At 39.5% G+C, this 72089-nt stretch overlaps 1 protein-coding gene across 1 annotated transcript; it reads right to left on the reverse strand.

The window, feature by feature from the left end:
* Positions 1-2843: 2843 nt before the first annotated feature.
* On the reverse strand, positions 2844-37353 carry CD34 (CD34 molecule). The gene is made up of 8 exons (XM_074309059.1): positions 37144-37353; positions 21689-21937; positions 20016-20281; positions 17538-17618; positions 7940-8096; positions 7633-7685; positions 5778-5942; positions 2844-4463 (listed from the first exon to the last, which is right to left on the reverse strand). Exons 1-8 carry the CDS (start codon positions 37220-37222, stop codon positions 4278-4280), a joined length of 1236 nt encoding a protein of 411 aa, XP_074165160.1. The 5' UTR covers positions 37223-37353; the 3' UTR covers positions 2844-4277.
* Between the last annotated feature and the right edge of the window lie 34736 nt (positions 37354-72089).

Consider the following 72089-nt stretch of genomic DNA (forward strand, 5'->3'; position numbering starts at 1 on the left):
TCACTTGCCACCTAGATTCCTATCTGATCCCCCTCCTCCAATCTCTTCTTTGTCCAATATCCTCCAATGACTTTTCCTTACTGAATGACCTAATGGGTAAATTAGTCTTTTGGGTACTTTGATCCTATCTCTCCTTAGTTCAAAAATCTTGAATGGTTCCTAAACAGTAACTTCTAATTGCATCATTCAAGGCCCTCAGATCTATCTTTCCAACTTGATCTTCTACCACTCTCTAACACATTTTCCATATGCCAACTAAATGTGTCTTTATCATCCTTGGCTCCCTTTACCCATGCTTTTTTTTCTTGGATGCCCTCATCCCATTTCTGCCTGTCAAAATCCTCCTTATTTAAGGCTTAACTCTAATACCACATTCTCCATGAAGTCTTCCCTAATTGCTCCTACATCTGGCTCCCATCCAGGAGTGACTTCTTTCTCTCTCTGAAATTTGTAACACCTTTTATACCAAGCCATGAAATACTGCTTTGTATTGTAGCTACAATTGTCTATATCTAATTCTTTTTGGCTAGATGGCACATCCCCTTGAGAAAAGAAATCATGTCTTATTCATCTTTAGTGGATGATACCCCCACCCAAGCCTGGCATAGTGGCTTGAACACAGTAGGTACACAATAAATTACCCTTTCTCCATTCTCCTCTTCATGTAGCATAAGATCAAATTAGGCTTTTTATTTCACTTTGTTGTTGCACACTGGGGGTTCCTTTCCCCTCTCCCCAAGCCCAGGGCTCCTAATCATTGCAATGACTGATGGACAAGCCCTCACAAGGAGATATTTCACAACACTACAGCAAGAACACCGGGTTTGTAATCAGACAACTCGGGTTTGAATTCTGGCTCTAGTTCTCGCTACCTAGTTGACCTTGAGCAAGGCTGCAAAATGAGGGGGGTTGCCCAACATCTTCTCCAAGCCTCTTTCCAGCTTGAACATTCTATGATCCTAAGAAGGCCCGGTTATAAATCACCAAGAACAAGGCTTTTGACCAGAATGTCCTAGAGGCAAAACTGCAGAGGTAATTCAATACTTCTCCTCCCCACCTTTGCATTTCCCCCATAATCAGCCCTGCAAAGAATCTCCAAAGCTGGCTAAGGGCCACAAGTTTTTGCTAAAGGGAAAATAGGACAAAAGGAAGAGGAGCCCAGAACATAGATACTTTTGGAAGGATTTCTCCAAGCTAACCTCGAAGGCCCCTTCCAGCTAAACTGCTATGAAATCCTCCGCTGCTGTTCCCCTGTTCCCATGGCTTTATGGAAAGCTTTGGACGGGGCCAAACAGCATGAACTCTTAAAGACCAGTAGGTGGGGCAAGTGTCACATTGCTATTTAACTAGCTCCTCCAGGGTGGGACCTCCCTGGGGTATCAGAGAAGGGGACCTGACTTCCCAGCTATCACAGTGAACTGATCCCCTCTCCTAACTTCTCCCCCAAACATTGTCTCCAATCAAGCACTGTACCAGCTTCTGGAGATCCAGAGACAAAAATCAAATTATCTGTCCCCAGGAAATATAGTTTATTGATAATGGCACCCCTATCCCCCTCCCCATATTTTTAAAGAAGTTACCACAATTCATTCCCAACCTTCACAGAACTAGCTAGTTACAAAAACCCATCTTCCCTTTTTGAGCATCCTAGGCTCTCTCCCTGTTCTGCCTCAACACAGGATACTTTTCTTTGGATTTTTCCAACAGAGATTTCCTTTCCTCCAATAGAGTCTCAGGGAACACAGATGCTGAATATGAGGTCAGGAAAAACCCAAGGATAAAAGGATTGGGAGGGGCGAGGTTTAGGAAGCTATTGGAGAGGGAAGGCCTGGTCCAGGCCAGATAAGGATGGCTAGGATCTGACCTTCCTTTGGCCCTGATAGTTCTTGTCACTATTTACACACCCTGTAAGTTTCCTGGAGTTACTGAATTGTGCAGCCTGGACCAACATTATGCCCTCTTGGCTTTCTAAGGCCAGAGAAAGCTAAAGAAAATCTGAGAGTGGGAAAGAGGGTATATGGGGTTTCATTTACATTTATTCTCCTAAAGTTGTGGGTGAAAGAGAACTTCTTAACAGGTGGTAGGATATCTGGAAAGTAAGCTTCTCGAATATAACTAGGTTCTCTAGTTCCTAAAACCAGAGGGTCCTGAAAGGACAGCCAGGGATGATAATTCACATTTCTTTAGTGCCTTTGGTTTATTGCCATCCTGAGGTGAATAGTAGTTATTTAAAATTTCCCATTTCATAGATGGTAGAAAAGGGACAAAGCCTTTTTATTATTCCCTCCCTTTATATTCTTATTTAGATATTAAAAGACCTGCCTATCTAGGGAGCTGTACAGAAAATAGATCCAGAACTCATAGAACAGACCTCTGTAATGGGCTAGGTCTAATGAAATTCCCACACCCCTCCAAAATTCCTATTGTATTGGTCATTCTTATACTCATAGCTCATTATTTTGCCAAGACCAATAATATATGCCTTCAATGTTGGATGCTTCCATTTTTCTTTTGGAAGGAAACTTAAAATATCTCCTTCTCCTTTTTCCCCCTTAGAATTTTTCAGGATCTTGTAGAAGCAGCACCTCCCTCCAGGTTGACCCTATACCTACTGTCCTGAAGAAATGGCCCTCCTAAAACACCCCCTTGGAGTTAGATTTTTCCCTCAGTGTTGACAAATGGAGGTAGCAGAGACTCATTGGCCTTTGGGATGGTATACTCTACAAACAATCCTTCCCAAACAGAGGTTCCCCCTTCCAGCAACCAGGTAAGGCAGTCATTATCTCAGGTATGGTTTTTGCTTATCTTCCCCCATTAGAATGTAAACTCCTTGAAGGCAGGGATCGTGTTTTTACCTTTTTATTTTCAAGTGTTTAGTTCCTCAAACCTAGTAAAATAAATGCTAACTAAATGCTTACTGAATAACAAGTCTAGACAGCATCAATAGAAACATACCCGTTTTACTATCGCTTTAATTACAGTATTTACAAACATTTTTTTTCAAAGTGGAAAAAACCCCCAAAACTACAGCCCTCTTCTCAACCTCTGGAAAGTGATGCTTCTAAAGGTTGTTGATCACAGGGACTCCTGCTTCCTCCCTCCCCAAAACTATTCTATCCTTTTCTCCCAAGAGGATGACTCCTGGTAGTGAACAAAGAGGGCTGAAAGAGCTAGAGATATAAGGATCTTGGCAAGGATGGAAGGGCTAGGAGTTAGAGGTGAGAGGTCAAGACTGAGACAGTCAGCAATGTTGTCTTTTTTTTGCCTTCCCAAGCCTCATTTGGCCATTTTCTTAGGGAAGCCAGAAGCAACAGAAATTAGTAAAAGCTTCCCCTGTTCCCCGGGAAGAAAAGGCTTGTGGTCTCCATTCCCCCCATCCCACTTTACCCAGAGGAAGCCAAGATTAAGTACAATTTGCTATTACTGGTATGCCCCTACATACCAGTCTACATACCTACAAATGCATGGGCACACACACACAAAAATATAGGAATCTGGTTAGTTGTAATCCCCAATTCACAGTTGCCCATGGGCATATTTGCTTGCAGGGGAACTGGCTATTATCTTGGGCTTAAGAGGAAAGGAAGGGACAGCCAATTCTGCTTTGAAGGAGGATAGAGGGAAGTGATTGGGGAAAATAAGGTGTTTTAGTCTTGTTATATAGGGAGGAAGGACAAAAAGTGGTTAATGTGGCTTCCTTACAGGAAAGGAAAAAAAAATAGAAGGAATAGCCCTGAATAATGGGCATCCTCCACAGAAGCACTGACAGCTCCAACTTTTCCTCTCTTTCTAGGAATTAGCAATAGAAGAGTGGGGTCTGGGATAGAGGTAGAGGTGGGAAGACAAATGTGGTAGAGATAACTAACTCTCTGGTCGAGTAGGAAGAAATTTATCTGGAGCTTGGCTCATGCCCCAGGAGCCCGACCCCTATTTATAGAATCCTGTATATGGGCTCTGGAGCCTTGGCTCTTTCTTGTCACACCCTGGTCCCAAACAGACCAAGGTAAGAGAGTTGGGGTCCCCAAGTAGGCACTCTGTACAATCAAAACAGGCATCTGAACTGGGCATCGGGTAATAAGAAAGTTTTCTCCCCCCAGTCCAACTTAGGGCACAAGAAAAGTATGTGTGGTGAGAGAGGGACAACGATAAAGGGAAGGACAATCTGGGAAGTGGGGTGCTACATGGTCAGCAGGGAAATAAGGGTGGGGAGAGGCCATCAAGTGCTGGAGAGGAGGATCTTTCCCTTGGCCCCACTAGCTCCATCCTTCCCTGGTGCATCACAGTTCGGTATCAGCCACCACATGCTGTCTTGAGGAGTGGCCGTTGCTGGATGTAGCCTGGCTGGTCCCATTCTCTTGGGCCCCTCGGTTCTGAGTGGCCTTTTCCTGTGAATCAAGGCTGGCCCCAGAGCTTGCACCATAGCCCTGGCCTCCACCGTTCTCTGTGTAATAGGGGTCTTCTCCCTAGACGGTATATAAATAAAGGGAGCATTACTGAAACAGGAAAATATGGGATCAATTGGTGTGGGTCCCAAGAGAGACAACAAGAGGAGGGGAGGAGGACGGGGTGACATCTGTATTTGAAGACTCCATTCTTCCTGAAGAACAGGTCAGGGTTCCAGCTCCTGGGGACAAAGGAGAAAGGCACCAAACCATGTCATTATGAAAAGAGGTTGGCCTGGTGGGGAGAGTTGACTTGGGTGGTCCCCTTTGGCCAGAGCATATTCCTGGCATGGCTAAGCTTATCAGGATGCCAGGCCAGTAAATAGAGCTTCCCAATGGGAAGCCCACAGCTTTCCCTCTCTTCTCTCCTCTTCCAGCCCTAACCTCTTTCTGACCAAAGAAGTTCAGGTTGGCTGCTACATTCACTACTCACCTATGGGGCAAAAGAAGGGACCTAGTGGTATCTTCCAGAATAGAATAGCTTTATAAATAAGTTTGGATGCTTTTAAAGACTCCTATCCTTATATTCTGATGGAAGTGAATATCTTCAACATAAAGAAGATCCAACTCACTTCCAGCTGATCAATGATGGACAGAAATAATCATACCCAGAGAAGGAACACTGAGAAATGAATGTAAACTGTGAGCACTACTGTCTATCTACCCAGGTTACTTATACCTTCGGAATCCAATACTTAATGTGCAACAAGACACACATATATTGTGTCTAGGTTATACTGTAAGACATGTAAAATGTATGGGATTGCCTGTCATCTAGGGGAGGGAGTAGAGGGAGGGAGGGGAAAATTTGGAAAAATGAATACAAGAGATAATGTTATTAAAAAAATTACTCATGCATATATACTGTCAAAAAATTTATAATTATAAAATTAAATTAAAAAAAGACTCCTATCCTTTCCCTACCACCACCACACATACCCCAAACTCTATAGTTTTTCTACCCTAGGCAATAATGAATGCAAGTCCTTAGCATTAATTTCTGGCCACTAAAGACAGAGGTTTTCCTTCACAAGCTGAACTCCAGTGAGTAAAGGACCCTCTCTCTCCCATAAGTCACCACCTGCTGCTATGTTAAAGTTGGATGTATATGGAAGAGGAGAGCCAAGGAAAGTCTGTTATTTCTAGTGGGGAAGTTTTCCTATTTTCCTACTAGGTCTCATATTTCCCTGATCTTTACAATGATAGGATTAGGCTATGTGAACTTCAAAGGTCACTCTGACATTATAGCTATGTTATGATCATTCTATGACTGACTTCAAAATTTCTGATACTCTCTTAAAGAACCTGGTGTCCCCACCAACTCCCAGAACTGACCAGTCTCTCTCCTGCAGGGCTCCAGCTCCGACGGTTCATGAGGAAGTAGCCAGCCGTGCCCAGAGCTGCCAACAGAAGACCTGAGGTGACCAAGGCAATCAGGGTTTTTCGGGAATAGCTTTGGTGACTCCGAATGTCTTGCTCCTGGAAGTCCTGGATCCCTAACTAGGAGCAATGAGGATATAGACAAAGACCTGTCATTCTAGGAAGCCAGTGATGAGAAAAGAATAAAGACTCTTATTGGAGAAACCAAGTTCTTTTCTTCCTATTTTTTGGAAACCAAGTCAAGGCTGTGAATCATGGGTACGAGGGAGGCTGACTCTGGACTGTGGGGTAAATATAAGGATTTTTTTTCCAAGTTATAACATTCAAATAAAAATCAACTTGAAATGCTCCTCTGAGCATGTGTTTATATGTGAGTGAATGTGAGTATGGGTGAGTAGGTATGAGTGAGGTGAGTAGGTATGAGTGAGTGTGTGCGCTCTTGGAAATAAAAAGAGCAGATCCAGGGGCAAAGCTGTATATGTGCCAGAGAGAAAGGGATAAATGCATCAAGGATGAGAACACTCCCACTTGCTACTTTGAGAAGATCTGAACTCCAGTAACCTGGATTCAAATTCCACCTCTGTCATTTACCTATGTTACCAATCGTAACTTCAGGGTTAGTCTCTCCTTGTTCTCAGTTTCCTCATCTACAAAATGGGGATAACTTTGTACTGAGGGGCATTGTGATCTAGTGGATAAATCAAAAGAGCTTGTCTAAATAGCCCTTAACAAATCACCTGGACCTTTCCAACTCTTTCAGACTACAACTTATAGAGTACTCTCTGATATTATCTTTGATTTACATGGTACAGATCTTGTATATCCTGTGACTGTTAGCATGCTGTTTCCCACATTCAAATGTGAGCTCTTTAAGGGTCATGGCTTTGTCTCTTTTGTGTCCTCAGCCCCTAGTACAATGGCTGGCACATAGCAGCTGCTTCTAAATGCCTGATGAATAACTCACTGACATATCTTGATTGATAGAATAAGTTTCCTCAACAGTAAAATCTATTATACCTTCTGGCTCATCATATAGAAAAGAACATTGGAGTTAAACTATAATTTCACTTCACTCATAGAGCTAAAGTTGGGAGAAACCATAGAGTCTGCACTCCTCATTTGACAGATGAGGAAATTGAGGCAAAACAGGGATAAGTGACTTGCCCAGGGTCACAGAGCTAGTAAGTATCTAAGGTCAGATTTGAACTCAGGAGAAGGAGTCTTCCTGATTCCAGGTCTGGCACTCTACCCATTATACTACCCCTCGTCCCTTATGGGTCCTTTAGGTAAATTGATTCATTTCTCTAAGACTCACTTATTAAATTTATTTTGGGGTTGGCCTACAGGAGTTCTGAGATCCTTTCTTCACCTTATCACTTCCACAATCTACATATTCCACCAAAGAAGTCAATGAGAATGGATGTCGAAACATTTTATAACCACATGAAAATATAAGTCATTGTTTTTATTAGACTTGCTTATGGCCTCTTCCCTTCTCTCCTGTTCCTGCTTCCTCTGGAGTTTTCCTAAGCCCCTTTGGTCTGGCCTTCTGGGCTTTCTTTTTCAGATCCTCCCATAGATCCAACTCTCAGTGGCAGCCTCTAATTCCACTCCTAACAGAGTAGCTGCAATTTGGCTCAGATTCAGAGGAGGATTGGGATCCTTGATGAAAATTATTCACGAGAAGAGCAAACTTTCCCTGACCAGGGAAAAGGTAGGGGAAAGTGGGAGAAGGTTCCAGAAAAGTCATTCCTTTCTGCCAACAAAAGTCTTAAGACCCAGAATTCAAAGATCACCTCAAAGGCCTTACCTTTTCCAGATTAGATTTGTGCTTATTCATGACTTGAAGCATGTGAGAAACATCTGGAATTAGGAACAGAAATTAGTACATTTGAGAACCTGTCCTGGTTTACCCTCTTCCACGCCTCCTCTGCCCTACTATTCCATTTTAGGAGAGTTTCGTGTCCCAGTCTCTCTGGCCTCATGAAAGTTAGGCAAAGAGAGTCCCTCTCTTAAGCACTGGGGAGCTGCCTAGTCCAATGCCCACCCACTCCCAGAGTCACCCTTGCCTCCCATACCTCCCAGCTGCCTGAGTGCCAAACAGGCTCATCACTCACCACCTTTTGAATCCAGAACCAAGATCAGGCAGCTTGGATTTACTTCAGATTGAGCCAGAATTAGTGAGCAGCCATGGGTTTCAGCCTCTGGATCAGACACCTTACGCTCACATACCACCTTGGTTAGATCGTCACCCTGGGCCTTCTTAAAATCTTCCTGGATAACAAGATATCAAGAGGACAATAAAATAACTAAGGAAGGAAGTTGGACCAAAAAATTGCAAGACTAAACTCCTGGTCACTAAAAAAAGATAGTAAAACATTGTCTCTGTCTCCTACATAGCAAGTGTGTGTGTGTGTGTGTGTGTGTGTGTGTGTGTGTGTGTGTGTGTGTGTGTGTTTTGGGAACAGGATCCAGGCATTCAGTGCACATGACATAATCCCACATAAGTTACACCCCTATTCTCAAGCAACTACTCTAGTTACTTTCTATAAAGTGAACCAAATCTCCAGCTTATGAGAAGGGTTGTAACTCACAGATGAGAAAACACTTCCAATGACTTTGTGTTTTAAACCTCATAAATGACTTGGATAAGGTATTGTGTTACTAGACACTAGAACCTTGCTTACCAGAAGGTCAGCAAGGATGGCAATGGACAACAATGAAACCCTGTCCTCTGGAGATCACCCACATGCACAGTTAAGGATTTTAATGCTTAAAGAAAGAGCACTTTCCAAAAAAGATAATTTATTATAATGTTACAGTAAATACAAGATTAGGGACAAAGGATATAAGAAAAAAAAAAAAAGACCAAACGATTCAACAGTATTTATTGAATAGCTACTGAATGTTTGACCCAGCACTGAAGAAATAAAGGCAGAAACTGTAACAATTCCTGCCCTCAAAGAGATTATAATGCACAGAGAAAAAAAATAGCCACAGACAGAATTAGAGATGCAGAACAAGAAGAAATCACAGATCTAGAACTGAAAGTAATCTCAATCAAATCCTATTTTGCAGAAAATGGAAATCAAAATCCAAATAAGTTAAGTGACATGCCCAGGATCACACAGGTAACAGAAGGATGATTTGAAGATAGACCTTCCTCAACTTCAAATCTAGTGCTCTATCCACTGGAATATGCTACCTCAGAGTTGCTCTTTCCATAAGGTTCCCTCTCTGGAGGGGAATGGGGTCTGGGTGAAGAACTGGTCATCAATTCTCCTACTCAGCTCATGAATCCTCCCTACTGCTTTTCCACTTTGCCCCCATGAGCCAGTGGGCTTTACCCCTTACTTGTTATGTGTCCTTCTTGTGTAGTTTTTCTCTATTAGAATGTAAGCTCCTTGAATCCAAGTACTACTCTGTGCTTGTACGTGTATACACACATAATGTACATGTATCGTACATATATTTATATATAATAAACATGTGTGTACTTATATATATGTTCCTAGTGCTTAGCACAGTGCCATAGTATGAACTTAATAAATGCTCTATCATTTATCCATCCATGCTCCATGCATATATCTATCCACCAATGTATCTTTCTGTTTATCCATCCATATATATCTTACCATCCATTCATTTATCTATATATCCGTGTCTATCCAAGCATCCATGTACATATTCAGCCATATCTATCTATTCATGTATATATGTATCCATATCATCCATGTATCTATTTGCCAGTTTGTCCATGTATGTATGTATCATCCATATAACTGTTTATCTGTCTATCCATACATGTATCATCTATCCATGCATGTATCCACTCATGTATCTACTTATCTATCTATTCTACATGTATGTATGTATCCATCTAGGCATTTAACTATCCATCCACATATCTATCTTCCCATCCATCCATCGTTAACACAGATGTAATTACAAGTCGGAGTGGCTTTGGCAATGGCAGCAGCTGCAGACAGCCACATCCCCTTTCCCTCCACCTTCTGGAGTTGCTTTAAGCCAAGTCTGTGTCCAGAATGGGTTCCTTGCCTCCCCTGCACAGGAAAGGAACCGAAACCGGGGCTCTCTCCTCTGTCCGGTCGGGGGAGGAGGAAATGCCAAAGCAGCTCTGGCTACTTTCCTGCTGGGACTGAGCTGGGGTGGAGAAGAAAGCTTCCCGTCTGTGTCTGCTGCTGCTGTTCCTCCTCCTCCCCTTCTTCTTCCTCCTCCTCCTCCTCCTCCTTTTGCTGCTCCTCCTCTTCCACAGAGTGAGAGCAAGTGGGGGCTGGGCACTAAGGGCTCCTCCCTTTTGGGAATTGGAGCCTGGGTATTTTCCTACTGCTTTTGCATAACACCAGAGGCCTTGGCTACAGCACACAGCAAGGTCAAGGTCAGGCACAGCCTCCATTCTCTCCTTTCGATTGGGTGTCAGGGGAGGCTGAGGGAAAACAACCTAGTGGTGGATTGTGCCAGAAGAGGAAGGCTTGCCAACTTCTAGAAAGCATCCTGGGAAAAACCCGCAGGAGGTTTGTCATTGGGTAGAATGGGCTTAGAAATTGAGAGCCAGAAGGAAACCTTTAGCTGGGACTCAGTCCAAACCCACTCCCACCTCAACTTCAGATAAACAAACTAATGCCTCCAGATGACACTGATCTTCATGCGCAGAAGTGGGATTTGAATCCATGTCCTCTGACTGTAAGTTCATTCCACATCACTTGTTTAACAAACAGATCCTGGGTGGGCAGGTGTAAGAAACAGATCTCTTCCCTCCTCCCCACCCCTACTCCTTAGGATCTCTAGGAAGGTTTCCTCTAAGAAACCAGTTCTTCCATAAGCTAAATAAAAGCTAAAGACAAAATCCAGAGAGGTAAGTAACTTGAGCAAAGTCACACATGAAGACACCTGACTTCTAACTCAGAGCTAGTCAATAATAACAAACTGCTAGCATTTATAGAGCACTTATGTGCTAGATACTGCCAAGCACTGACAAATATCCTCACAACCATTCTGGAAGGTAAGTGTTACTATTATCCCTATTTTACAGATGAGAAAACTGTGGCAAGCAGGAATTGAGTGAATTGAGTGACTTGCCCAGGATCACATAGCTCATAAATATCTCAGGAAAGATAGATTTTAACTCAGGTCTTCTTGACTCCAAGTCTGGTACTATCCATTGTGCTCCCTGGCCAAATTCCTTTATATCCCAGAGGCTTAAGGCAGGTACTTGATTTAAGCCACTGCTGGTATCTCCACTCCTGAAAAATGTACAAGAATGTGGGTTCCCTACACATGTCACCTGGCATGTGTCCAATGATCTCTAGGGAAGACCCCCTGAAAGAAATGCTGGTAAGGAGAAAGTCAGCCAATATATATTAAATAAGCACCTACTATGTGCCAGGCACCCTGATTCAATTTCTCATCAGTTTTTTCTGGCACTTTTTGCAATAGCTGATTTCTCTGCTCTCTAATTCATCTCTTAAACCACTGTTCAAATAATTTTCCTAGAACAATTTATACAGTAACAAGCAGACTATCCAGGCAAACAACTTTGAAACATTTAGGAATTCTAATCAACCCAATTCCAGAGGGCTCATGCTGCTCTGCGGCTGATAGGGAGGTAATGGGCTCAGAGTGCCTATTGATACATATTGGGAGGGGCGGGAATGAGAATCTGTATTTCTTGCCTATAGGTTTTTGTAACAGTTTTCTTTTTTTTTTGCTTTCCCAGTAAAGGATATCAATAGAAGGAGGTGGAAAAGAGAGAGGCATAGTCATTTGAAAATAAAATAAAATTTAATCATGATGCTTAATTCTGATCATGCTACTACCTTGTTCTAGATCCCCAATATCTCTTCATTATTCCATGAATAAATAATACTCTTGAGTTTCTCAAACTGGCATTCAAAGCCCTTTACAATATAGTATCAACCTACTCTTCAATTGACCTTAACAAATTATATATATATATATATATATATATATATATATGTATGTATGTATGTATATATATATATATGTATGTATATACATATATCTGAGAGAAAGAGAGAGAGACAGAGAAAGACAGGGAAAGAGAGACAGACAGAGACAGAGAGAGAACACTCCTCTTATGTAGAAAGCATTGTACTAGATCCTGGACATAGAAAAACAAGAATCCAAAACCAAGATCAGGCAGCTTGGATTTACTTCAGATTGAGCCAGGATTAGGGAGCAGTCCTGGGTCTCAGTCTCTGGATCAGATACATTAAGTTCACATAACACCTTGGTTAGAGTGTCATCCTGGGCCTTTTAAAACCTGCCTTCAAGGAACTTTCATTTTATTAAGGAATACAATGTTTATATAAATAAGTAAATATAATACAGGATGTCCCAAAAGTTTTGGTACTGTTGGGAATTTATTAAAGCTCAATTTAAATAATTTTCTTAAAATCAGTAACTGCCCAGCCCTCCCACTTTTAAGGCTCTATGATATAAAGAATTTCAGTCAAAAGTGTGCCACTAGTGGATGGAGTAGCAGGCTTGAAGTCAGGAAGAATTGAGATCAAATCTAGTCTTCAGATATTACTTGCCATGTAATCCTGGACAAGTCACTTAACCCTGTTTACCCCAGTTTTCTCATCTTTCAAATGGGAATAAAATAAGTTTGAAATAAAATTTCAAGCTTTAATGAAGTTAAAACTGCCCCAAGACTTTTGGGATACCTTCATTATTTGAGGAGAAAGACAGAACCAGCAGGTAAAAAAAGTTGGTCGTAACGGAATCGTGGGTATGAGGCTCGTACTCACAGGAAGGCTATAGTAAGGAGTAATGTTTTTATTATAAAGGTGATGGAGTCAATGTGAGTTAGATTTATGGTAAGGGAAGATCCTAGGAATAGGGTTGTTGTAATGGCGTTTATAGCAATAATGTTTGCATATTCAGCTAGGAAGAATATAGCAAAGGGGCCGGCTGCGTATTCTACGTTGAAGCCTGAGACTAATTCGGATTCTCCCTCGGTTAGGTCAAAAGGTGCTCGGTTAGTTTCTGCTAGCGTGGAAATATATCACATTATGGCTAAAGGTCATGTTGTAATAATTAGTCATCAGTTTTCTTGGGTGGTTGAGAGGGTTTTTAGGGTAAAAGATCCATTGATTAGTATTATGGATAAGAGAATAATGGCAAGAGATACCTCATATGAGATAGTTTGTGCAACTGCCTGTAGAGCTCCAATAAGGGCAAAAGAACCAGGAGACACAATCAAAAGATTATTCATAGTATCATGGATGCTAGGGAAGAAAATAGCAGGAGGAGGAAGGATATTAATAGCTTCAAAAGCTGAGGACAGGTCAAGAAGGAGAAGGAATGAGAAAAGACCATTATATTTATCAATTGAGATCACTGGTAACCTTAGAGAGAAAGGGGCTTCCACAGAGTGGGATCTCTCTTCTCCATTCCCACGGAAGTCACTTTAGGGTAAGCCCTCATCTCCCCATCTAGATTATTGTAATAATTTCCTGACTGCTTTTTCTGAATTCATTTTATTCCTTCTCTAATCTATCTTTCATGCAGGGCCTAATTGATTCAAATTCTATACGATTTAGGGCAAGATTTTCCCCTTCAGATGTATTTCAACCAAATTAGACTCTAAACATCTCCAACTCATCCTCTCCACCTCAGATTATACTTGAACCAATTTTCCACATCTTAGATACGTGTTTTTTCCTCTGTCTTGCATTTGCTGTTGATCTCATTTTTTTCAAATTTGAGTCAGATGCCATCTTCTCTAGGAAGCATTATTTGACCTCTCCCTCTGTCTTTGTCTCTCTTCCTCTCTCTCCATATTTCTCTCCCTCTCTCTGTAGTCTTTTTATGTGTGCTCCCTCTCTCTCTTAAATTCTTTTCTTTCTTTATATTTACCTCATTCTCCCTTTTGTTACAACTCATAAGAACATGAAACTGTGGATTAATGTAGCAAAGGGATCTCAGAGATCATCCAATACAACCAATTGCTTTTAAACTTCAGGCTTCCTGTGAGAGTCAGTTCAGAGTTCAGAGTGATGGTTTCAGATAATGAGTTCAGAGATTGCAAAATATATCTAGCATCTACATAATGCTTTATGATTTGCAAGATGCTTTATAAATATCTCATTTTTTCCTTATTAACAACTTATACCTTTGTCTCCCCCTATGATATGGCCATGTGTCAAGGCCTTTTCCTGATTCCTTTGTATTTTTATTTTCAGTTCTATATTTTTCCTTTCTTTACTCACCCTCACCTATTGAGAAGGCAAAAAATGTGAAAATACATATATATGTATATAGACATATATATGGATACACCACACATATATACCACAGGGAACCTAGGTGGGATAATGAATAAAGCACCAGGCCTGGAATCAGGAAGAACTGAGTTCAAATCCAACCTCAGACATTTACTAGCTAGGTGACCTAGGGCAGGTCACTTAACTATCTTTGCCTCAATTTTCTCATCTGTCAAATGAGCTGGAGAAGGAAATAGCAAACTACTCCAGTATCTTTGCCAAGAAAACCTCAAATGGGGTCATGAAGACTCAGACAAGACTCAGACATGACTGAAAACAACTTAAAAACAACAGAGACGTATAGATTATGCAGTCATGAACAATATATTTCTGTATCAGTTGTATTCTGGGAAAATTTTTTTTCCTTTTAAAACATAAGCTCCTTAGGGGGCAGCTAGGTGGTGGACAGAGCACCAGTTCTGAATTCAGGAGGACCCAACTTCAAATCTGGTCTCAGACACTTAACACTTCCTAGCTGTGTAACCCTGGGAAAGACACTCAAAAAAAATAAATAAATAAATAAATAAAATAAAAAAATAAGCTCCTTGCAGGCATCCACTATCTTTCTGCTTGTATTTCCAGCACTTAGACACAGTGCCCAGTACATAACAAAAACTTAATGCTTGTCAACTAACTTAAAACAACATTAGGAGAAGAGTAGTATTTTTACCCTCACCAGACAGTTGGGAAAACTAAAGTAGAAAGAGAATAAGTGCCTTGTCCAAGATCACATAGCTCATAAGCATCTGAATCTGAATTTGAATTTTATTTATGGTATTTGGTACCATTTTATGGACATCTCTCATTCTTCAAAAGATCAATCTTTGTATTGGTGCAGTGCCATAGCTCAGAAAAACCTGTTATTTTAGCCCTATTCTTCTATCCAATAAGCTGCCAACGGCCTTCACCACTATCTCTCCTATCTGTGTACCTTTTTTTTAGTCCTAACCTTTCTCTAGAGCCCCTAACTGATTAGTGCTGGTGATTGGGGAGGTGAAAAACCATTTGGAGTCAACATTCCCTTCCCCAGAATAATACTCTGCTCCAAAAAGCTGCACTGACCCTGGGAGCTACCTGAAGAGCCCTGAGTTCTAGGAATCTTAGAAAAACTTCCTGATGTGACCTCATGTCATAGCCAAGGTCCTGGGGCCTCAGTCTTTCAGTAAGATTGTTGTAGACTTTTTCCTTCTGTAGTTGCCCAGAAACCATTGTGCCTAAGGCTCCCTGGTGACATTATTTATTACATACCTACTCCATTTAGAGATAGAGTGAACAGCAGGTTTCCAGCAAGACTTGGGTATAAATCTTTCCTCTGTCACTCACTACCTGTGTTATATATGGCAAAACATTTCATTTCTCAGCCTCATTTTTCCTTCTAAAAAATGGAGGGGCTGGATTAGATAGCTTTGAGGTTCACTTGAAGTTCTGAATCTGTGACCTTTCTCAGTGTTGCTTAGGGGGTCCTCAGTCCTAGCGCTCCAGTCTGAGAGGGTGGTTTGAATGCCCCAGTACTCTTCCATTATTGTCACCTTGCACCCCCCTCCCCAACTGCCCTTTTGGGTGTCTCGAATTTAGCCTTTCCTTAAACATACAAAATAAAAGAGCTTATTGTTTTCAATAGAGATCCAACTTGGCGTAGAGGAGAGAAACTTGTTTTCAGATCTCAATGAAGGGGTGTGCTGGAACCAGCTCCAACCAATTCCCAATTGTTCAATTTTCAGTGTGAACATTTACATCTCAGAAATCTACAACCACTATAAATCAATGCTTGATCAATGCTCTCCATACTTAGCTAGGATGGTACTTGGAAAAAATCCTGAGACCCAGGTTCTCCAAACCTGATTTGGGAACCTTCCTGGCTTGCCCGGTGCCAGTAAGTTTGACTCTGTGTTCAAGGTCACCTCCCCAACCACAATGAAGTATCAGTAGAAGAAGACAGGAGGTGAAGTTTCTCATTTTAAACTTCTAATCATTAAAACTCATGAGTTCCAGTTAACTGTGTAAATGTCTTATCTTATCTCTCCCTCTGCTGTGAGTTCTTGGAAGGCAGAGACCACTCTACAACTGACTGTTCTGTCTTCTCTTCAGGATAAATAAGCATTTTGTATGGGGTATTTTTGTTTGTTTTACATGTCCTTCCTAGACCTTAACACAACAGAGAACACCCCAAATGGCTGCACACTCTGCTGGCCACACAAAGTTGTACTATAGCTGTCCTTTAAGATCCCATCCAAGGAAGCATCAGCAATTCAGCTTTTCAACCTGAGAAGCCAGCAACAGTTAAGGCTTAGGCTCTCAGAGCAGGTAGATCTTAAACAAAAGCACAATGATTCTCCGGATGCCTGGAATAAACATCCTCTCCTGGGGCTTGGACAGATATTGTGGGGAAACAAACAGGAGGAAACCGCCCAAGCTGCGTGATTCCAGAGACACATCTACCCAAATGGCCCCTATGTACACGTGGCCTTTCTTTCTGCCTTTCCCCTTCCATGTAAGTTATTTGAAATCAGAGACTTTTATTTTAGGCAGGAAACCTGGCACATACTATGTATTTAATGTGTTTGCTGATTGAATGACTGATTGATAACTGCCATTAAGGAAAGCTGGTGTGTGTGAAAGAGGCAGCATGAGATAATCTGGAAGGTTGAAAAATTCAAGATCTATTCTCAGCTTTGAGAATTAATTAGGCAAATCACTTAAACCTCTTTTTTCTTAATTTTCTCAGCTAAATAAAGATAGCAATAGGTATACTACCTACCACCAGTGGTTAGTGTAGGGGGAAAAGTACTTTGTAAATCTTTAAGCACAACTGAAATTTGATGTTATCACAGGGCACTAGGAAAACTAATAATAGCTAACCTTGTTATGTAATATGTTGATCTTTTCCAATGGGTTGGTCATGTCTAGGAACTTGTTTTAACCAGTTTACTGAGTAATGGGACCAGCCTGCAAATCAGTGGCTTGACTTCCTAGAAGCTGGATGTGGCTGGGCCTAGAAACCAGATCCCTTGATTCCCAACCTATATATCCTTTTTTCCCCCCATATATTCTTTATGTTAAGACTTGTTGCCTCCCTAAACTCTGGCCATTAACTGATTTTTCTGCATAGAATGTTATCTTTGAGGTTTTAAGGAAGTGAATTGGTCAAGTATAGAAGGAATTATAACAAATGAACCAAAGTGGAAATTGTGTTTGATGTTGTCTTCCCACCAGATGGCAACCCTACACAACCTAAGCTCATGGCCTCTGAAACCGGTGGAATCGGAGACAACCAATCTGACCTGGCCATTAGGAGCTAAGCTCCCACTGTAACCTTCTTCTACCTTGAGAAGGTTATTGGCTGCAAAGGCTCCAGTTTTTGCATTTTAGTTGGAACAGTGGAGGATTGAAGGGTATGACTTACACAACTGTAGGTTTCGTTCAACTCCAAGCAGATGCCCTTCGATGCTTGTACTTGTTTGATTTTTAAGCACTCGATGTGTTTCTAGGGAGCAAACCCCGGCAAAAAATAAGTCAGTATGTCTTCCTTCCCCCCCATCCATCCCTCTTCAACAATGCCTCCTCCTTTGCTCAATTTGGCTTCTGATGGTTTCCTCCTCTTCAGAAATTTAATAGAAGCAAATCTGTCAATTAAACTTTATTTTTGAATTATCCATAATTTTTTATTATCTATTGCACCGCACTCCATTGGCCGCTACCTCCTACTCCCATCAGATAATCAAGGGTATCTCTACTGGTCTAAACTTGAAAGCAAAGACTATGGGAAACAAGTGGTATCCTTGCATAATAGAAACTCTGATTACTTAGAAAACACCCCCTCCCACAACCAAGAAGAATGGCAAGCTATCATTGCTCCTTTCCACAATTTCTCAGATCCCTCTAGTAGTTCTCAATCAATCAACAAGCATTTATTAAATTTTTCTCCAATCATGCAAGGCTTCTTAACCCTTCAAATGATACACCCTTCTAATTGATAGCCATAGACTCTGAAGCCAGAGATCAAACTGAGCTTATCCCACCCAAATTATCACCTCTGTCTTTACTACAACCTGGCATAGATCAGAAAGAAAATCAGTAGTTCTGAACAGTTTGTGGACCTGGAAATTAACCTGAGGAAACCTCATTTGGGGTTTCCATTAACTTCCCAAAGCAGAAATAGCAGAATCTTATAGCTAGAAGAAGCTTAGAGCTTATGACAAAGGGGGTTGGGAGAGCGGGTGGGTTTTATACCTTATTCTGCTGTATGATGAGGCAAATCATTTAACCCTGAGCCTCAAGTCTGCCCATGTACATCAACAAAGAGGTACATCCCAGCCTGACAGGGGGATGAGGGTAAAAACTCCCATGATGGCTTTGAGATCTATGAAAATGAAAAGCACTGGGTTCACTGGGCTATTTTCCACTGAGCCCTTCGCTCTGGTCCTCTGGACAACCAAAAGGAGTAGCCATGATATTGCACAGCACAGCACATTAGGTTTAAAAACGGGCTTGTAATCAAAGGATCTTGGTAATAATTCCAATTCTGCCACTAAATACTAGGGTCACCATGAAAAAAAAAACAAAACCTCGACCTCTTTTTGTCCTCAGTTGTTAAATCTGAGCAGTGGTTGAACTACCTAATGTCTAAAGTCCTTTATAATACTACAATCCTATGAACACTGACTGAACTGAATGGAGCACTAAAAAAGGGCATTTCTGTCTCTTCTCCAAAAAAGGCAGTTCTAGGTTCCCATTGTCCAGAAATAGGAGTGATCTAAAGGCTCTAAATAATGCTCCTCATATCTGGGCAAGCTGACCTCTATATGGACTGGGTCAATTGGACTCTTGGGACAAAAAGTGCTTGATCCATGCTGTGTGCATATCCCTCTATATTTCCTAGCAAGTTTTTCTTTCTAGTATTTCCTAATACCTTTCCTAACCCCTGCCCTGGGTACTCAATAGAACTAAGGTGGAGATGGTCTCAGTTTTGTCTTCATATCCCTAGGACTCAGCAGAGTCCCAGGAACAGCAGGTACTTAATAAATCCTTGTTGATTCTTCACTCTCCCTGACCATCTTCCCTATATTCAATCAGGTGCCAAGTCTTCTTAATTCTACTTCTACCTTTCCTTTTCTACTCACACAATAACTAAACCTAGCTCAAGCTCCTATAATATATTTTTGAAATTATTATAATAGTCTTTTTGCATAGAATCTCTTCCTTTCAAAAACCCAAATAACAAACTAAAATTTTTAAAGTATAGGCCTGACCATGCTTGTTACTATTACTTTTAGAATCAAATACAAAAAGGGATCCTCTGTTTTTGCCCTTCACTAACTGGCTCCAGCCTACATTTCTTTGAGGGTAGGGACTAGATGGTTTTTGTCTTTTATTCCCAGCACCTAGCACAATACTCAGTATATAGAAAGTGCTCATAATTATTGACTGCATACCTAGAATTAATTTCCTCCTCTCCTCCACTTGTTGGAAATCCTAATTTCCTTCAGTATTCAGCCCCAATACCACCATCCTCTTGAAGACCTTCCTGATTTTACCCCATCTCAATCCCCATTCAGGAGCTAGTGAACTCCCCCATAAGCCACTATGTATTTATTTTGTGACTATAAGAGGTCCCAAAAATCTCAGGGCAGCTTTAAGCTTTAATAGCTTTTAAATTAATTAATTAATTTTAATGAATAGATCAGCCAGGCACTAAGACTTTTGTGATATCCTTTAATATGTGCATGTATTTCCCATTAAAATGTAAGCTTTTTGAGAGTGCTTACTATTTCACTTTTGTCTTTGTATCCCCAGGGCTAAATTCAGTGCCTGACAGATAGTTAGCCCTTAATAAATGCTTGTTGATTGACAGATTAATTTTTGATTGATTGATTTCACCTACCTCAATTATAACAGGGACGGAAGTAGTAGATGATGGCTCTGAAGAAAGAGTTATAAGGTTGGTACTGTTGGAAACCGGACTTGATGTGATCTCAGACATGGTGGTCGTTCCTGCCTCCTTTGGAGAAGAGGAATTGGTTGTTGTCAGGTTGGTGGGTGCCACGGTGACTGAAGGAATCTCATTTAAGGCAGAAGTGTTCACAGTTCCAGAGGTTAGGCTGACTCCAGAGGTAGATGAGGGATTCTGAGTTTCAGGTTCTGAGGTTTCTTACATGGATTAAGAGAAAAACTGATTATAATCCTGAAATAAAATGCTGATTGAAAGGGCAGGGAACAGAAGGAGTGCTGTCTGGTATGAATTATTTCCTCCCGTCCTCAGCTCTAAGGGGCAATACTAACCCTAAACCCATTTCAATGCTTTTAGGTACAAAGTATTTCTTGGAGTACCCTGGGAATTTTCAACCTAAATCAGACTGCTGACCACTAGAGTCATTTTAAGGTACCAAGATATCAAGCTCAAGGTCTTATGTATCCAAACTGGTCCAGGTCAGATACCCCACTATGAAATTAAACTGACCACAATTTGGGGTAAGAAGTCATCTTGAGTTTCCCTCCTGGTCTCTAAATGTATTTGTCAGACAAGAGAGTGTTCAGGGATTCATTATGGAGCATCCTAAATCCCTCCTATCTGCATTATCTAAGACAATGATGCCAAATTAAAATAGGAACAGGGACTATGAAACCATACATAAGGATCCCTGAAGGACCCATACTGCCTTAGAAAACCATATATTATTATCATCTATGTTTCATTGAGGCAGTTGCAACATGCAGCAGATAGGGTCACGTGTGGATCAGAAAGGCCTGAATGCAAATTCAGCTTCAGATACTAGCTGTGTGATCTCTGGTGAGTCACTTTACCTGTTTGTGGCAATCTGCTCAAACCTAAAATGGATACCTACTTATTATTTACTCTGTAAAATAATACCATCTACATATAGAATTGTAATAAGGATTATAACACAAATGAAACTATAATGTGCTTAGATGTTCTATATAAATACTTATTCTCTTCCCTCACTCCTCTTGTTGTATTTTTATTTATTTTGTTAAATATTTCCTGATTATATCTTAATCCATTAGATTTTAGCTCCTTGTGATCAAGGGCTATCTTTTGCCTCTTTGTGTTTCCCTCGTGACTTAGCACACTGCCTGGAACACAATAGACAATAAATTTTATTTGTTAATTGATCTGCTTTGGGGTACCTTGGGAATATTGTGGGCACATGCAACCAGGGCCAGTGTTTGATATCCCTAATATAAAGGATCATAATTCCCAAAACAGTATAGAGTTCAGATATCTCTAACTGATCTATATCAGGGCTTTTTAAACTTTTCATTTGTGACTTCTTGTTATTCAAGAAATTTTTACACAACCCCAAGTATATAACTATATATCTAACTATATAAAATGAGTATGCAAATCAAATATTTACTGCTAATAAATTATAATTTCACAACCTCCACATTCAGTTATTCCCTATATGGGGGTCATGATCCATAGTTAAGAAAATGGAGGATGACTCATTTAGTCTGGAATTGTAGAGATGATTGAAATCTTGTAAGGGATTTGCACAAGCACTGGAGGAGTTCCCAATAGCCACATGTCCTTACCTGGGTTAGATCTGATTGACTGTGTACTCCCTGGATCCGGGCTGCTATTCTGGTAAGTGTCACTGGGACTAGTCATGTCGCTTCGGCTGGGGATGGGACTGAGACTGGGGCTTGGACTGGAGTTGGCATTCCCAGGGGTTACTATAGTTGTTACTCCTTCCAGAGGAGAAGTGGTAGAAAGGAAGTCATCTTCTGGCATCACTGTAGTTTCCTGGAGGTTATCATTTTCAGTTGTTGTTCCTTCTGGAGCTATGGGGAGAATCAGAAGTCAGAATCTGTATACTTCAAGAAAACCGATCAAGAAAGCCTTCTGTATGCAGCAGAATCCTTCCACCTAATACCCTGGCCTTCTTGCAATAATCAGGACATAATCATCTCCATTTAACTTCTTCTGGGACTGTTTCTAATGCTTCTCACTTTCTCATCTCACTCCAAAGAATCACAGAAAGTTGTGATAGGTTATTAGCTCATCAGATCAGAATTCTAAATCCAGAACCAACTACACAGAACATCTAGTCCAATCACTTTACATATGCTGAAGAAACTGAGGCCCAGGGAGGATGACATATCCAAGGCCATGGAGTTGGGAAACTCAGAGGCATGGTTTAAACTTAAATCCTCTGAATCCAGAGCTGTGCTCTTGAGGAGACCTGAGAGGACATCTCATCAAGTTTCCCTACTAAGAGAAACACCCAAGTTGGTCAATCTCTACTCCTTAGGATCTGTACTTGTTTCTTTAAATGTTTTGTTGATATCTTTTGTTTTCATATTACCAAAATTTCCCCCTTCACTCCTTCCTTTCTTTTTCCTGGAAAATATAATATAAAAGGTCTAATTTTAATTTTACTTATTTATTTTTATTAAAGCTTTTTATTTTTCAAAACATTTATATGGACAATTCTTTGACATTAGCCCTTGCAAAAACTCTGTGTTCCAATTTCCCCTCCCCTTCCCCCATGTCCTTCCCTAGATGAGAAATAGTCCAATATGTTAAACATGGTAGAAATATATGTTAAATCCAACATATACATACATTTTATACAATTATCATGCCGCACAAGAAAAAAAGAGAAGCAAAATAAAATGCAAGCAAACAACAACAGAAAGAGTGAAAATGCTATGTTGTGAACCACACTCAGCTCCCACAGTCTGAGTGTAGATGGCTCTCTTTATTGCTGAGCATATGGAACTGGTTTGAATCATCTAATTGTTGAAGAGAGCCACTTCCATCAGAATTGATCCTTATACAGTATTGTTGTTGAAGTATACAACAATCTCCTGGTCCTGCTCATTTCACTCAGCATCAGCTCACGTAAGTCTCTCCAGGTCTTTCTGAGATCATCCTGCTGGTCGTTTCTTACAGAACAATAATATTTCATAATATTCATATACCACAACTTATTCAGCCATTCTCCAACTAATCCAGTTTCTGGCCACTACAAAAAAGACTACTACAAATATTCTTGCACATACAGGTCCCTTTCCCTTCTTTAAGATCTCTTTGGGATATAAGCCCAGTAGTAGCACTGCTGGGTCAAGGCTAAGCACAGTTGATAACTTTTTGAGCATAGTTCCAAATTGTTCTCCAGAATGGTTGGATTCCTTCACCATTCCACCAACAATGTATCAGTGTCCCAGTTTCCCCACAGCCCCTCCAACATTCATCATTATTTTTTCCTGTCATCTTAGCCAATCTGAGCGGTGTGTAGTGGTATCTCAGAGTTGTCTTAATTTGCATTTCTCTGATCAATAGTGATTTAGAGCACCTTTTCATATGATTTTCATATGATAGTTTTAATTTCTTAATCCGAAAATTGTCTGTTCATATTCTTTGACCATTTATCAATTGGAGAATGGCTTAGAATTCTTATACATTTGAGTCAATCCTCTATATATTTTAGAAATACCAGTCTCTTCTGAATATAAAAATGTTTTCCCAATTTATTGCCTCCTTCCTCCTAATAAAAGGACTAATTTTTAAAAGAAAAAGATTAAACAGAAGGAAAAAAAATCAGCAAAATGGATCAATACATTGAATAAAAATTTGAAAAGCCATGCAATGTTACATACCATAGCCTCCTACCTCTGCAAAGAAGTTGGTGAGGGGAGGGAAATTATATCTTCTCACATCTCTTATTTGGGATCAATCTGAATCTTTCCCCCTTCAAGTCTTAGCTACTGTTACCAACTCCTGTCCCTGATCTTTCTCCATCCAGTGTTTTCTTTCTTCTTAAATTAACTTGTATTTTCTTATCTCTTTTTCTATTCTATAAGTAGCATACAGATTCCTTAAGATCAAAGATTTTCTTCCTGTTTATATCTCCAGTGCCTAATAAAGTGCCTTGCACATGATAGATGCTTAATTAAAAGCTTGCTGAACTGAAATGAATTCATATAATCTCTGGGCTACATACAATTGCCATAATCCTTAGCCCTTTACCTAGCTCTCCCCTCTTCAACCCTCATTTGTTGATCTTTCCTTTTTTTAGATTCTAATCCATTTTCTTTCCCTTTCAGGTGCACAGCCCAACAGATATCCACCTCCTACCACTGTGATCCAGAAGGTCTGTGGGCAGCCCTGGGAATAGCTATGGCAAACATACATTTTACCCAATCTTTAATTTAATAACTTTTCTGGGCCTCTGTTAATTTCTAAGGATATTCTGTCTCCCTATCCCAGATAGTGAGGAGGAGAAAAGCGGGATAGTAAGAAGCTTTCAGGATCTTGGAGTTCAATGTGAGAAAACCTGGAGAAGAATTCAAGGCAAATGGGGACCCCAGAATCCCATATTACCCATTTTGAGCCTGAGACTTGATGAAGACAGAGCATTTGTGGAGGTCTGAGTCCATCTCAACATGATTCTCATAGTAATTCACAAGTTAGGATTAAGCTTTATAACACCTGCCTAGGAAGAAGGGAGGACATTTGTTTACAGAAGATGAAACCAGAGCTTGAGGGAGCCTCTTCCTCTCAGCCCCACCCCAGCTGCCCAGCCACAGCTGAAATAACTCATTCTCTTCTGCATAAATCAGAGAATCATAGCACATCAGAGTTGGATAAAAAGTTGGAGATCTAGTTCAACCCCCAAATTTTACAGATGAAGAAAATGCAGTGCAGCTCTCCCTACCCCTGAAATTTGACTCATTTTGGCCAGTCCTTATTTTCTCTGCACTGTGTTCTCTACAACCTTTTATAATCGCTCTCCTCACCTTCCCCCAAATGGACTTGATATTACCAGCTAGAAATCCGAAATGCCCCTATCTTATTCCTAGACAATGCTGGATTTGGATACACAACTCAGAACAGATTTCCTATGACCAGACTATTGCTTCCATTGGACAAATTTCTTACAATGTCATCAGAATCTGGGCAACTCTGATATAACTGTCACAAATATCACAATCTATTGATTAAATAATAATTATTATGATGGAAACAATATTTACTAATATTACAGCACACACTACATCCACACAACACAAATTGGTGGCTATCATCTTAGTTATATTCAGAGGGACTCATCACCTGAAGCCAGCCACCAATTTGTGTTGTGTGGATGTAGTGTGTGTTTAAATAAAAGCAACTCATGAACACCATTTGATTAAAGTCCAAAAGGATTGTATCCTATTTGGGGTCATAGGATTCAAAGCTGTCAACATCCCCCCCCCCATTTTATATATGAGGAAATTGAGACCAACATAAATGAAGGGACCAGCTCCAGGATCCTTTAATTCCAGGTCCAGGTTCTTTCTGGGTTGAGGGAAGGACCAAACTACTGGAATCACAATTCTTTTGAAGTATTAAAAGAAATCCAAAAAGGGCCACTTGGGTTAGCCATAATCCTTGCTATGAGAAGAGGCTGAGGCTGGTGGATTATTTGAGTTCAGGAGTTCTGAGCTCCAGTGGGCTAGAGCTACTCTGGTATTCACATTAAATATGGTACCAACAAAGCTCAATCCAATGTCCACACTAAATATAGAACTAATGAGCTCCATGGAGCAGGAGGCCAGAGGGCAAGCAGGCTGCCTGAGGAGGGATCAATGAACTTACTTCAGAAACAGAACAAGTCACTGGGATCAGGCTGATGTACTTCATTTAGTCTGATCAAGATAGGGAGACCCATTCTCAAAAGAAAAAAAGTACAATTAAAATCAGCTAGTTTCATATAATTGATGTGCTTTTTTGAGTTGTTTTTTACTTTAAAAAGTTTTGATACCTTTAAAAATTTACTCTCATTAAAGCCTTGAATACATTTAAGGAAGGAATTGCCTCTGGGTGCTTTTCTGTCATTCTTTGTAGGGCTAGAATCAAGTTCAGAAAGTAATTAAATCTCAGATGATGATATTGAAATGATATCCACTCATATGAGTGTTCCAAATCACTACTGATCAGAGAAATGCAAATTAAGACAACTCTGAGATACCACTACACACCTGTCAGATTGGCTAAGATGACAGGAACAAATAATGATGAATGTTGGAGGGGATGTGGGAAAACTGGGACACTGATGCATTGTTGGTGGAGTTGTGAAAGAATCCAGCCATTCTGGAGAGTAATTTGGAACTATGCCCAAAAGTTATCAAACTGTGCATACCCTTTGACCCAGCATTGCTGTTATTGGGCTTATATCCCAAAGAAATACTGAGGAGGGGAAAGGGACCTATATGTGCCAAAATGTTTGTGGCAGCTCTTTTCATAGTGGTCAGAAAGTGGAATTTGAATGGATGTCCATCAATTGGAGAATGGTTGGGTAAATTATGGTATATGAAGGTTATGGAATATTATTGCTCTGTAAGAAATGACCAGCAGGAGGAATACAGAGAGGCTTGGAGAGACTTACATCAACTGATGCTGAGTGAAATGAGCAGAACCAGAAGATCTCTGTACACTTCAATGTTGTATGAAGATGTATTCTGATGGAAGTGGATATCTTCAACATAAAGAAGAGCCAACTCACTTCCAGCTGATCAATGATGGACAGAAACAACTACACCCAGAGAAGGAACACTGGGAAGTGAATGTAAATTGTTAGCACTACTGTCTATCTACCCAGGTTACTTATACCTTCGAAATCTAATACTTAATGTGCAACAAGAAAATGGTATCTATACACATATATTGTACCTAGGTTATATTGTAACACATGTAAAATAAATGGGATTGCCTGTCATGGGGGGAGGGAATGCAGGGGGGGGGAGATAATTTGGAAAAATGAATACAAGGGATAATGTTACTTAAAAAAATTACTCATGCATACATAATGTCAAAAAAATTATTAAAAAAAAAAAAACAATACTCAACCAAAAAAAAAAAAAAAGAAAGAAAGAAAGTAATTAAAAAAGAAAACCGATGGCTCCAGATTGGGAGTTAGGTGATAAATAGTTAACAAGCTCCTCTCCACCCCCACAATACACCCTATCCCAGTCCCTTCCTTTTCTACATAAATCTGACCAATCTGGTCTAAAAAGTATGAATTTGAAAGGCAGGCCGTCTCTAACCCCCATTCCACCCCAGTCCCTTCCTGGATCCTGGGAATCTCTTTTGGCTTGGTCAACCCCTTTTCTCTTTCTGTAAAGGAAGCTGGGCCACACTGTAGTGATGTCATACTTTGAACCCCTTCCCCCGGGGCCTCCTTCACTCAGACAAACACTTCTGAACTTTTCCAGATGTTGAGGGGGGAAGGAAAAGACAGAGGGAGGGAAGAAGAGAGGAGGGAAGGAGGGAGAGGAAGAGAAAAGGAAGGAGAGAGTGAAGGAAAAAGGGAAGGAGGGGGAGATGGAGAGAGAGAGAAAGATAAACAGACAGACAGAGACAGAGAGATAGAAAGGAGAGAGAGTGTGTTTGAGTTCAGCTGAAAAGCATCCTTTGGACTCCATCCAGACCATCCCACCCTTATCCAACTGGAATAGTCTATTCCAGACTTATAGCAGCTGCTTCCTTAGACCTTCTCAGTTTAATCCTAAAACAGGTAGTAGGAAGAGGTCTTGATTCAGGATCTACCCCCATCCTAACAGCTCCCATCTAAAACCCTGGAGGTGCGAGATAAGACAACTGGGCTACCTTCCAGTCAGAAGGGAAGGAGAAATGAGGGATGGAGTACTCCCTGGTTTACAAAGGTAAACGCAGTTTAGGAGAACTTGGGAAAAGGAAATAGAACCCAGGACATAAATTCTAATCCCATCATTAATTCTTATATCTCAATATCTTTTAACTAGTCCCTTGTCTCTAAGCCTCTAGTGTCTTGATGGACTATGGAGAGACGTAGTTTCTATCCTGGGAGAACTGCATTCTTAAAAGTCATGGCTAACACATATCCTAAAATTACTTTTTTGATTGTTTTCCTTCCATGACCTCCATGAAAACCTGTGGTATAGTGGGAAAAGTACTATAGTTGGAGTTAGGAGATTGCAGTTCAGATCAGATCTTCTGTGAGTTATGGTAGGACAATACATAGAGCACTAGCTCTGGAGTCAGAGGACTTGATTTCAAATCCATTTTCTTTTTATTTATTTATTTTTTGTGGCTGGGGTTAAGTGACTTGCCCAGGGTCACACAGCTAGGAAGTGTTAAGTGTCTGAGACCAGATTTGAACTCGGGTCCTCCTGAATTCAAGGCTAGTGCTCAATCCACTGCGCCACCTAGCTGTCCCTCAAATTCATTTTCAAGAACTTACTAATATGAGACCCTAGGTAAACACAACCATGACTGCCTTCCCCTCCCCCCAAAAATAGATAATGGGGTGAAAGAACAGAGAGCTAGAATTGAAGCATGGGCTCTAGTCCTGCTTTTAACACCAATTACATGGGATCTTGATCAAGTCACACACTTATCAGAAAAGGTGATAACCTGTCCTGATAGAGGAAGTTCCCTCATCTGGGAGTCCTCTATATCAATGAAATCATGGTTCTAGGGCCTTTATCTTTCTGAGCTTTCATTTTCCTTTCTGTAAAACTAGGAACAATAATGCGTGTACTACTTATCTTATGGAGTATAGTGAGAAAAAATGATTTGCAAACCTTAAAACACCATAGAAATAAGTTTTATGCAGAAGTTACATAGGGCTAGTTAGTAAAGCATTGAGCTTGGAGTTGGAAAGAGGCAGATTTAAATCCTTGCTTTGATGCTGGGTGACCATGGTAAGCAAGTTTTTTCCCTTCTCTGAACCTCAGTTTTTCCATCTATAAAATGGGGGTAATAATTTCCATGCATCCTTGAGAGAGATTGACGTTCCCAGTGAGATATAAGACATATAAAGAACTTTGTAAACTTTTAAAGGACTATAAAATAATCAGTTGTTATTATTATCTATTCTTTTTTCTAGGCTGAAATGTCCTCTTCTCTATGGTCCCCTGGAAAACTTGTGAGATACTGGGAATTAAATGGTGGAATCTCTTTTCCTCAGGATTTTTGTGCATAGGCAGATTTCTCCTACTAGTGTTTGCAATTTGAGTTCATACCAAATCATTTAATTCTTTACTTAAAATATTCTTCTATTGTTGTTTGTTTCACATATCTTCCCCAAATAGAATGTAAACTTCTGGAGGGCAGAGAGTATATCTTCTAAAATAACTTCACTTGTGAAGAACTCAATAATTTAGCAACTTCACTTTTGGAACATAATTCAGACACAAAGAAGGGCAGATAGGCAGCGAAAGGATGTATCATTAAGTCTATGCACTTTGCTTACAGTTCTTAGTTTATGGACTTGACTCTTTTCTTTTCAAGGTGATTTAGATCAATTCCAGCAAACTTCTGATGGAGAGAGCCATGGGGACTGAATGAGGATCATAACATAGTATTTTTCACCTTTTTTGTTATTGTTTGCTTGCTTGTGTTTTTCTTTCTCATTTTTTCCTTTGTGTGGTATGATCAAAGTGGAAATATATTTAGAAGACTTGCATATGTTTAATCCATAATGAATTACTTGTCTAGAGGATAGGGAAGGTGGGGAGAGAGAGAAAGAAAAATTTGGAACACAAAGTTTTATAAGGATGAATGTTGAAAACTATCCTTACATCTATTTTGAAAAATAATAAGCTATTATTATTTAAAAACAACAACAATAAAAACAAGTTCTTAGTTTAGATTCCTGCTGATCCTTACTTAAACAATTATAACAAATTTGGCAGTCTAGTTTCTAAGCCTGTATCAGATCAGAAGCAACAAAGTCCTAGAAACACAACAGGTAGTTGAATATCTAGTGAATTAGCCAGACATTTGGAACAATGGATTTTAAAGAGGGCCTAAAAATAACCATTTTGTCTTATATTGCTCAGGTTGGGAGTCCCCAGGTTGGAAGCAGATTCTGAGGCAAAATGTGTTTCTACTGTTGTTCAGCCATTTCAGTTATATCCTACTCTTTGTGACCCCATTTGGTCTTTTCTTGGCAAAGATACTGGAATGGTTTGCTATTTCCTGCTCCAGCTCATATTATAAATGAGAAACTGAGGCAAACAGAATTAAGTGTCTTGCCTGGAGTCACACTGTTACTGAGTGTCTGAGGCCAGATTTGAATTCAGATTTTCTTGACTCCAGGTGTTTTATTCACTGTACCACCTAGTTGTCCTAAACTTTCTCCTATTCCCTATTTTAGGATCAGGCTGAAGAGATGAAAGGTAACAACTGCTATAACTGAAGGTAATATCAGAAATTAGATATTGTTTTTGTGGTAATAGGCAGAATTAGGAGCAATGAATTATAATGAGGCAGATTTAAGCTCAAAATATGAAAGAAATTTTCTAACAATTGGAACTGTCCAGCAATGGAACATGCTGCTTATGAAACAGTGAGATTCCTATCACTGGAGATAATCCAGCAGATGTTAGGAGATCCTCAATCAGAGGAAAAATTGTTTCCAATTGCAAGATTGTATTCTATTCATATGAATAATAAGACCAAGGATTTATAGCTGGAAAAGGACGTTAGAGGTCATATTGGTGGTATAACGAATGCACAGTGTCAGATTTGGAGTCAGTAGGAACGGGAGTTTAAATCCTGTTTCAGAAACATGTTAGATGTGTCCCCCTGGGCAAATCATCTGATTTCTTCCAGACTCAGTTTCCTCATCCGTAAAATGGGGATATTAATAGCACCTATAACACATGGTTATTGCTAGGGGGAAAAAATATACACAAAGTGTTTGCAAACCTTATGTTATTTTATAAATGTTGTAAGTTATTACTATTGTCAAGCCTAACTATTCTCATTTTCAAATGAGGAAATTGAAGATCAGACAAGTTAGATTTGTTCAAGATAAAGAGATAATAAATAGCAGAGTTTAGATTTGAACTCAGGTTCCTTGCCTCCAAAATCAAAGCTTTTTGTACTATTCAACAAAGGTTCTCCATTCTATAAATGGTAGTTTAGCTGTGCTCTAGGAGCAAAGTAGAATTGTAGTAGTTCAAAGAAATGTGAGATACACAAATTTAGAGGCATTTCCACTTCATTCCATGTTCATTTGGATTATTTGTGTCTAGCCTGTGATGAGTTGTCCAAAATCATATTGCTCTTATTAGCCACAGACAGACACAATCTACCTTGACCCCAACATAGTGACATCATTTTGGTCCCCCCTTGTATATGGCCATTTTATATAAAAGCAGGAAAATGGACAGTTGACCTCCGGTTGATCAAATGGAGATGCCCACCACTACAGAATGATTTTTTAAAAATGCCTCTATAAAGGCAAGTTTCTGTATTCTTCTATAAAGTCAAAGACCAGTTTCCCCTGCATCTATGGCAATTAGATAAAGCTAAGAGGAGGAAATTTGGAAGACTGTTGCCCCAGTCGCAATGAGGTAGAAAACTCCTATAGTGAACAATTCCTTTTTTACAAGAGCCTATAGTGCAAATGGCTTGGTGGAAAAGGGAGTACACCGACTGTATCATCCCCACTTGTCTCCACTGTATTCATACCCACTCAAGAGTTTCAGATGTCAACTCTTTACTTCTTTGTCACTTAGGTATCCCCAGACAAAAATGTCCCTACATCCATACAATTTTTCCCTGCTTTCCTATAGCTCCACGGAGACAAAACTAAAAATTATCTTGGTCTCTGTGCAAGCAAGAAGAAAACACTAGAATTTTTCACCTCTGGAGACAATTATCATTACGGAAAATTCCAGATAGGAAGGAGCCCATTTGGGGTATATTGAAAAAGGAAGTACAACCTTTCTATCTTAATTAACGCTTCTTGTTAATATGGTGCTAAGCTTCTAGGCAGTCAGATGCCACAGGGGTTAGAAGGCTTGACCTTCAAATCAGGAGGGTCTGAGTTCAAATTTAGCCTCAGAAACTATTTGGCTATCCTAGACATCATCCTCCTCTTTAAAATGAGGATAATGATAGCATTTATTTCCTAGGGTTATTGTGAGGATCAAATGAAATAAAATTTACAAGGAACTGTGCAAATTTTAAAGCACTATACAAATCCTAGATATTATTATCATTATCATTATCTGCTGAAGACATCCAAGTGCAGACAGGGACATTTACATTATTATCTATCTTCAAGAGAGATGGAAGTCCCCAGGGATGGTAGAAAGCCCACTGGTCCCAGCTCTCCAACCTCCCACTTCCAAGTTTCCTAGCTGGTAAGGGCAAAGGTATCCTGGTTGATCACAATAACAATAGCTAACATTTTCTATGGCACTTACTGTGTACCAGGCACTGTGCTAAATGTTTCACACTCATCAGCTCATTTGATTCTCACAACCAGAGACATAAAAGCATTGGGGGGAAGGGGAGAAGTAGAAAAAGTTAGGGAATCTCCACCCCACTTCCCCCCACACCCTGCCCCTGGGGACCTTTTTCTGTTTTGGAAATTGTTCAGGAAAAACAACAACAACATGAGTTTTGTTTTTTTTGTTTTTTTTTTTTTCCACTGGCCTTCACCTCTCTGGTCCCCAAACAGAGCCAGAGCATCAAAAGGGTGGGGCTAGATAAAAACCTAACTGAAAACAAGCACTGGTCCATAAGATCAGGGTCCAAAAATAATCACTGTCTCTCATTTTTCATTGGTTGTCATAGGACTCTGCCTAAGAGTGTCTAGACAGGCTCAAATATGTGGATTTGATTTAGGAAGCATGGGTGGCCTTAATAAATTTATTGATCAAACAGGAACTTTTCAGAAAAGCATCTGTGAATTTTATGCAGCCTGATTAACTGGTGTGCTCTGAGCATTTGGACAAAGGAATGCATAAGGACAAACAGAGACAGCTAGGTGGCACCATGGAGAGCATGGGGCTTGAGACCAGTACAATTCATCTTTCTGAGTTCAAATCCAGCTTCAGACACTTAATGCCTGTTTAACCCTGGTAAAAAACCACTTAACTCTACCAGTTTCCTGATCTGTAAAATAAGCTGGAGAAGGAAATGACAAACCTCTCCAGTACTTTACCAAGGTCAGTAACAATCTGACATGACTGAGTGACATCAACAAAAGAAGGAAAAAAAAGGAACAGTAGAGATAATATGTTAATTAAACAAAACATTGTTAATTTAATAAGTTCTAATTCAAATTGCTGGAAGAAAACTCAGGTCTCTCCAGCTCTAGCTCAGCACTCTATATACTATTTCACTGGCATCTTTGTGCCTGGCACATAGTAGGCACTTAACAAATATTTGTTGAGTGATACAGAAGGGACCTTAGGAATCACTGTTATTTAGTCCTTTCAGTCATGTTAGACCCCTTCATGATCCCATTTGGGGTTTTATTGGCAGAGATATTAGGGTGATTTAACATTTTCTTCTCTAGATCATTTTACAGATGAAGAAACTGAGGCAAACAGGGTTAAGTGACTTGTCCAGGGACACACAGATAGTTAAGTATCTGAAGCTAGATTTCAGCTCAGATCCTCCTGAATATAAGCCTTGTGCTCTATTCACTTCACCACTGGGCAGTTAAGTGATTTAACAAGTAAGACAATTAACTTGAAATTATAAAAACCTGAATTCAAATTCAGGTTAAAAAATTTGATAACCGTGTGACCTTAGGCAAATCATTCGACTTCTCATAGTCTTAGTTTCCTTATCTGTAATAGCATCTATCTCACAAGGTTGTGAGGATCAAATAAAGAAATGTGTAAAACTTTGCAAACCTTAAAGTGCTATATAAATGTCAGCTATTATTATTATATTATTTTTTAGTTCATCACTTCAACTGACACTCAGAAAGGTTAAGGGTCTTTCCTGAGGTCAGAACCTCAGAGTTCAGGACCAAGGATCTTTCCACTACTCCCCACTGAATCCTAAATCCCAAATCCATTGACCCTTCCAGTCATAGTATGCACTCCTTAACATTCATTAAGAAAAAGAGGCAGAGGCATCAGAACACATCTTACTCAATAAGTAGGAACTGTGTAGAAAAGCATCTGCAAATTCTTTCCAGGCAGATCTGGCCCTGTCACTTGGTCTGCAGGCAGTGGTCCCTAATGCAGCTCCTCTCCAACGGCCATGTGGCTGGGTTTCAAAGGGTGGGGCCCTCTCCCCTATGGAAATATCTGATACAATTCTTTTCCCTTTTCTTTTTTCCCCTCTTACACATAGCCCCAGACAGGATATGGGTGTGGGGTTGATAGGCACGAAGGACCCAAAGGAAGAGGAGGAATGTGAGGGGAGGTGTTAGAGGAAGCTGATAACCTGAGCATGACATCAATTGGATGGATGAGAAATGGAGTTCCCTACCTCAACCCTTCCCCCTCCTCCCATTTCTCTGCTCAGTTGGAGCTGAGAATATAGCTAGGGCCAAGATTTCTGCCTCAGCCAGTCCAAGGCTTCTCAGCTTGTCCCTATCCACAAAAAAAAAAAAAAGGAACAGACCACTCAATTTGGAGGGTGGGCTGTCACTGCCTTTTCTGCCCTCACCCATTCATATACAGCAGCTAGGAGATGGCTTTCCCAAGATAAAGTCTGAAAAGCAAGGGATGGGGGAAGCTCAAGGAGATCTTTGATTTCCTTCAGTCCTAAAGAACTCTATTTTCCCCTGGTTTCGTGGTAACTCCCCTGGCATAACTCCCCTTCTTGGGGCTCCTAGTACAGGATTTCTCTAATAACTCTTTTAAGACCTCAAAGGACCCAGCTCAAGCAGTTCATTTGTTTTCTTCTTAAAAACTTTTTAAAATGAAAAAGGTTTTAATAAAGTTGTTTGTTTTTATATCACAATCATTCCCAGATAAACCCCTCCCCTTAGTAGCTTACACTTTATACAGTCCTTTTTTTTTTTCAGACTCACACAACTAGGTAAGGTCTGAGGCTAAATTAGAACTCAGATCTTCTAGAATCTAGCAAATGTATCACATAGCTGTTTCAAAATGCTCCTTTAACCCTATAACAAATAAGTAATTAAGCCAAACCAGGGGAAACACAAACTTCCTCACAGCATCTTTTATATTCCACACCCATAGTCCTTCATTTCTCCAGGGAAAGGAGGGAAGTACACTGCCTCCTCTCTACTCTGGTACTACTGTCATCTATTCTTAAGAGTTCCTTGTAGAAAAATGATGCTGTTCCTTAGTGTCTGGGGAAACTTTTGTGGTGAGCAAAGAAGGGAGGTGAGACATTCACATGGTATTGGGGCAAGGGAAGTGAGTCTGCCTCTGCCCCTGCTCCTGCCTCTGCCCCTGCCTCTCTCTGTGTCTCTGTCTATCTCAGTCTCTCTCTCCTCTCCCTCTCTTTTTCTTTCTCCCTTCCCTCTCTCTGACCCAACTTCTTGCTACTTTTATGGTGTGCAAGTCTTTTAGTCTGTCTGAGCCTCAGATTCCTTATGCGCAAAATGAGAGAGGTTGGATTAAATTCTAATTTTCTGCCAGCACTGAATTCTAGGATTTGCCAAAGGTAAAAATCCAGCAGATCCTGGAAGATACTGGAATAAGAATTCAAGGTTCGGGTTGCTAGGCTGGGAAGATTTGGTTATTCTTTGTTTTTATCTTCATCTGCAGCTCTCTCCCTTTCTCTTCTTCTATCTTTGTATTTTTCTGTTTCTTTAGTGCTCTGTCTCTGTCTCTCTCTTCTCCCTCCTCTCTCTGCAACAGGTGGTATGGTGAGGCTCCCGTACCACATTGCTGCTCCTGTTAGAATACGAATAAGCTAAGTAAAAACAAGGCTGGCACGGGACGAAGCCCAGTCCCAGATCATTCAAAGCAGCTGAACCAAAGCAGAACGGAGCATCCAATTGGAATCCAAGCTCCCAGCCAACTTCATCCCTCTCCGTGACTGTGGGGCTTAACACCTAGGGGAGCTGCTGTGTTCCAAGGCTTCAGACACACCCCCGCTCGTGTCACCACCACCACCACACCACCACCGGGGGAAATAAATCAATAGCTGGGGGTCTGGTACGACCACACCCTGGAGCTCTCACCCCCACCCCCTCCCCGGCCACCCCGGCCCAGAGCTGCTTTCTCTCCAACTGGGTGGGACCCTGTGAGCAGAGCCAATGAGGCTGCGTTCAGAAGGCCTGGAAGCTGCGGGTTTCAAAGCAGTCGATGTAGATTTTGGAGCCCGACCCGGAGAAAAGGCAGACAGAAGGGAATATCGGGGCATTGGGTGAGGAGGAAAGGGGTTGGACTGGGAGAAAAGAGATACAGTGGATTTAGGGGGCATTAAATGATGTCATCGGCAGAGAAGGAAGAAACTTCCTTCATACGGCGTTAACCCTTTGAGTCTTCAAGATAAGAGAGGGGCCCAGGAGAATGGGTCTGCCGTCCCGGCAGAAACAAATATGTAACACCTACAAGGAACAAGGCCCAGCTGTGAGACAGGGTGAGCTTTGTGGGTGGTTCTTGACTGGTCACTTAACCCTGCCACCCACTCCGAAAGCCTGCGGGGATCTCCCACGCACCAGTTACAGACACCCCCCTCCCACCGCCTGTCTCCAATCTTGATTTGGAGAGTTTTTGGAAAATGGGGACCAATAATCTCCCTCCCAGACTACAAGGAATCGCTAGCGCTCAAGACCTTCTGGCTAGGCGCGTAGCTCCAAGGTCCCCCTACCCTTTGGCACTGCACAGATTTGGCCAACATTTAAAGCACGGTCCTAGGGCACTCCTCACTGTTCGATGCCTCCGCCAGCCTTAATACACACAAACACATACGGAGAGACACACACAAACACATACGGAGAGACACTCACAAACACCCCACGCACCCACTAAGATCTGGTCACCCTCCATCCCACCGCATGCAGCTAAGTCCCAGAAGGAGTTTTGAGCCCTTCCGCGGCCCCACTGCGTTCCGCTCCGATAAATTCCCGTTAGAATTTACTCCCTGCGAGCTATTGCCCGAGTCTAGAACAGCCACCAGCTCTCCCAAGGGAGAGAGGTGAGCTGCTGAGGCGGGTCGGTATCTCCCGGTAATCCTGCCTGCAGCCCCCGCCTCAGTCAGACCTCTCGGTGAGCTCCCTCCCCTTCACAGCAAGTAGATGCGCCCCGAGTCCTGTGCCCAGGGTTTCCGTACTCACACGGCAAACTCAGCAAACAGAGCAGGATTGCCCAAAGCTGCAGCCGCAGCCCCGCGCGCCAGCTTCTCGGGAGCAGCATCCTCGCAGCTCGGCTCTCCCAGCAGCTGCACAAAGTCCAACAAGCTGCCCAGCGGCCGCAGCTCTCCGCTTCCCGCCCCCTCTGCCGGGGGTGGGAGATACTGGCTTTTCCCCCCTTCCCCCTCCTTTTTGACTCTGGGTTGGGCCTGCCCGGGCTCCTTCTCGGTTTCCGTGGGCTTCCCAGGTCAGCCGAGGAGTGGGAGGGGGTGTGGGTCAGAGTGGGAGTGGTCGCACTGTATGCACTGGGCTAGAGTGGCTGGTTTGAACCTGAAAAGTAGAGTTTGTTTGGCCCGATGACGCTTCTTCCAGCTTTACATAGACTCAATGACCCCTATTGCTTGGGTTCTGAAGGATTAGTTTTCACGTCCTTTTTAACTCCTTTGTACCTCCTCAGGTCCCACACCCACTCTTTCAGCCTGACCCCAAAAGCTCTCTTCCTAGGCAGGTAGCCCCGAAGCCTGATCAAAGTCGCAAAGTCCTGATTTTCTTTTTCTTTTCTTTTCTTTTTCTTTTTTCTTTTTTCTTTTTTTTAAGATCACAGCAAGAGCAACCAATCCAATTCACCACAGAAAGTTTATTAGGGGCTGCAAGGGTTAAACACAGTGAGGGGTAATAAGCCTGAAGAAAAGAGTGATCTCCTGCCTTCAAGGCGTTTGCAATCCTGTAGAGGACTCAGTTATGTAGCAATCACTTTGTTACAAAAAAAGAATCTTTATATTAGGTGACAAAAAGTCATTAGGAAAAGCCTTTCCCAATCCCCTTCATTTTAGTGCCTTCCCTAGGAGACTCTTTCCAATTTATCCTGTTTGTGAGTGTGTGTCTACTGTTTACACATAATTGTTTTCAGGTTTTTTGCCTCAGTATGCTGTGAACTCCTCGAGAGAAGGGCTTGTTTTTTTTTTCCTTTCTTTGTATTTGTTTCATAAATATTCATTACCTAGAAAACCTAGCATTTCCTTGGAACTTTATGGTTTGCAAACACTTTACAATTATTTCATTTGATTCTCATAACAACCTCGTGATATAGATGCTATTGTTATCCCCATTTTACCGATGAGGAAACTGGCTGAGAGTGCAGAAATTTCTTGTAGCATAAGTTCACTAGAAAGAACTCAGTTGCAATTGGATGTTGTTGTTTAGTGTTCATTTTTTTTTAATTCATCTTTCCAAATTATCCCCTCCCTCCCTCCACTCTCTCCCCCCCCATGGCAGGCAATCCCATACATTTTGCATGTGTTACAATATAACCTAGATACAATATATGTGTGTAAATACCATTTTCTTGTTGCACATTAATTATTAGCTTCCGAAGGTATAAGTAACCTGGGTAGATAGACAGTAGTGCTAACAATTTACATTCGCTTCCCAATGTTCCTTCTCTGGGTGTAGTTATTTCTGTCCATCATTGATCAACTGGAAGTGAGTTGGTTTTTCTTTATGTTGAAGATTTCCACTACCATCAGAATACATCCTCATACAGTATTGTTGTTGAAGTGTACAGTGATCTTCTGGTTCTGCTCATTTCACTCAGCATCAGTTGATGTAAGTCTCTCCAAGCCTCTCTGTATTCCTCCTGCTGGTCATTTCTTACAGAGCAATAATATTCCATAACCTTCATATACCACAATTTACCCAACCATTCTCCAATTGATGGACATCCATTCAACTTCCAGTTTCTAGCTACGACAAAAAGAGCTGCCACAAACATTTTGGCACATACAGGTCCCTTTCCCCTCCTCAGTATTTCTTTGGGATATAATCCCAATAACAGCACTGCTGGGTCAAAGGGTATGCACAGTTTGACAACTTTTTGGGCATAATTCCAGATTGCTCTCCAGAATGGCTGGATTCTTTCACAACTCCACCAACAATGCATCACTGTCCCAGTTTTCCCACATCCCCTCCAACATTCATCATTATTTGTTCCTGTCATTTTAGCCATTCTGACAGGTGTGTAGTGGTATCTCAGAGTTGTCTTAATTTGCATTTCTCTGATCAGTAGTGATTTGGAACACTCTTTCATATGAGTGGAAATAGTTTCAATTTCATCATCTGAGAATTCTGTTCATATCCCTTGACCATTTATCAATTGGAGAATGGTTTGGTTTCCTATAAATCAGGGTCAGTTCTCTATATATTTTGGAAATGAGACCTTTGTCAGAACCTTTCCTTTTAAAAATATTTTCCCAATTTGTTACTTCCCTTCTAATCTTGTTTGCATTAGTATTGTTTGTACAGAAACATTTTAGTTTGATGTAATCAAAATCAAAATAATGATCTCTAATTCTCCTCTGGTCATAAATTCCTTCCTCCTCCACAGGTCTGAGAGGTACACTATTCTCTGTTCCTCTAATCTATTTATGATCTCATTCTTTATGCCTAAATCATGGACCCATTTTGATCTTATCTTGGTATATGGTGTTAAGTTTGGGTCCATATCTAATTTCTGCCATACTAATTTCCAGTTTTCCCAACAGTTTCTTCCGAATAATGAATTTTTGTCCCTAATGTTGGTATCTTTGGGTTTGTCAAAGATTAGATTGCTATAGATGTACCCTTTTTTGTCCTTTGTATCTAATCTGTTCCACTGATCTACCGTTCTATTTCTTAGCCAGTACCAAATGGTTTTGGTGACTGCTGCTATATAATACAGCTTTCGATCAGGTACACTTAGACCACCTTCTTCTGAGGTTTTTTTTCATTAGTTCCCTTGCAATTCTCGACCTTTTATTCTTCCATATGAATTTTGTTGTTATTTTTTCTAGGTGTTTAGTGTTCATTTTTGAAGAGGATCAGTGACATCAAGATATGATGGAGGATATCTTGATGTGCATGTAAACTAGATTTAAGTGAAGCTGAGTAACACAAAGTAAAAGCCTTCCTCTCTTCCAGAGTCATTCAAATTCAGTGGCAAGAAAAAAGTCGAGATGACTGACCATGACCAGAGGTACAAGAGATGACCTTAGGTCTTTGATTACATATAGATAATAAAGGGAAGGGGGAATCAAGAAAGATAGCCCTGGGGTTTTGAATATGGAAGGGTGGGTTAATGGTGATACCATAAATGGTAACAAAGTAGTGATTTGGTACAGTCTGTAACTCTTTTGAATACAACACATTACTTCCTTACTGTGTTAGATATATAATGCCCATAGTTTGGGAAATATAAATAAATAAAGAGTTACTCAATACTTGTTTTGAATTCCATAGGCATTTGGTTTACTCTGTGCAAGGCACTGAGAATGCAAAAAGTGAGATGTGAGACCAAAGTTTCTTTTAGTCTTTGTAACCTTACTGCCTAACACAGAGCCTGGCACATAGTAGGAGTTTAATAAATATTTGATGATTGATTGATGCTCATTGTTTACACTGTACTAGGCAAGATCAAGGTTTAGAAAAGATCATCTATTAGAATTCCAAGAGACCTTAGAGGTGATCTTAATCCAACCCCTTCATTTTACAGATGAGAAAATTGAGGACCAGAGGGACTTATTTTCTCAGGGTCACAAAAGGAGTAACTAGCAGAACCTATATTTGAACTCTGGTCCTCAGCATATTTTATATTACCTTAAGCTGCCCTCCTGGGCTTTACCATCTAGAAGGGAAATAAGACACAAACTATATTATATATTCAGAAAGCTATATTGCAACTTTAGAAGTAAGTTTGTCTGGGGAAAAAAAGAACAAAGTGCTATATGAGCAGGTAGATCATTATCCCCTTGAAATCAGTTATATGGAGGAAGTGGCATTTGAGTTCAACTTTAAAAGATGAGCAGGAATTCAAAAGGTGAAAAAAGAGATCATTCCATACATGGGAAACATCCCCATGGGAAAAATACATGGATTTGGGAGAGAGAATAACACATCAAGAAAAGGGAGTATTTGACATGAAATGTGAAGTTGAGAATATGAAAGAAGGACGAAAAGGTAATGTGGGACTGGTTTGTGGTTGGTCTTGTATGCCAGGCAAAAGAGTCTAAACTTTGATAGGCAGTGGGGAGATATGGAGGGTTTTTTTTTTTTTTTAAATCAAAGTGGTGACATGATTATATTTGTGCATAAAACATATTTTTTTCAGTGTGAAAAAAGATTAAAAAGGTAGATGGAGATAAGGCAACCTATTAGAAGGTTGCTTTCACACCCCAGGAGAATGGTAATAAAATTGGCAGTTTATTAATATATGCATATACAGGTATATATAAAAATAGACATGCATATATGCAGAAATTTTTTTGTAGCATAAGTTCACTAGAAAGAACTCAGTTGCAATTGGATGTTGTTGTTTAGTGTTCATTTTTTAAGAGGATCAGTGACATCAAGATATGATGGAGGATATCTTGATGTGCATGTAAACTAGATTTAAGTGAAGCTGAGTAACACAAAGTAAAAGCCTTCCTCTCTCTTCCAGAGTCATTCAAATTCAGTGGCAAGAAAAAAGTCGAGATGACTGACCATGACCTTAGGTCTTTGATTACATAGAGATAATAAAGGGAAGGGGATATAGAAAGATAGCCCTGAGGTTTTGAATATGGAAGGGTGGGTTAATGATGATACTATAAATGATAATAAAGTAGTAAATTCACAATAAAGACCAATTTTACTGAGAAAGGTAGTAAATTTGGTTTGGGACACCTTGAGATTGAGTTGCTTGTAGGAGATCAAGATGGCATTGTCCTGTAAATACCTGGAAATGTGAGTCTGGAGCTCTGAAGAGAGAAAGCTGTATCTGGCACAGTTTCTTATACTATTCTTGTAAAAAAGAGGTGAAAGATTATAGTACAATTATTTGGAATTGGTTAGGTGATTAGATCCAAAGATTGCTATTTATGTGACTAAGTCCCATCTTGGATAGAGGTCTTCAATGCAGTGTCTCATGTGACTTTGTTGGGTTCTGTGCTGTTTAATATTCATATCAATGACTTAGATAAAGAAGTCATGCTTATCAGTACAGATGACATAAGCTGGGAGGTAGTGCAAACTCATAGGATGACAAGATTCAAAAAGAGCTTGACAAACTAGAACATTTGACTTAATCTAAGAGAAAACTTAATGGGAATAAAGATGAAAATCATTATAAGTACAAGATGGGAGAAGTGCTTATACAATAACTTGTCTAAAAATGTAGGGGTTTTAATCAGTTTCAAGGTTAGTATGAGCTAACAAGGTAACATGGCAGTTACAAAACCCCAAACAATATTCGTCTTCATTAAGAGAGGGATAATATCCAGGACTAGGAAGATGTTAGGAAGATAAATATTGTGATCTGCTTTGTCAGACAGTAGCTGAAATATATTTTTGTCCCGGGCACCTCGTTTAAGAAGGAGATTGACAAGCTATAGAATTTTCATGGAAGGTCAGGCTACACTGATGGTGAAGGGTCTCAAGATTATGCAAGTGAGCATGAGTTGAAATAAACTAGAGATGTTTTAGATTACTAAAAAGAAAACTTTGAGAGAAATTATAACTATGTTCAAGTATTTGGAGAACTATCATGTGGAAGGGCATTTAGAATTTGTTTTATATGATTCCAGAAAGCAGAGGTAGGAACAATGGGTAGAAATTGCAAAGAGGTAAATTTAGGCATAATATCAGGAATAAGGAAAAAAATCAACTGCCTAACAATGTGTTATCTGAGAGTAGAATAATACTCTCCTTCTATCACCATTACTCAATAATCTTTCCTCCTTTGTGTTCATTCAATTCATATATGTCACCTAATCAAAATTCTGGTAGCTGTTGTCCACTGATCTCCACAGTTGTCCACTTTTCTTTCTTCAATGAGTACAGTAACTGGATCGAAATTTTTCTCTCCTTCTCAATTTCTGCCCTTCCATTAGGGGACTAATTGTCTTTTTTTCAAATCTCATTTATTCTTGCTATTTAGCTGTTTACAGGAACACTAGCCATTTCCAAAGAATCAGAATTACCACTGACCCTGATGGTAACACAGAGTTGCATAGTGGGTATAACCAGCTACAGTGTTAGCAATGTTTGTGTACAAGAATTACTTGTACTGGACTGACTGAATGAAAAAACAAACAAACAAACAAAAAACATTTATTAAGGATTTACTGTGGACCAAGCTCTATAATAAGTACTGAGCATACAAATAGAAAAACTAACAGAAGGCACTCACATTCATGTTTTGGGAGACAACACATAAAATCAAGTTTGGCTATGAGTGAAGAAAGGCCTAAATGTCCTATGGCTAAGGTGGTTGTTCAGATGACAGTGCCTGGGTAGATGCCCTTAAAAAATGGATAAAGTAACAATTCCTCAGGGTGCAGAAGCAGAGTGGTAAGGCAAGTTCCAAGACTTTAGCATATAATAGGATGAGTGATGGGCAGCTAAATAGCACAGTAGATAAGAGTACTAGGCAGGGAATCAAGAAAACTCTCTTCCTGACTTCAAATTCAAACTCAGACAGTTCCTGGCTGTGTGACCCTTCATAGATTATTTGACGCTGTTTGCCTCAGTTTCCTCATCTGTAAAATGAGCAGGAGAAGAAAATGGCAAACCACTCCAGTATCTTTGTCACGAAAACCCCAAATGGGTGAGGTTGGTTTTTTTTTTTTTTTTTTTTAATCCAATGAGGGTTAAATGATTTGCTCAGGATCACATAGTTAATACTTAAAATGTCTGAGGCTGAATTTAAATTCAGGTCTTTCTGATTCCGGAACCAGTGCTCTCTCCACTGTACCTACTGCAGCCAAAAAAAGCCGAAAAACTGAAACAACAAGAATAGTGGATAGAGCAATGGACTTGGAAGTCAGATTCAAATCTTACTTCCTATTTTTACTAGCTTCATAATCCTGGGCAGATCTCTTATCCTCAATGTAAACTCTTTCTTCATCTGCAAAATTAAAAATTAGGACTCTATGATTTCACCATCCCTTTCAATTCTAAATCTGTTTTCCTAGGTGCTAGGAAGGCCACAGTTCATTCCATTAACTCTTTTGAAAAAGTGCAAATCATCTTGTTAAAGAAACCATCATGAAATAGGTTCTACTTGGCTTCTTGGATATGGGGCAGAGAAGAGGAGAGGAGATATGAGATGGGGAAGGGTAAGAAAGCAGGCCTTCTAGGCACTCAAGAAAATGATGAAATTGGTTTTGTATTCAGGGTCAATCTTAGTTTGAATGAATTTTCAGGTCCAAGGAGGCCCCCTTAGGGTTTTCCCAAAGCCTACTTCACCTGTTTCCTCTTTAATAAAACTTTATTACATAGTAAAAAAAAAAAAAAAAAAAAAAAGTTTTTTATTCCCATAATTAGATACAAGTTTTATGAAATAAAATCAATACATTATTGTGAATGAATTTTAAAAGGTGGAATCAGGTCCCTTTTTGAAAGAGAATAGGTGTTTAGAAAGTGTATCAAATAGTTGCCAAATGTTGCAGGTTCTGTTCTCCCAGTATCTTTTAGGTCTGACCCCTTCTCTCTCCCCACTGGAAGCCTCCCTCTATATTGGTGAGCCAATTGTAGTTTAGTCTTTTCTCACCTCATCCCTGGACCTTGGCACTGGGCCTCTCACTGGCCTCTCTGCCTCAGATCTCACTGTTCCATTCCATCTTGCACATCACTGCTAAAGTGATCTTCCTCAAATGCGGAAAATGCTATTGATTCTAGCATAAAATATAAATTTTGTTTGGCTTTTGAATCTCTGCACAATCAGGTCCCAATCTATCTCTCCAGTGTCATTGTATTTTGCCTTTTCACACTGTACAATCTGACCAAATGGCCTTATCTCTGCCCCTCACACCCCACCTATGACCCTCCATTTCCTGCCTATGTGCCCCCTGATGCATGGAATCCACTCCCTGCTTTCCTCTTCCTCATGGAAACCCTCATTTCCTTCAAGTACCACTTTCCACAGGAGGTTGCTCTATCTCCCTCCCAACCCCAGCAACCTTGCTTTCCACCTCAGATTTAACTACCTGTGTTTATTTTTAATATGCTGGTGTGGGTTCATGTTGTTTTCTCCAATAGAAATAGTTTATATTCCTTCAGAATAGGGATTGTTTTATTTTTTTTTTTTTTTTTGTCATTTTCCTCCAGTATTTAGCATATGGCCTGGCTTTTACTTGGAGTTTAACACATTGCTTGCTTATTGATTGATTGATTGAAAGCACAGGAAACCTGGAAGGGACAGAGAGGAAATATAATTTTAGGGTAAGAGAGCACAAAGGCTGCAAACACCAGAGTTTCATACTTTATAAATGCCCTCAAACTTCAACATCTTTTCACCTTTGTTTATACAAAAAAAGGTTCCTTGTAAAGATACTTCATATTCTGTGTATGTGTTTGAAGGAAAACTATGGGGCTATGTTTGGGACAGTGGGTGCAAAATATCTTTCTTGCCTTAGTCTTCCCAAATTGTATGGAGCATGAGACTTTTTAATGAGAAGGAAGAAAGAAGCAAACTGGAGTTCCCAGGTGACCAATTGGAGATCAGTGTGGTCTGTAATCAGCAGGGCTAGGCCATAAACTTCCAGTGGGGCACTTTGATTCCATTCAGTTCCCTAACACACTAAGGAAAAACTATTAATTTTCTAGTTGTGAGATTGCTTAGCCAAGTCTGGAGATCGAGGCTCAACAGAGATCTGTGGAGGAGAGTAGATTAGATTTACTGAGTCAGAAAATTAAACAAAAAACATGTATTTAGTGTTAGTACTGTGTTCCTAGCACTGTGTTAAGTGTTGGGGATACAAAAAAAAGCAAAAGGCAACCCCAACTTTCTAGAAGCTCAAATCTATTTGGGGAGACATGCAAGTATGTTCAAACAAGCACCATTCAAATTAAATTAGAGCTAAGCAGCAGGGAGAAGTGTTAGCATTGAGGGGTTCAGAAAAGGCTTTTTTACAGAAAGTGAAATTTTAGATGGGAAGATTTTGATAAGGGAAAATGAGAAGTCAGTCTCCTTGACCTTAATCCTATCTTGCCCTTGAAGCCAACCCCACCTTAATTAACCTTTCTATAGAGTTCAGCTGACGCAACCCAAGTTTTCTATAGAGCTGAACTAATGCTAAGTACTCCCACTTAACTTTCAAAAGAACTGAATTAATGCTAAGTACAACCACTTAAGATTTCCATAGATTTGAACTACCACCAATCAAACTTTCTATAACTTTACTGAAGCCTATTCAAGCCTAAAACTTCTCTATTGTTTCAAAAGCCTTCAAGACCTAACTCTGATCTTATCACTAAGTACTGGTAAGTACTCGTAGAACTCTAATCTCACCTAAGAGTTTTGTCCTCTGAGGGACAGAGATCTCTCAGTGATTTAAAATAAACTTTTACTTTTTTTATTTTAGAAAATTGAGTAAATTGTTTTACTAAACCTAAACTAAAGCCTCGTCTCGCACATCATAAGCCTCGATATCCCCAACAATTTGACCAGGTGGCAAATATGAGGAGGACCAGAATCAAAGGAAGAGCCAATAAAAATGCCCAGAGTTGAGACATGAAGTGAATTGTGCAAGAAATAGCAAGGAGACCAGTATCACTGTGTCACAGAATGCGTGAGGGTAAGATTACGAAGACTGGAAAGGTGGCTGAGGGATTGGAAGAAGGATGCAGATTATGAAAGGCTTTGAATCCCAAATAAGGGGTTGTATATTTGATCCTGAAGGTTACAGAAAGCCACTGAAGCTTGTTGAATTTTATGTGTGTGTGTGTGTGTGTGTGTGTGTGTGTGTGTGTGACAGAGAGAGACAGAGAAAGACACAGAGACAAAGATAGAAAGAGACAGAGAAGAGACAGTGACAGAGAAAGAGACAGAGACAGAAAAAAAACATAAATCAGACCAACAAAAAGCTATTGGAATAGTCTGGTAAGGGCAACACCCCCAGTGGACAGAGCACTGGGCATGGAGTCAGGAAGTTCATGGAGTTCTAATCTGGTCTCAAACACTTACTAGCTAGCTGCATGACCTTGGCAGGTCAGTTAACTTTGCCTCAGTTCTTTATTTGTAAAATGAACTGGAGAAGAAAATGGCAAACTCCTCCAGTATGACCCCAAATGGGGTTACAAAAAGTTGGATACCCCTGAAATTACTGAACAACCACAATGAAATGATGCAAAGATCTATACTAGTGTCCGAAAAGAAAACGGGATAAATGAAAGATGATATGAAGGCAGATTTGAAAGGACTGGGCAACGGATTGGAATCGGGGAGAGATAGTAAGAAAATAAGAATGATACCCATATTGCAAGCCTGTGTGTCTGGGAGTATGGTTCTGCCCTTGAAAATAAGAGGAAAATTAGGAAGAGAGTAGTGTGTAAAGGGAAAAGAATTCAACATTTGAAAATTGAGCTAATTGGAGATATTTGATAGACAGGAGGATATGGGATACTGGAGGTTGGGAGACAAGTTAAGGCTGGATAAGTGGATCTGAGAATTATCAGAATAGACATGATAATTGAATCCATGGGAGCTGAAGAGAAAACTATGTGAAATAGTATGGGATGAGAAGCTAAGAGGGCCCAGGACAGAACACCCACAGCATAAGCCCGATGAAGATCCAGCAAAGGAGAATGAGAAGGAGCAGTCACATAGGTAGGAGGAGAATGAGGAGAGATTAATTTCCCAAAAACCTAGACAGAAAAAGATATCCCCCAAAAAAGAGGCTCATTGACAGTATTAGGGGCTGCAGAGAGGTCAGGAAGGATAAGGATTGAAAAAAGATTTTTAATTTAAAAAGATTGTTAGCAATTTTGGAGAGAACTATGTGGTTGAATGATGAGGTTGGAAATTAAATGCTAGAGAATTACAAAGAGATGACAGGAAAGAAAGAAGAGACACCTCTCATAGATATTCTTTTTAAGGATTTCCACCACAAAAGGAAGGAGAAATGTTAGATGATAATTAGCATGGATGAAATGAGGCTTTTTTTTTTTTTTTTTTTTTTAAAGATAGATGAAACATGAGTATGTTAGTCAGAAGTCGGGAAGCAATCATAAAACAAGCAAAGATCAGGCATAAATAAGAGAGTGGGTATCACAGAGAGGGCAATCTACTGGACAAAAAGAGATGGAATGGGACCATTTGTTCATGTAAAGGAATTATTCTTGGTAAGAAAGAAAAGTTCCCAGAAGGCATCTGAGGGGTGTAAGAAGAGAAGGCAAGAAGAAGGAGCTCTCAGTCAATGACTTTCATTTATTTTCTAGTGACATAGTCACCATATGAACAAGGTTTATAGCCAAGAAGATGAGGGACAGGAAATTATGGAAGATTGGAGGAGGGATGAAAAGGTTTGAAAAACAATTGTGGTTAGGGATATACTGAATTTCTTAGTGAGATGTAAAAGTGTTACTTTGCTGCAGTGAGGACTCAATTGAAATTAGATTTATAAAATATTTTTGTATTGGCTCCAATCAGCATGATTTTGTGATTTTTCTCTACAACAGCATATGAGGGAGCAAAGGCAGTAGATGGGGGTGCATAATCCAAGACTGTAGTTTGGCAGTGCAAAATTGTTAATAAAATAAGGAGCAAGGGACTTAGAAGAGGACAGTGTAGAGTTGATATAGTTCATCAAAGAAGGAAAATGTAGCCAGTGCAGAAATGTTAGCCTGGGAAAGAAATGAGGATCTGACAGACTGTAGGTCATAGGGAAGTTGGAAAACAAGATTTGGAGTGGCAAGGCAAAGGGAGAGAGAGAGTGACAACATATTATAATTTGATAAGAGAATTTCAGAGTAGATAAATATGGAAGTGAAACATTTGTGGGTTATGGCAAGATCAAATTATGACCACTTTTGTGTAACTGAGTTAGGATAGAAGAATAGGTCATGGGAAATAAGTAAATTGAAACTGAGAGATTAGGGTATTTGAAGGAATATTAATAGAATTAGGGCAAGAGTTGAGGAGGAGAGAAAGGTGAAGAACTCATTGAAGAAGGAAACCAAATGTCCCAAAAGTTATGCATTAGAGTCAGGAGAAGATGGGTGTTGACTTCTTTCCCCCTAAACCCAATCCTATCTTCTGCCTCAATGTTAATACTTTGTCTTTTTTTTTTTTAATTTAGAATTTTTTTCCACAGTATATATGCATGAGCAATTTTTTTTTATAACATTATCCCTTGTATTCATTTTTCCAAATTATCCCCTCCCTCCACTCCCTCCTCCCGATGGCAGGTAATCCCATACATTTTACACGTGTTACAGTATAACCTAGATACAATATATGTGTGTAAATCCAATTTTCTTGTTGCACATTAAGTATTAGATTCCGAAGGTATAAGTAACCTGGGTAGATAGACAGTAGTGCTGACAGTTTACATTCGCTTCCCAGTGTTCCTTCTCTGGGTGTAGTTATTTCTGTCCATCATTGATCAACTGGAAGTGAGTTGGATCTTCTTTATGTTGAAGATATCCACTTCCATCAGAATACATCCTCATACAGTATTGAAGTGTACAGCGATCTTCTGGTTCTATTCATTTCACTCAGCATCAGTTGATGTAAGTCTCTCCAAGCCTCTCTGTATTCCTCCTGCTGGTCATTTCTTACAGAGCAATAATATTCCATAACCTTCATATACCATAATTTACCCAACCATTCTCTGATTGATGGACATCCATTCAAATTCCAGTTTCTAGCTACAACAAAAAGGGCTGCCACAAACATTTTGGCACATACAGGTCCCTTTCCACTCTTTAGTATTTCTTTGGGATATAAGCCCAGTAGTAGTATGGCTGGGTCAAAGGGTATGCACATTTTGATAACTTTTTGGGCATAATTCCAGATTGCTCTCCAGAATGGCTGGATTCTTTCACAACTCCACCAACAATGTATCAGTGTCCCAGTTTTCCCACATCCCCTCCAACATTCATCTTTATTTATTCCTGTCATCTTAGCCAATCTGACAGGTGTGTAGTGGTAAATACTTTGTCTTAAGTTTTCTATTTTGAAGCTGAAACCATTGCCTCCATTTTAGGTTAGAGGAAAGATGAAAAGTTTTGACAAACCTATTTTAGGATACCTCTTAAGTTTGGAAGTTTAGGGAACCTAAAGCCCTGGACTCTATAGTTGTGTTCTATTTTCCCTCCCACCCCCTTCCTTTTGGAGAGTGGGAAGTCAGACAGGCATAATTTTTTCCCCCTCAATTATATTTTATTTTTCCAAATATATGTAAAATAGTTTTCATCATTCATTTTTGTTAGACTTTGTGTTCCAAAATTTTCTCCTTCTTTCCCTTAACTCTCCCCAAGACAACAAGCAACCTGATACAGGTTAAAAATGTGCATTTCTTTTAAACATATTTCCATATTTGCCCTATGCAAGAAAAATCAGACCAAAAGGGAGAAACCCATGAAAAATAAACAAACAAAACATGAAAATACTATGCTTCAATCTATATTCAGTCTCCATAGTTCTCTCTGGATTCAGATGGCATTTTCCATCTGAGGCATACATTTCACATACATTTTTAGATCCCTACTTTCTGTCTAACACACCAATGGAGCATTCTTCCCTTTTCCCCTATCCAGGGGGGGTTACTTCACCCACAAAGGGCACCAGATTTTGCAATAATGATTGTTCTTGGGGTCTCAATAGATGTAAATACAGTAAAAGCAACTTTATTCTTTAAAAAAATACCTATAGCATGCAAATGGGTTTCACATAGACCCGCTCTTCATGGTCAAAACATGGCCAACAAACACAAGAGGAAGCATGATGACAGTGACTAAGGGAGGACTGTTCTTTACTTAAAGGCAGAATTTTTCTCATCTGATTTGCTATGGATGAAACCCAGTGTCTACTAGGGATGCTTCTTGACATGGGCAATTCATTAGATTTTAGAGGAATTCAGGCCAGTGATGCACTAAACCTACAAGAAAAGGTGAACATAGACTACTGGGTCCATGATCATCCTCATCTTTTTTTAGGGGACAGATGAAATTGAGATGTCAAAGCCTTTCAGCCAAGACCTTCATCATTTCAAATCATCTTCTCACCTCTTCTATCTTCCATTAAAAATGACTAAAAAATGATCAGACCCCAGAGAGGAGAATATGGGAGTGGTTCTTCAAGGGACTGGGAACAGTATTTCTATTTTATGTAAGTTGTATGACATAGTGCTTAGGGCAATAGACAATGTCAGGAAGACCTGTTTTCAAATAATATTATGTGACTCTGAACAAATCATTTTCACTTTTCTCTGCTTCAGTTAACACCTGTCTAAAATGAGGAGGTTGATTCTAATGGCTTCTAAAGTCTTGTCCAGTTTTAAATCTATGACCCTATGACCTGGGGTGGGGTAGCCATCACTAGACCCAAGGTCCCTTGACACTTCATCTCAGGCATTCAAATCCCAAGCTGTGAGCTCAAGTATCATACATTAGCTAAGTGCTGAGGCAAAGAGGGTAGCTATTTTTAATTTGGGGCAGGAAAGTGTCATTAGAGAGGAAACATCTGTTCCAGGCCTATTGACTTCTGAGCTTTATATAGAGGCTTTTTCATGGTGAGACTGTTTAAATACACACACATATACACACGAATAACAAAAGATCACTTTCCCAACAACTAGTGACTTGGCCCAGGAAAAAACAAGACAAAGTCGTTCCCATCCAGTACTTCTTCCACTTCCCACCTTTGGAGTTTGTTTGAAGGGAAGGAGAAAAAAGAAGCTTTACCCCTTTGGAACTCAGATTTTCAAAGCCTTTTAGACCTTACTAGTAAATATACTAGCTAGGACAGCAAGACCATTTGTCAGGTATCACCACCATCTTCCCCATCATTCAAGTTCCTAACCTTGGAGTCATCTCTGACTTTTCCATTCATATGCATTCCCTCCCTTGCTACCCCCATAGCCACCTAGTTGCCTTCTACTCTATAATAGCTGATATGTATTTAACTTAACGTTTCCAATGTATTTTATATACATCATTTCATTTAAACCTACTGTGCAGGAGACACTAAAGTCAGTAGCACCCCCATTAAAGAAATCAAGGTTCACAGTGACTCAGATTTGTTGAATCCAAAGTCCTATCTGTTTCCATTTTAACAGCAACTCTGAGTAGGATCCTAGATGGTAGAACTGAAATGGACCTCAGAGTCAAGGTACACAATTAATGTGTCAGAAGAGGTAAGATTTAAACTCAGGACTTCCTGACTGCAAAGTCAGCTTTCTATTCTTCTCACTATTCTAAGCTCTGCATCTCTCATTTCCACTGTCTTCTCGATAACATTAGCCCTTGAGAGTTCAGGCTCTCAAAACCTCTCTCTCCTGGACCACTATCATAGCTTGCTAAATGGTCTCCTAGATGCCAATTTTTCTCCTCTTCGATCCATCCTCCGTACAACTGCCAAAATTCCTAAGGCACAAATCTATCCTTGTCAATTTTCTGCTCAAAAACCTTTAGTGGCTCCCTATTTTTCTAGAATAAAAATCTAAATTCCCTCAGCCTAGGATTTAAGGACCTCCACAATCTATCATCTATCAAGCTTTCCAACATTATCTAATATTATTTCCCTTGGTTTGGAACCAGAAGTTAAATTTAATTACATTAAGAAAAAAACAACAAAATGTACATAGTGAGACAAAACAAATCATATGTGACATTCATAGTTTTATATTCAGTCCTTTTTAATTTTTTTCTTTGTATATTGAAAGATCCAAATTTGATGACGTTTATTAAAAGTTTATAATATTCTAAAATATAAATTTTAAAAATCGGTCCTCACTGAATCCTACAGTCTAATCAAACGCATTCCTAGTTGCTTATTAAATTGAACAATCCATCTCTGGTGTCTGAGACCTTGTACAAGCCAACTTCTCTACCTTTCATGTACTCCCTACCTCTTGAAATCCTTATCTTCTCTCAAGACTTAGCTCAGGTTACTGAAGCTTCCTCTAATATTCCCAGTTGTTAATTGTCTCTCTTTCTTTAGATTCCTTTATATTTATGTATCTATGTATATATTCTCTCTTCCAATAGAAGATAAGCTCCAGGGTGTGGGGGGGAAATGGCTTCACCTTTCTAACACAATTACCTGGTACTATGTCTTGCATGCTTTGTTTTTGATCTGGACCTGGGATTCCATTACTGTAGGATGCTTCTCCTATAGAAACTACTTCCATTGACACACATGGACCGCTCATCTGTAACTCAGTATTAAAGAGTTGTCTGGAATCCCTAAGAGGTGAAGAGGTTCTTTGTATCCTCAGGGTTTAGCCCAATTCTTGGCATATAATAATTGCTTAATGAATACTTATTATAAAACTGACTTGACTATGGTCACAGCTAGTGACATAGTTTGTTACAAACAGAACTCAAATCCAAAATTTAACTCCAAGACTCAGTACCATGCTGTCCCCCACATTATATATAGTAAGCACTTAATAAATATTTGTTGGGGGCAGCTAGGTGGTGCAGTGGATAGAGCACTAACCCTGAAGTCAGGAGGACCCAAGTTCAAATCTGACTTCAGACATTTAACACTTCCTAGTCATTTGCTCCCAATTGCCTCAGGGAAAAAAAAGTGAATTTAATTAATTAATAATGTTGTTGATTGAATTTATTGAGCCCCAAAGTCTTATTCACCTCTCCGAATAGGATCACACAAGATCATAGATATAAAGCCAAAAAGGATCTCCATAGAATCCAGATCTCTCATTTGACAGATGAAGAAATTGAGTTCAAAATCAGAGAACGAGTAAGTGCCAGGGAAAAGATTTGAACTCAGGTCTTATGACTGCAAATTCTATTATGAGTAGCAAAGAGCCTCCTTTCTGAGGGTGGGAAGATTGTCCCATCGACCAGCTCCCGTCAGTCTCCCAGGAACTCTTGGAACTGCTTCCTGACCTCTAGAAGCAAGGGTTACTCCACTGGTGGAAAGGCTCCCTAGCTTGGAAAGGGACTGGAGCTTTAAGTGCCTCACTGTTTCTCCCCTTCCTTCTGTTCCTCTTCCCTCCTCCCCATCCCTTCTCTTCTCTTCTTCTCCCTTCCTGTTTCCAGTGGAGGATGGGGAGGTACATTTTGTTTTCCAGGCTCAAGCTGAGAGCTGCCAGAGAAAGGAGGAATGAAGGACAAGAACATGGAAAGGGCCAAATCCACGGGCCCTCTTATTCTCCCCGCTTCTCTCTGTGGAGCAGAGCTCAGGGTTGGAGGGTGTGAAACTGGGTTGCCAAATTGCATAAGACTCTAAAAAGATCCATATGTCTGGGCCGAGTGGAGCCGTTGAGCTCAGGGAGGTGGGAGGGAGGGAAGGGAGGATAACATCACTTACTGGACGGGGACTCTGCTTTCTCCTTTGGAAGGGAGGGGAGATTGGATAACAGCTTTGAACACGTGCCATTGGACTTGTGCTGACCTAGGCTGGAGCATCGATGGTGCCAGGTAAGGAAAAAAGGGGAAGAAGTCTGTAAACCCAAGCCTCTGGAGAGCTCACAATCTTAGGGCTTTGCTTTTTGCCTTCCATACTTCCAGCCAGGACAGTCTCTGAGATGCCATGAGTGTACATGAACATGAAAACATTTCCTCTGCCTTGGCTAGGGAGGTGATTATCCAAGATTAGCTCTCCACCACCAAGAGAATACTCTGCCTCCCACCCCCATTTTTGAACCTTCACTATGTAGCCTTCTCTAGAGTCGAGTACAAACAGCTGGTACACAGCTGTGAAACACATCTGGCTGGCAGGGACTGGAGGAAGACACCATGGACAATGGAAACCCTCTTGGCCATCCTAGAGGGTCATAAGACACCTCTCCAAAGATGTGGGGTGGCTCCCCTTATTCTCTGCCCAGCTCCCAACCTAGGTAAATTCGTCTTATCTTCTCTTTGAATCCCTGTGGTCCACTTCTCCAGTTTCAATTAAAGAAGCCAGAATTAACTTTGTGTAGAGACACCAAGCCAAATATACATCTGTTTACCAGATGTACATTTTCCCTTGAGGTGGAAATAGTCCAGCTTCAGGGGAAGGGGGATGGGGGTGAGGATGGGAAAGAATGTTTTGGTCATGGAGAGGGAGGGAGGAGTGGATTTCCTTGAAGTTGGGTCAACCCAAGGGATGATATCCAAATGACACTTAAAAATGATAGAATGACCCTAAGTGGGGTGGGAGGAGAAATACCAAGGAGTAGGGAGGACTTAGAAAGCCTTCATCTTTCCTCCTTGCCAATACACATCCATCCATCCATCCTTAGAATGTAAATTCCTTGAAAGTAGAAATTGTTCCTTATACCAAGATAAGGTCAAAATGGATTCATGATTTAACCATAAAAGGTTATATATTATAAGCAAATTAGGAGAGCAAGGAATAGTTTATCTGTCAGATCTTTGGAGAAGGGAAGAATTTATGATCAAATAAGAAATAGAGAACATTATAAAATACAAAATGGATAATTTTGATTGCATTAAATTAGAAAGGTTTTGTACAAACAAAACCAATGCAGCCAAGATTAAAAAGGAAGTAGAAAGATGGGAAATAATTTAAAATCTCATCTCTTTATTTTTTAAAATTTATTAAAAAAAAAAAACAAAAAAAAACAGAACAAGAAAAGAGAAAAACAGAAATGTCAAAGCAAAATAGAACAAAAAAGAACACTGTCATGTGCCCACAGAATGTCAGAGAGGATTTAAAATATGTAACAACAAATTACCAGTTTAAGAAAATATATTTATCAGTAGAAGTAATTATATTCATGAATGTCTATCTTTACTTCCTTGTAAATTTTTCTTTTGTTCTCTGCTTTGAAACTCTTTTACTTTATTCTTTTTTCTTCCTTTCATCCCAGTTACCACCCTCAAGCAAGCTATAGTTAAGAAAAGACATATTTATTTATACTTAAGTAGATATATACATATACATGCATACAACTCCCCCTGCTCTCACTCCCCCCCATCTTTCCTATTCCTGCTGACTTTTTAATTTCATCCTGCTCCTTAACTTGCCTTCCTATTACTTAGCCTTCCCCAACCCATGGATCCCTCCCTTGTCTTCTTTCCTCACCCTTCACTTCCCCATCTTATTTCTTAATATATTTGTGCATATATATATTTGTCTATTTAACCCATTCTCAATGTGAATAGGTTTTCAGAACTACAAGGCCTCCTCCCCCTCTAATGCCTTTGTACTCTGTTCTTCCTCTACACTTTATTTGTATAACATAATTACATTTTTATCTTAACTCTTTTCCAGTGTTCTTTGGAGCTATCCTTGAGGATATCATTCTTATACATATGTCATAAACTTCCCACATAAAAAAAAAAACAAAAACCATAAACAATTTGTCCATGAAGAATTCCTTGAGATTGAACTTTGATATTGGCTCTTATATGTTAAATTTTCTATTGAGTTTGGGTTTGGTTGGTAGAAAATCTTAAAAATCTGCAAGTTAGTTAAATATTTTTTTAAATCATTTAATATTGTAGATAATTTTGCTAGATATAATATTTTTGGTCACAGGTTTAGTTCTTTTGATTGTTAGTAGGTATGATTCTCAGATCTGTGGTCTTTCACTGTGACTGCTGATTAGTCCTGTACAATTTTAATTGTAGCTCCAGTGTATTTGAATTGTTTTTTGCTTCTTTCATGCAATTTTTTTCCTTGGATTGGGGGGGGGGGTTCAAAATTTGGCAATAACATTCCTATATGTTTTCCACAAAGGATCTCTTTGAGGTGGTGATTGGTGTATTTTTTCTATTTCTACTTTTCCTTCATGTTTTATCACTCTAGGACAATTTTCTTGGATTATTTTTTGCATTATTGTTTCAAGACTCTTTTTCTGGTCACAACTTTCAGGCAGTTCAATTATTCTTATAGATCTCAAGATCTGTCATTTTTCTGATAAGAAGTTTCACATTCTGTTCTATTTTTTTCATTCTTTATAATGTTTTGTTATTTTTTTGGTCTCTCATAGCTTCATTGGCTTCCCCTTGCCTGTTTCTAATTTTCAAAGAATTATTTTCATCTTTAAGGCTCTATCTCCTTTTCCAGTTAACTTTTTTTTTTTTCATAATTTTGAAATGAACCCTGGTTTTCTCTTTTCCCATATTAAGTTCTATGGTAGGATTCTTTCTTTGCTGGTTCATTTAAAAAAAAAAAAAAAAAAGAGGTATTGGTGTAAGCATTTTTAATAGTGGGGTGGGGGAATGGTGTCTCTAGCTTCATTTTGACCAAGAACCAAGTGCCCACAGTGCCCCTGCCCCATTGCCCCTGCATTCATCTGTGTGCTGGTTCCCTTCCCACAGGGCACTGTCTCTGCAGCACAGCTGGGCCTGGCATTTCAAATCAGCAGAGGTTCTCTTAGTCCTTTGGGGCTCAGACCCCTCAGGCTTACCAGGATGTGAAGTTTCTGTGATTTCTGATGTATCAGCCACCCCTAGCTTGCCCCAGGGCTCCCCATTTGGTGTTTCTTCCTAGTTAGCCTGGAGGTGTTTGCAGTTCACACTGGTTAATGGTAGGGGAAGGGGGGCTCAGGGATTTTCTTCAGATCTTCTTGGGCTGTACCAGTAGCACTCCAGTTTTGTCCAAAATCTTCTGGATTTTTAATCAATCTATGCCCTGAGGCTCAAATTGTTGAATTTGTGGGGGAAATTTGAAGAGCTTGAAATTTACCAACTTACTCTCCCATCTTCCCAGAATCTCCCCCTAAAGACCTCAATTTAAGATATATAGAGAACTGAATTAAATCTATAAGAATACAAATCATTCCCCAATTGATAAATGGACAAAGGATATGAAAAGTCAGTTTTCAGATGAAGAATTAAAACTATCTGTAGTTATATGAAAAAATGCTTAAAATCACTATTGATTAGAGAAATGTAAATTAAACAACTCCGAGGTATCAATTTATATCTGTCAAATCACTAAAATGACAAGAAAAGATAATGATAAATGTTGGAGGGGATTTGGGAAAATTGGAACACTAATGCATTGCTGGTGGAGTTGTGAATTGATACATCCATTCTGGAAAGCAATTTGGAACTATGTCCTATAAAGGGCTATAAAACTGTGTATACCCTTTGATCCAGAAGTATCACTACTGGGGCTATAACCCAAAAAGATCATAAAAGAGGGGAAAGGACCCACATGTGCAAAATGTTTATAGTAGTTCTTTTTGTAATAATAAAGAATTAAAAATGGACGGGATGCTCATCAAATGGGGAATGGCTGAATAAGGTGTGGTATATAAATGTAATGGAATACTATTGCTCTATAAAAAATGATGAGGAGACCGATTTCAGAAAAGCCTGGAAAGACTTATATGGATAAATGCTGAATGAAGTGAATAGAACCAGTTGTGCACATTAACGACAACATCGTGTGATGATCAACAATGGTAGACTTAGCTCTTCTCAGCAACACAGTAATCCAAGATATTTCTAAAAGACTTGTGATGGAAAATGTTATCCACATCCAAAGAAAGAACAAGGGATCCTGAATAAAGATCACAGAATTATTTTCACTTTTTAAAATTTGGTTTTTTTCCCTCATGGTTTTTTTTTTCTGATTGTTCTTTTATAACATGACTAATATGGAAATATGTCTAACATGATTGCAGATGTCTAACCTATTTCAGATTGCTTGCTGTTTGGGGGAGGGGAAGGGCAGGGAGGGAGGAAAAAAAATTTGGAACTCAAAATCTTATAAAAATGAATGTTAACTGGAAAAATACTAAAAAAGAGATTGTTTACTTTTTTTCCTATGTATACCTATCAACTGACATATAATAGGCAGTTAGTAAATGCCCTGGAGTCAGGAGGGCCAGAATTCAAATACACTCTCAGATACCTGACACTTAACTAGCCTTGTAATCCTAAAAAAATCACAACCCCAATGGCCTCAGAAAAAAAAAATGTAATTGAGAAATAACTAGTAAAATAAATAGAAATACAGTGAAATATAGATAGTATTAATATTGGGATTTCTCCAAAATATGATCTTCAGGAGGATTCTTATGAAAGGTTCCCTGTTTTAATTTGAGTTTGACACCACTTTTATAAAGTTATGTAACCTAGATCCCAACCAAGCTGAAGAGGGAAAGAGAATTCTTGTGTTACATGTTGCCTACAGAATGCAATTTCAGATTGGTGGAGAGGATAATGATACAACTTCTCATGACCACATAAGAGGCTAAACTGGTGTGAGAGATTTGGAGAGGAGAGACATTCTTGATTCCTTCTTTAAGAGGAGACATGCATGGTTCCACACTTCTTTGGAGTTTGATTCCAAGCACCTGGGGAAGGAGAGAGACAGACTTTGGAAGGTAAGCATATAGGCCAGCCTCAATATGTCTCTGTTTATTTCTTTGTATAATTTGATCTATCTGACTCCAATTTCTGTGTACTATTTGTTTGAACAAAGGATTTATTCACTATTCACTATTTGTGATAACAAATTTGTGTAACAGCATTTGGTGAGAAAAGACCAAGACAGTGGATTTCAGTTTAGGGTACCCCTCCCCTTTAAGGGATAGTTATTGAATAAAGTTTAAAAAGCCTTTTTACTTTTGAACTTAAAAGTCATATCTCTTGACCAGCAATATTTAGAATTGGGGGGGGAACATAATTCAAAGTATAGCACCCCTCTCCTTAAAGAAAACATATGACTGCTCTTACGGCCCATTTCTTAACGTATAGTAGCAGGAATCACAACCTCCCTTGAAAAAGAAATGATTAAAATTTCAAAAATACGTACTAATGCCTTCCCTAGAACTGTCTATATGTTGAGGTGATCCATATGGACATACATAATCTAAATCACCAGCACACACGCACACACACACACACAAATACTTTACATTTTTAATGTTTATATACTAGCTGCTTTGGTTAGGATTGTATCTGTGTTTTCATTGGCGTGGGAAACTACTAATGCAGACTAACCTACCCCCTTCCTACCTTTCCTGTCCTCTTTTCACCTTTCTCTCCGACATGTACTCTTTGATCCAGTCCTCTTAGAAATTCCACCAACAAGACATTCCATCTTCAAATTTTCTCTGGCTGGCCCCATGCCTGAAATTCTGTCCTTCCTCTATTCTAACTATTGATGTCCCTGGTTACCTTTAAGTTCCAATTAAAATTCCACCTCCTACAGGAAGCCTTCCTTTAATCCTTCAAGTCCATTGCTTTCCCTCTGTTAATTATTTTTTATTTATCTTGTATAGAGTTTGCTTTGTATATATTTGTGGTCTCATCCAATGGATTCCAAGCATCTTGAGTGTAAGTATTATCCTTTGCCTCTTTTTGTATCTCCTGCATTTAGCACAGTGCCTGGTATACAGTAGTTGCTTCATGAATGTTTTCTGATTGATCAATAATTTTGTCTAGTCTAAAGAGATTACTGTCTTAGAGTCTTAAGAGTCAACTGACTGGGGCCCCAAATGGTTAAATTATTTGCCCAGGATCACATAGAAAGCATATGTCATGATTGGAGTCAGAACCCCAGACTCTATCCTCTATTTACCATGGTCCCATCTACCTCTTACCTTGTGTTTATAATACATTACTTTGTAGTTTTGCCTTGTAAGACTTCTTAAACCCCTGTGTATTTTGTCTCCCTAACCATGTTTCTGAGAACAGGTAATGAATGGATGTTTATCTTCCCTGGTTGCAGAGGACTCAGGCTGGTTGAATTCCAATAGCCAGAATCAAGCATGTGTGTGGGGGGGGAGTCTGGGAGAGAGCCCGGACGACTGGCCGTGGGGGTGAGCTTGGGGGAGGGGTCGGACTCTCCCAGCCTGTGTGAAAGCAGTCCAAGGCCGACAGGGGAAGCAGCCAGAGTGGGTGGTCAGTTCCTGTCTTTGACCCTTAGGGCAGCGCCCACAGCTCCTGCTGGTCTCCCACACCTTGGCTAAGAATAGCTCCCTTCTTTCCTTCCAGCCTCCCCGGGCCCTCCCCTGGGATCCAGAGGGGGGAGAGCTGAAGTGTCCAGGCTATCCCCTTCCTGCCATTCTCTCCTCCAACCTTAGAGATCAAAGCTGCATCTTGATTGTAGCCTGCTGCCCAATCCTCCCCCAGAAGCATTAGGGCTGGGGCTCTTGTGAAGTAATTGCTTCTACCAAGCTGCTGCCCAGGGGTGGGGAGGGAAGGGTCCCTCTAAGGTATCCTAGAGAGCAGTATTTCCAGGGAGAGTCTCTGATGGGAAGCCACAGAGGATGCTCATATAATGCTGAGGGATGGAGATTAAGCTGTGTGTGTGTGGAGGTCTGTTCAATTCCGTCACCTACTGTTCAATTTATTAGGCACCTAGGATCTGAAAGTCCCTGTGCTGGATCCTGGGGAGACAAAGCCCAATCTGCTGGGCTGAATTTCTCTAGCCCTACATCTTGTTCAAATACCCTGAGGAAGGCCTTTATGCTGGTGGTGCTATCGGTGGGGATTCTCTGTAGGGAGAGTTTTGCAGTGATATTAGCTCTCCTTTCTCACAGTCAGGGGTTATTTCAGCTGGAGTGGGCCACTATCTCTAGGTACAGGAAACATGGGTTGGGTCTATGCAACAAAAACCTTCTCTCCCTGAGGGTCTAGACTTCCTTCTCCCCTGGCAGGCTGAAGGGAAGAACTTTTCTGCCCCCACATCTCCATTCTTGTTTTGACAACCTCCTCCCTTTCATCTCCTTCTATCCCTTTAATAGCTAGCAAATTGGAGAATCAATTCTCCTAGTCCTTAGTCATTTCCCCTACTACCACCTTCACTCAGGACTTTTTAACCTGGGGTCCATGAACATGTTTTTTTCCCTTGACTTTTTCATATTTTGATCATTTTAATTCACAGTAATTTGTACATCTAAAAACATTACAAAGCCTGGGACACAAGGTGCTTAATAAATGCTTATTAAATTATTAGTAAGGGGTCTTTTAGTTTCACCAGATTGACAAAAGGGTCCCCACACAAAAAAGGTCTAACAACCTCTAATCGAATGGGATATTCAGTAGGTAGGGAGGTAGGTCAGCGGTAGCAGACTGCTACTGGCCTCATTATCTGATTTTAGTCAAGTCACTAAACTTGACTGAGCCTTAGTTTCCCCATCTGCATTATGGGCAAAATTCTATCTCAGTTAAGGACAAAAGGGAAAGATAACAGATGAGAAAGGGTTTTGGAAATAGAGTTACTACAGAAATCTCAGGATTATTTTATCAAGCTTCCCTGGGCTTACTCAGTTCCTGAACCCTTCTTCAAAATAAATAAACGGGGGTGGGGGCGTGGGGGGGGACTGGGGTGGGGACCAGAGCTAATTATAGACATAGAAAAGCTGGGCATTGTGCTCCAGAACCAGGAAGAAAGAAGGCTCTGTCTCCGGAAGCCCCCATTATTTGGGGGAGGGGCTGGGAAGGAGTGGGGGACTGCCTGGAAAGCAGAGATAAGCCTCTTTGACCCAGCTGTTTGTCATCTGCAGTTGAAATTCTGTTGCTTCCCACTTCCCCCTTCCCACCCCCAACCAAAAAAAAAAAACACACATCAGAAAAGGACCCCTTACCTTTTGTTAACTGAAAAATAAATTGAGTTTGAGATTAATCCACCACAATCTGAGTCACTGATCTCCAGCATGTGGCTATCTCCAGGAAGTGATTTAGAGAGACTCTGAGAACCTTAGGAACTTTCTCCTTGAATTTGCCAATATGGGGACTCCCCTGCCCATTTAGAATCATAGGACTTAGAGCTGGACAGAACTTTGGAAACTGACCTTGGAAAAGCTACCTCATTCCTCTAAATCTCAGTTTAAACTGGCCTCCAGGGTTCCTACAAACCTTCTCCCTATATTTGTTTGTTTTATTTTAACAATTAGAGGGAAAATGTTTTGCCCCAGGTTAAGAAGGTTGTGTGTCAGAGCTCAAATTTGAACCCTGGGCTTCCAGATTCCAAATTCAGCATTTTCTGCACTTTGATTTGGATAATAGCAGAATGTTTATAAAGTACTTTATATTCATAATCTCAAATGATCATCTCAGCAGCATGTGGTAGGTAGGTACTATAGTTATGATGATGATGATGATTCTTGTCTAGGTATAATACGGACCAAGAAATGTCCTTCCCATTGTTCATTGTCGTCATCATCTCTATCCCCCCCTTTTTAAAGTAACTGAGGAAATGGAAGATCAGAGAGGTTAACTTTCTTGCCTATAGTCACACAGCTAGTAAGCTTCAGAGACACTATCCTGACTCCTTTCTTTCCACTGCACAGTGACGTCCTTCAGTTTCATGGTATTCAAATTTTGAAGGAATTTTTGAGTAAATGATGGGCCCATCATTAATTGGTTCCATAAACATTGTTCGAATGGCTAATTTATCTAGTACTGTATTTATAATTTTACTTCGATGATTAGATCTTGAGAGCCAGATGGCAGAGTGCTGGGCCTGGAGTGAACTGAACTGAAGACCTCAGTTCACATTTGACTTTAGACATTTATCAATTATATGACCCTGGGTAAATCACTTAAATTCTGTCTGCCCCATTTTCTCATTTGTAAAATGGGGATAATAATAACATGTGCCTCCCAATGATAAGGTCAAAAAAGAGATAGTTCAAGATAAAAATAATTAACAGGAAATTCTCCTCTGAGGAAGGGTTAAAGGAGATAATTTGAGATACAAATGATTAAGAGAAATTTCTGTCATATTTACAAATATCTCCGGAACCTCTTGGATAACATCTCTGTGCAAATGGTTTTTTATGACCCTAGTTATGTATAAAAGAAAGGTCTAAAAAATGGAATTCTCGAACTCTGTTTACACCAGCCTTGTACCCGCCAACTGGCATCCCCTTCACAGTTTGGCCTTCCTGGAGGCCAAATACCTGTCTATCTTTTTACTATCAATAAAGACTTTGTTTTGATACAGCATTGAGTAGCGAATCCATTCCCTACCGAACCTGCCCTTGGGTTACTCTGGGGAAGGAGAGAGGTTAATCAGACCCAGGAGGAGAAGAACTGATGCATCTCGGCTTAGAGAGCCCCAATTTACTCCTCATCACCAAGATTGTTGAGAGAATAAAATGGAATAACTGTAAACTGCCATGTAAACTTTGAAGCTCCAAATGCTAGTAATTTTATAAATTTTTTTTGGATCTGAGAACTCACTGCATTTTCTGATCTTTGACATCTCTCTCTGGATCATTTAATATCTCATCGGTAACAGGTAAACTATTCATCTATTGTCTTTCATTCTTATAAGAAGGTAAGCCACTTACTTTTCTGCTCTTACATGTCTTTAATGAGGGAGCTAAGTGACACAAGGGACGGAATGCTAGAGTTAGAAAGATCTAAGGTCAAGTCCTCCTTGGATACTTATGAGTTCTGGGCAAAGGGTCACTTGATCTCTGTCTTTGTCTCTCTTCTTTTCTGTCTCTGTTTCTCTCTCTGTCTTTCTCTTCCTCTCCCTCTTTCTCTGTTTTTCTCTGTGTGTATCTCTCTCTGTGTCTCTCTCTTTCTCTCTGTCTCAGTTTCTTCATGGGCAAAACAAGAATGATAATAGCACCCACCCCCCTGGGAATGTTGTGAGAATCAAATGAAACGTAGCCATACTGAAACTAGAGTGTGCTATATGAACAAGAGGTGTTGTAGTCCACTTAGAGCTTTAGAGGTATACAAGAAAAGTGAGAGGCAGGGGCTTCCCTGAAGAAGCACGGGGTTCTTCTGTTTGGAGCCCAAAAGTAAGGGCTAAGAAAAGCAATGATGTGTTGTGAAGATGATATAACCTAAAGGGAAATTCAACTGGTTGTTTGTTACTAACTGCAGCTAATGCAAAGTAACATAAAGTGAGATCAAGATGATAGAACTAACTCTCTGTAAAGGAGTATTTGATAGGGGCAAGAAGGCAAAAGTTAGGAAAAGTATGTGAGGACCCACTGATAGAAGATCTTTAAATATTAGATTGGGATGATATTAGAACCTGGAGTTGAAAAGAATAGGAACCTCTCCTTAAGTACAGAAATGTGATAGAGCCAGCTGATACCCCCTCAGGAGAGCTGATTGTTAAATTTTCAGCATGAGCTTTCATATCTCAAAAATCAGCAAACCCTGCAAATCAGACCTTGATCTTTTGTTTCGCAATTTGTCCCAACTTTTTTTTTGTTTTTGCTGAGGCAATTAGGGTTAAGTGACTTGCCCAGAGTCACACAGTTAGGAAGTGTTAAGTGTCTGAGAACAGATTTGAACTTGGGTCCTCCTGACTTCAGGGCTGATGCTCTATCCACTGCACCACCTAGCTGACCTGGTTTGTCCCAATTTTTAAAAGTGGCAGAGAAAATGTTAGTGACAAATTAACTTAAAAGTGATCCTGCATATATTTTTTCCTGGAGAGCTGGTTGTTAAAATTTACTAGCATACTGCTTCCTATAACACTCCTGAAACACTTGCCTTTGAGCCTACATGAAATGAATTGTGTCTCTTTCCCACATACAAACTATTCAAATATTCAAAGAGAATGATTATGTCCCTTACCTTATGACTTTTTTTGGTTACATACTCAAGAAATGGGAGATATGGTAGGTACTTGAGCATGAGAATGAAGTATATAAGGCAGATCTGTTTAGGATCAGCTGCAGCCCGGATCAACCAGAGTTTCCACTGGACCAAGTGACAGATATGGAAAAGATCCTGTGGACGATCAATAGGGCACAATCAACAGGAGGATAAGAAGGAGGATCAAGGAGGTCATTATGATGAATTGTTCTTTGCATCTTTTTGGTCTTAAAGGAAAAGGGGAGAGAAGAAAGTTTCTGTATGTCTGTAATGACAATTATAATTTTTAGGTCCATTTGCTCTCATTTCTGAGTCCATTACTTAAGAGAGCACCAGGATCTTAGAGAAGATTAATGAATTGGGCCTGCAACTTAAAAAGCTAGAAAAAGACCAAATTAAAAACCCCCAACCAAAAATCAAACTTGAAATAAATAAGAGCGATCTTAAGAGAGTACCTGGCTGCCCTTAATGAGTTCAGCATGCACTTTTGGGTGATTTACATCCCAGGGTCCCGAAAGAAGTTCTTGATGTGACTGTGGAATCACTATTGGATATTTCTAAAAGAAGAGTACAGAAGGGATAAGGGATCACAGAGCTGGAGAAGGACCAATACTCCCATTTTCCAAAAAAGTATGATGATGTGAAATATCAACTGCTGAGCTTGATTTTTATTTCTGGCCAAAAAAAAATTTAAAAATGTTATTTATGTACTTTGTTTTTTTCCATTACAAGCATTTACAGAATATTCTACTCCATGAGGAGTTTCTTGTAACAAAATAAAACAATTAAATAAAGCTAATAATATAGTGACCTCATTTGAAGGCACATGCAACATTCCACATCTGTAGCATCCCCACCCCTTTCTCTATTGTTTTAGAAAAATTAACAGAAATCTATTTTTTCACTTTCTCACTCTCCACCCATTGGAACAACAACAACAATAAATAAATTCCTTGTAATAACTATACATAGCCAAGCAAAACAAATTTTTTGATTGTATACAAAAATAGATTTGCTTCATTCTACACCCTTACTCCATCACCTTTCTGTCACAGATAGCATAGTTCATCTTTAATGCTTTGGAATCGTGAATGCGCATTGTATTAACCATAGCTCTTATAGCTTTTAAGATTATTTCTTTTTACAGTGTTGCTATTATTGTGTAAATTCTAATCCTGGTTCTTATTTCATTCTTCATTATTTTATAGAAGTCTTCAAAAGTGTTTGTTTTTATATTATTGCTGCTATAGCATACATTTATCTTCTGGTTATGTTCACTGTTCCAGTTCCTTAAAGGAACTTCCATATCTCTTTGAAACTATCCCTTTCATCATTTTTTTTTGCAGCACAATAACATTCTTTCACATTCATAAACCACAACTTATTCATACATTCCTCAACTGATGGGAAATGCCATAATTTCTCTTTTTTTGCCTCCACAAAAAGAGCTACTATAACTTTCTGGAACTTTTTTTTTCTACCTTTGACCTCTTCTGTATAAACCTAGCAGTGGAATAGCTGGGTCAAAAGGCATACACTATCTAGTAACTTGTGAATAATTCCAAATTGCTTTCCAGAATGGTTATATCCATTTATATTTCCCCCAATAATATGTCAATGTGTCTGTTTTCCCACAGCCCCTTCAAAATTGCAAAAATGTATATGACTCTCTAGCAAAGTTCAGGGTGGTATTTGATCACTTTTTTCTTTTTTTTTAATAATTTATTAATTTTATAATTATAATTTTTTTGACAGTACATATGCATGGGTAATTTTTTTACAACATTATCCCTTGTATTCACTTTTCCAAATTTTCCCCTCCCTCCCCTAGATGACAGGTAATCCCATATATATTAAATGTGTTACAGTATATTCTAGATACAATATATGTGTGTAAAATCAAATTTCTTGTTGCAGGGTAAGAATTGGATTCTGAAGTTATAAGTAACCTGGGTAGAAAGACAATAGTGCGAACAGTTTACACACTCCTTTCCCAGTGTTCCTTCTCTGGGTGTAGCTGTTTCTGTCCATCATTGTGGATGATCATTTTTTTCAACTCAAAGTACTGAGACTCCACCAATATATTTCTAAACAGACCATGCTAGGAAACACACAACTTCAAAGCAAGAGACATTTAATGAATGGTAAGGAAATAAAAAAAATTAAATTAGGTAATACACATTCTCTGCAACCATACCAAATGGCTGCTGTCTTCCATGTTTGCAAGACAAAGTTAGACCACTCATGTCATTGGTGTTGAAAATTAAGAGTCTGATTTTTTTTGGTTAATCACTTCTTTTCCAGGATTATTGCAGCAGTATACTGTTTTTGATGTGGCTAGAGAACATTGACTTCTCATAATCAGTAGCCTATGGTACTAATTTCTCAAAAACTGGATGGATACTGGGGCCTACTGCCAGAGATGCCATTTCCAGGTCTTTCACATCTGCACCTACTTCCATCTCTCCTAGTTGATTCCAACTTTGCATCCTCTTTCATGAGATTTTTGTAAAACTTTTTTTTTCTTTTTTGGAGGCTGGGGTTAAGTGACTTGCCTAGGGTCACACAGCTAGGAAGTGTTAAGTGTCTGAGACCAAATTTGACCTTGGGTCCTCCTGAATTCAAGGCTGGTGCTCTATCCACTGCGCCACCTAGCTGCCCCGAGATTTTTGTAAAACTTTAAAACTATAAGTTGGGGGTCGGAGTTTTATCACAGCTTTGAACTTCTGTATGACTGAAGAAAAGTATAATGGAAAATGCCTAGTTTGGAATCAGAGTAGCTGGATTCTGCCCTTACTATCTGGGTGACTTTGGACAAGTCACAACCTCTTTCTGCATGAATTTCATCCTATATAAAATAAAAAGATTGGATAAAGGATCTCTAAGACCTTTTCTTACATTATACCTATGATCTTATGATCCTATGACTTAATCAGAAATCATCGTATGGGATAGACTCACATACAACTTTCTGAGAAAGACAGTCCTTAGAATTCAGATATTGTGAGAAGTCTATCTATGAACATGTCCTCTTTATCTCTGATTTCAAACTCAAACAGAAATGATACCTCTAAATTCTTGAAGGCTACATATTGACTTGGAAAATCACACATTAGCATTATCTATAATTTATTGTATTTGTATTTATTTTGTTAAATATTTTCATACTATATTTTAATCTGGTTCAAATCATACTTGGGTATTATTTTGACACCAGCTTTGTGCATATTTTATTATTATTATTTCTAACCATTTATTTTTGACATTCATTTTTCAAAATCTTGAGTTTCAAATTCTCTTCCTCCCTACAACTTCTTCCCCCTCAATTGAGAAGGTAAACATTATGATATAATTTCCATATATGAAATTATGCAAGACATATTTCTATATTAGCCATCTACCTGTATAACTAAAAGAATAGTTAGTGAACAATCTAGAAACAGAAGCAGTGATCAATAAGAGCCAGCAGGATTTCATTTAAAAAAACCAAAAACATGCCAGACTAATTTCATTTCCATTTTTGACAGTTACTAGACTGTAACATAAGGGGCCTACAGAAGACCTAGTGTGCCTTGATTTCAGCAAGTATTTAACAAAGTCTTTCAAGCTATCCTTTTTTGAAAAGATGGCAAGGTTTTGGGTAAAGACAGTACTGCAGTGGTTAGATTCAATTAAACTGAGATTTATTATGATACCATTATGTATCAGGAACATGAAGATAAATACCTTTCCTCAAGGAGCTTATGTTCTCTGAGAAGATACAGAATAAACACAATAAATATCATAATCCTGAATTAGAATTCAACCAGGAGATTTGAAGAGAGAAAGAGAACTAATTGAAAGGAAGAGGGAAAGTTTCCTTGAGGAGATTATACCTGAGCTGACCTGGAAGGAAGATCAGAATTCTGACAGATGGAGATGAGAGAACACATTCCAGCCAAGTGGGGCAGATTGTGCAAATAGTAACACATGAGAGTTAGAGTGTTAAGTTTGGAAAACAGCTAGTAGCCTGGTTTGATAGAAACTAGAGTTCACAATGGTAATAAGACTGAAATAAGATTGGAAAGATAGAGATATATTGTGTAAAGCTAAAGAGCATTTTATTCTACAGACAATGGAGAGCCACTGAAGGATTTTGAGCAGGGGATTGTATCATAAAAAAAATATTTTCAGACACCCCAGCAGGAGTGTGCTGAAGCCATCCAGAATTGGCTCTTGACAACTGGTCATTACATTTTCACTGTGAGCATTTATACTTCAGAAATCAAACGCCAAACATCAGAGCGTGACTTATTGTTTTGTTGATTGTCTAGACTTAAGAAAACAATACAGATAAAAGTCTAAAGTGTGTTGTGTACATTTTTTCCCCCTTAGTTGGTTGCCAGGCATTTACCACCACACCACTGAACAGTGTGAAGGACAGATTGGAGAGAGAAGATGAAGTAATGGGAAGAACAATTAAGAGACTCTTGAAAAAATCCAGGGGAGAGATGCTAAGAGCTTAAATAGAGTTATGGCCACATTGCATGAGAGAAGGCAACAGATGTGAAATGCGAAGAAATGATAACTAATGAATATTTCAATTGACTAGTGAAGGAAAAGGAAGATAGTTGATGATTTCAAGATTATAGGGAAATCTACCATAGATGAGGTGGGGAAAGATAATGAGTTGTGATTTTGAGATGACAGTGGGATACCCAAGGTAAGAGATGTCTGGCAGGAGGTAATTGATGTCATGATTTAAGTTCAGGAGATAGAGTAGCATAAAAAGAGAAGTTCTCAATTGGTGAGTGTCAACTTGGAGAATAGAATCCTAGGAGACTTCAGGAATTTATATTTAGCCTTCTGTTTAACATTTTTTTCATTACTTGGGTGAAAGACTAGAAGGCATGTTTATCAAATTAACAGATGACTCAGAGTCAACCCATTAGGTGTTGGAGTTAGTATGCAAAAAAACCCTGAAAGATGAAATTCAGTAGAGATATACTTAGGTTTCTCCTTCCATCTCTGCCTCTGCCCCCAATTAAATTGACAAGTCAATGCTGGTAGAGATATGACCAGATAACAGTTCTAGAGAAGAAGATCTGGAGGCTTTTAGTGGACTGCAAATAGAACATGAATCAACAGTAAATGTAGTAACCCCGCCGCCCCCCCAAAAAAGCTCTCGTTGATTTAGACCCTATTAAGAGACTTCATTTTTAGAACTCAGGAGGTGTTAATGCTACTGTATTCTGCTCTGGTCATACCATTTCTAAAATATTGTATTCAGTTCTAGGTGCCATATGTTAGGAAGGAAGGACTAGGAGCAACAAGTGGAAATGGGGAAGAAGATTTGGATTGAGGTAAAGATTTATGTCCCAATAATTAGAACCGTTTTAAAGCGAAATAGGTGCCTCAGGAGGTTGAGGTAGACCTCACAAGAAGTTTTCAAAGGAGTTCTAGGTGAGCACTTCTTAGGGATTCTTGTTTAGATAACAGGTTGGTAGAGCTAAGTCTCCTTCTACCTTTGAGAATCTGCATTTTTTTCTTTTGAGGAAGCAAACTCATCTTTATTACTAAAAATATGTATCCACTTTGGAGGAAAGATATTTCTAATCTGAAAAATACCTTGACCTTTTAGGACCACCACATATCTGGAAAACAAGAGCTAAGAGCTGTAGTTTTTTAAAAATTCCCTTCTATAATAAAGTTTTGCTTTTGATGTGATTTGATTTCATCTTGATTTATCTCTCTGTTCCTTTATCTGTTAGAACATCTTTAAAATTTTAATACTGATGTCTCTGTATTAAATTTTTTTATTTTTATATTTAAAAATTATTTTTATTGATGCCTTCTTTATAACATCAAATTCATTTCCCAATATATTCCTTCCGCCTTACTACCCAGTGAAACTTCCCTCATTATAAAGATTTTTTTAAAAAAAGGGAAAAATAGTGTAACAAAAACAACTAACACATGAGCTTAATCTGTCTAATATATTGCAATATTCCACAATCATAGTTTCTCATCTCTGCAATGAAATTTTCTCAGTTCTTTTCTGGGGCCAAGTCTGATCATTCTATCTAATTTAATTTTTTTTTCTATTTACATAGTTGTAGTCATTGTGTAAGTTGCTTTCCTGGTTCTACTTATTTCCTTAGATGTTAAACCCTAAATATCTATATTCAATCAATTCTATCCAGTTCTATTTTCATACGTTCATTCAACTAGGCTAAGTATTTTAAGATACCTAGGCACTGAATAAGATAAAAACCTTTATATGACAAGTATGAGTTTGATATCATAGATTGTTGGACTTGGAATCAGAAGAGACCTTTGTTCAAATCCTTACTCTGATGCTGTGATTCATGTGTGCCCATCAACTTAACTGCTCTGAATTTTGTCTCTAAAATAACTAAACAGGATGGTTCAATAGGATGTGATGAGCAGGGAAGGAAGTGTTCTAAGATCTCATGTTCTGAATT

This window comes from Sminthopsis crassicaudata, chromosome 4 (assembly GCF_048593235.1).
Source record: "Sminthopsis crassicaudata isolate SCR6 chromosome 4, ASM4859323v1, whole genome shotgun sequence".
Taxonomy (NCBI): domain Eukaryota; kingdom Metazoa; phylum Chordata; class Mammalia; order Dasyuromorphia; family Dasyuridae; genus Sminthopsis; species Sminthopsis crassicaudata.

What these genes read in the sequence shown, in the direction of transcription:
- CD34 (XM_074309059.1), bottom strand. Translation starts at nt 37,222, where the DNA reads ATGCTGCTCCCGAGAAGCTGGCGCGCGGGGCTGCGGCTGCAGCTTTGG. An exon ending in TGAACGAAACCTACAGTTGT is followed by an intron (nt 8,097 to 17,537) that starts GTAAGTCATACC and finishes CTTGTTATCCAG; the next exon opens with GAAGATTTTAAGAAGGCCCA. An exon ending in GCCCTGCAGGAGAGAGACTG is followed by an intron (nt 4,464 to 5,777) that starts GTCAGTTCTGGG and finishes TATACCGTCTAG; the next exon opens with GGAGAAGACCCCTATTACAC.